The sequence below is a fragment of the Vicia villosa genome, linkage group LG3 (genome assembly GCF_029867415.1).
Source record: "Vicia villosa cultivar HV-30 ecotype Madison, WI linkage group LG3, Vvil1.0, whole genome shotgun sequence".
Lineage (NCBI taxonomy): Eukaryota > Viridiplantae > Streptophyta > Magnoliopsida > Fabales > Fabaceae > Vicia > Vicia villosa.
This window is the reverse complement of record NC_081182.1, coordinates 13,402,709-13,474,797: the sequence shown is the minus strand read 5'-3', so window position 1 is coordinate 13,474,797 and position 72,089 is coordinate 13,402,709. Positions and strand designations below refer to the sequence as shown.

Below are 72,089 nucleotides of genomic sequence, written 5' to 3'. Positions count from 1 at the left end.
GTTAACCATAAAGTAACAAGAAACAATCACACCTCTTAGTACACTTAGTTCATATTAGTTCATATGTGTTTCTTTCCATCTATTCTGATCAGAATATTATACACCAATAGAGTATGCTATCTTTAGATTTGGTTAAATTTTACTAATTCTCATTCAACCTATCAAGTATAAGGTCTTTATAACTCCTCACAATAAAGCTTCATGTCTTCTTTAATATATTTGAACATGTGGACTTTTATTTTAGTCAGACATTGTGACAGAAAAAAATACAATATATGACTAGATTGATTGTTCAAACAAGTATATACTTAATTAATTGGCTTCAATTTAACCCAATAAAAATGATATAGAAACTATTATTTTACTGTCATTCTCATGATTTAACAGTGATAGAATTAGGAAATTTCTAATATTCATTAATACAAAGCAGAATTACAATATAGAGGACAACACATATAGTAATACTAGGATAATTGTTCTAAACTCCTTACTTAAAGGTCTAACAAACAACTACCTAAGTTTGAAATACTAGACTAAAGTGACTTCATCTCAATCTTTAAATTGAGGTTTATTTTAAAACACAATTATCTAGTTCTTAGAAATAAGACCTTACTTAGTCCACAAACAAGACCTTACAGGATACGGAAATTAAAAACATAGATATGAATTAGTAGTTCCTTATGTTCACTTGGTGGCAGCTGGTGGGCGTGGCACCCATAGAAGGTGCTTAACAGGGAAGAAATGGCACAATGGACCTTCCCCAGGCTTCATTCCAAGTAGGTCAAAATAAAAATGAGTAGGATTCATAGCAGATGTGTCGAGGTGGCAAATTCCCAAAGCATCCATTGTGTCTCCATATTGACCCTTTAGAAGAACCTTGAAAATCTTACTACCTATGTCTAGGTAGTGGCAATAGTGAAGCAAGTATGGGTAAGGCCTAGGGTGACATGCTACCCATTTAGGAGCATAGATATCCTCTGAGATATCCAAAACAGTGTAGTTTTGCAAAGGTACAGCTGATGTTGTGGGATAGCTAGTCGAATGAATGTCATATTTCGTATCTGCGCCAATAACACTATGAACAAATTCAACCATGGACTCTAAAGAAGTAGAACAAGCCTTGGTCTCCCCTTTTTGTGGTTCATACTCACATTGATTAATTATGCCTATCATGTCTTCACCTTGAGGAGAATCTTTTGTGAGTGAGAATAGATCAAGAAGGCTTGGAATTTGTGATTTAGAAACTGGAATGTCGTCGGCAACTTTTTTTGGCAAGAATTTAGCATATTCAACGATAGGAAATTGCAAGGTCATTACACTCCCTACATAAAGATCTTCTATACCAAAAAAAAATACCTTGAATGCTTCTGTATGGTCAACTTTTGAAGGTAGTTTTCTGTTTGATTCTGCCAAATCTTGTCCAATTTTAATGTGGTTCTTTGCATGCGAGACTTTCAACCAACCATCAAGGTAAGCTTGCTTGGAATTCTCGGCATGGCTATCTTTCAGCCAGCCATCAAGGTAAACTTGGTTGGAGTTAGGGGAGGACATTTCTTTTCCAACTCGTATATCTTTCAACCATCCATCAAGGTAAAGTTGGTTGGAGTCAAGAGTCGATTTCTCTTTCAAAGCTTGGGTATCTTTCAACCATCCATCAAGGTAAACTTGGTTGGAGTCAAGGTTGGATTTTGCGTTTTCTGCTAGGGTATCTTTCAACCATCCATCAAGGTAAACTTGGTTGGATTTTGCGTTTTCAGCTCGGGTATCTTTCAACCATCCGTCAAGGTAAACTTGGTTGGAGTTTGCATTTTTGGCTTGGGTATCTTTCAACCATCCATCAAGGTAAACTTGGTTGGAGTCAGGGTTGGATTTTGCGTTTTCATTTCGAGTATCTTTCAACCATCCATCAAGGTAAACTTGGTTGGAGTCAGGGTTGACTTTTTCTTTCTCAGCCCGAGTATCTTTCAACCATCCATCAAGGTAAACTTGGTTGGAGTCAAGGTTGGCTTTGACTTTCTCAGCTCTAGTATCTTTCAACCATCCATCAAGGTAAATTTGGTTGGAGTTTGCGTTTTCGGCTCGGGTATCTTTCAACCATCCATCAAGGTAAACTTGGTTGGAGTCAGGGTTGGATTTTGCATTTTCATCTCGAGTATCTTTCAACCATCCATCAAGGTAAACTTGGTTGGAGTCAGGGTTTACTTTTTCTTTCTCAGCCCGAGTATCTTTCAACCATCCATCAAGGTAAACTTGGTTGGAGTCAGGGTTGTATTTTGCATTTTCGACTCGGGTATCTTTCAACCATCCATCAAGGTAAACTTGGTTGGAGTCAGAGTTTGACTTTGCGTTTTCAGCTCGGGTATCTTTCAACCATCCATCAAGGTAAAGTTGGTTGGAGTTAAGGTTGGCTTTTGTTTTCTCAGCTCGAGTATCTTTCAACCATCCATCGAGGTAAACTTGGTGGGAGTCAGGGTTGACTTTTTCTTTCTCAGCCCGAGTATCTTTCAACCACCCATCTAGGTAAACTTGGTTGGAGTCAGGGTTGGCTTGGGCTTTCTCGGCTCTGGTATCTTTCAACCAGCCATCAAGGTAAACTTGTTCTAAGTTAGAGTTGACTTTGGCTTTCTCATCTCTAGTATCTTTCAACCATCCATCAAGGTAAACTTGGTTGGAGTCTGGGTTGACTTTGACTTTCTCGTCTCTGGTATCTTTCAACCATCCATCAAGATAAACTTGGTTGGAGTCAGGGTTGACTTTTGCTTTCTCGTCTCTTGTATCTTTTAACCATCCATCAAGGTAAACTTGGTTGGAGTCAGGGGAGGATATTTGGTCCTTTAGTGGAGTGTTTTTGAGCCAACCATCAAGGTAAGGCTGATCAACTTGGTTCATATCTCTTGCAAAGCTTCCATTGTCATTCTACAATACAATTGAATAAGGGGATATTAATGAGTGACAAATTAATTTATACGTTTTGGATAGTATATATGATTAAAAAAACACAAATGTTTATAGTGGAAGAAATATTCATTATGTAATTTGAAACACAAATGTTTATAGTGGGAGAAATATTTATTATGGAAGAAATATAGCAGATAGATATATAATTTGAAACATAAAAAATAGGACATAAAATGTTTTTAACTTCATTACAACTAAAATCTATATAATTTTGTGAAATCATATAGAACAACTTGATTTGGAGTGTGTTGAATGCATGAAAAACAACCAAGGAGAAGGATCTTAGAAGCATTCATTAAATTCTACATGCATGTACAATTGCAAATAAAGATGAAAATGATAGATTATGAACATATTGAATTTTTTTAATTTTAACATGCATACACAATTGCAAATAAAGATGAAATTGATAGATTATTATGATAAATATATGATGAAAAATGTAACTATAAAAGATAGAAGCATGCAAGTAACTCACAATCAACAAGAGCAAGAGAAAAGGGAGGAGAGACAGAACAACTCTGTGTGCCATTTCTTTATGTTATGTTTGTGAGAAAACTGTTTGGTTGTGAAATATGCATTGGAGTGAAGTGAGCTGAGCTATTTATAGGCAAGTAAGAAGAAAAAGTACAAATAATCAAGATATTAAGACTTTTTTTGGCAAAATTATTTTTTAAGTTTATAATTTATTTATCATAATTTATATGGCAAAATCATTTTTTAAGTTTATAATTTATTTCTCATAATTTATGTTTCAAAAATATGTTTGGTAACTAATTTTGTCATATGCTTATAACTTTTTTTTAATCAATTTATAACTTATATTGATAGGTTATTTCAATTAGTATACAATTTATCTGTTTTTTTCAATTATGTTATTTTAATTGTAATTGAAATATATAAAAAAATTAAACAAATCATTTCATATTTTTAAGCTATATTAATTTTATAAATTTAAGCTGCTACCTCATCAGTCATATGCAAAAAATAAACCGTTGAATATTAACTACTTTAGAAAATGATGTTTGGACATAAGCAATATGAAATACATAGTTGTTTTTGTGATGTTGTGTGTATTTTTAAAATGTTTGTGTAAAAAGTAGAGAACATAAAGATAATCACATATAGTTTCATGTTTTTTTATTCTCTTAACTATTTCTATATTATGTTGATATAGAAACAGAGTTGTTAAATTTGTGTGAATCTGAGTAAAAAATTGTCATTATTATCAGTTTTAGATTCAAAATCGAATGATATGTGCAACTTAGTATCATCATGATGTTGATTATGTCTTGAGGATTATAATTTCTTTATTTAATTTGCTGTAGTATTTAACATTAAAATTATAACAAAATCACAAAAATAATCTGATTTTATTAAATTGGCCTATGCTATGTTGATAGGTGCTCAGTAGTTATAGGGAGACACCTTATCCTATGTTTTTGGATTTTATGCATTAGAACCGACTAGTATACATCATGAATATGACTTATGTTTTGGTTGTTGTAATAAATTCTATGAATCTTCTGTCGAATCTTCTATTACCAAGTCTTAGAATTTTACATCATAGGAAATAATGAATTCAGAATTTAAGACAAATTAGTGTCACAAGAAACTCTAAAATAGCGTGTAGAGTTTGCATGCATAGGTAATTAAGTTGATATACAGTAAGCTCTGACATGATAATATTAATACAATGTATCATTCTTTGGTTTAAAATTGTATTGAATTGTGAAATTATATTATAAATGAATTTTTATAAACCAAAAGCTTGAAATGTTTGAAGTAGGAATACTTTTTATTAAATGTTTGTAGCACGTGTAAAAGTACATAGATGAAATATATTACTCCCTCTGGTCCCATTTATAAGAAAAGATTCATTTTTCTGATACATTGAATAAATAATGTATTTAGACAACATGTTGTCCAAATACATTATTTATTCAATGTATCTGAAAAAAGAATCTTTTCTTATAAATGGGACCAGAGGTAGTACTAACTAAGTGTATCCTGACATAGTACTACAATTGGCAACAAAAATGTTAATGGTAGGGGTGCAATGCATGGTTTTTTTTATTTTATTTTAAAATCAAATTATATTTAAATATTAACTATTTATGTGGTTGGATAAAAAAACTAAAGCCATACTTCCTTTAAATCACTTTTAAAATTGGTTATCGTTTTAAAATCAGATTGTCCAAATTCAGATTTAATTTTTTTTAAAAAAAAGCAAATTCTTAAAATAGATATAATAGTGCCACTTATAATTCCTTTGTATGAACAATAACACCTTTTCATTAAAATTTTAGCAGATAATACATGAATATATAGTATATTAATTAAGCATATATGTTTTTTTATGTTATTTTACAATTTAAAGTTAGTCTAACTTTAGTTTTACTTAAATTATTGTGTTGATATAGAAACAAAGTTATTAAATTTGTGTGAACCTGAGTAAAAATTTGTCACTATTATCGGTTTTTATGAAATTATAAATTGGAATGATATTCAACTTAATACTATCATTATGTGTTGATTATGGTTTGAGGGTTGTAATAATTTCCTTATTTAATTAGCTCTATTTGGAGATGTATTAAACATTAAAATTGTAACAAATGGCAAAAATAATTTAATTTTGTTAAATGCACATGTTCTATGTGTATAAGTGCTCAGCAGTAGGGAGTATCCTTACCCTATGTTGCTGGATTCTGTGTTTGAACAGTGACTAGTATACATCATGAATACGACTCATACTTTGGTTATTGTAATGAGTTGTATCAATCTTCTGCTAAAATCTTCTTTTACCAAGTCCTAGGATTTTACAACCTAGGAAACAATGAATTCAGCTTTAAGACAAAATAAGCTCACAAGTTTGCATGTTTAAGAAGTTGATGTGACAAGTTTACATATAAGAGTTTTTGCATGCATAGCTTCATAAAATAAACTGACTTGATAAGTTAAAAAATTTCTAAAACTAGTGTGATACCCGTGCGTTCGCATGAGTACCTGTCGTTTTCGCGCATTTGGGTTGAGGAAAATTAGAGGTGTTAGTAAAAGATTAAAAGTCAGGCCATAGGTTAATATAATGAAAAAAGATGTGTGAAAAACAGAAATTATTTTTGAATAGTCTGGGCCTAAGTGTTTGTGAAAGTATGTAACATAATGGTACAACTTAATAGGAATTGTGTTAGTAAAGAGATAATTGTGACGATGATGAAGAATTTAATGAAGATATGATATAGTAGTAGAGTAATGTGTTCTTAAAACTTTGTTTTAATTTGTTTTGAAGTAGTTTTTTGTGATGTTTGTGTAAAAAATGTTATTGGTATATAATGGTTATTTTAATTTAAATTGATTGGTCTTTATGCATTTAGTTCGTATGATTTTAAATTATTTGTTTAATGACGGAAGCATAACGAAACGATACTTGGGTATGAAGTTAATATGGTGTTAGATAAATGGTTTAACATGTGAAAAGGATGTAAGATAAAATGTTGGTATTAATAAGTATATTATAGAGTTTACAAAATTAAAATTATTGTATTAAACCCATTCACATGAATTAGGGCTTGAGGACTTTCTTTTGCTATTTATCTTTATAACAAATATTGATTACTACATATAATTTATAATCAATTTCTTTATTTATCTATTTTGTTTTAAACTCTTAATTGACCACCCCAACACCACCGCATTTCCATTATAAAAAACAAAAGAAAAAAATCAGTATGTCTCCTACTCTAACATATGATACATACAACCTATCTCCTTTTCAACTTTGGGCCTTATAATACTCATTCATTTGTAGCTTACAGTAAATGTCATCGGTCATCCCTTATAACTCTCTTTCTTAGTGTTGTTTCTCTTTTTTTTTATAGTTTCACTTATATTGATTTTTCACCATTGTAACAATATTAGTCTTAAGATGGATGCATTGAAAGAAGGATAAAAACACAGTGGCCTTAAAGTGATGCTAACAGAAACATTATATTCTATATATTTTGTTACTATCCAAGTATAGTTGTACAATAAATTCCAAGTTCACAAAAAAGACTGGTACTTCTAGCTATAGACTCCACCTTTGAGATGAACTTTAAGTTCTTGAAGTTCAATTTATTTATATATCAACTCGTTTGCTCATACACCAGACTCGTCCATATCGAGAAAGATGCTTACAGCCTGCATTAAATAACAATTTAGAAAGAAAAAATGTAATAATATTTTCCAAAGAAGTAATAATCTTGAACTTAAATTTGGATGGTGCATTCTAAATTGAAATTGAAATACAGAAGAATACTTCAAAGTTCAAAACAACATCTAGATAGTTGTACATGTAACATGAGCATAATTTTGCCTACCCTATCTGAGGTCGTTCTTTCGACTTTGCAAGGCTGCTCGAATATGTTAGACGACTCTCCAGTAGTTTAAAGAGATTACACATTACTATATCTTGTATTTACAAAAGACTAATCACGTGTGTAGGAAAAACCGTAAGTACCTATAAAATATAGAAAATTTCAATCTCTAAAAGTCGATGGGCAGAAAACTCAAAATTCATAGTTTTTTGTCTCACACCATATGCCATAGAACCTAATTAAGAATTAGACAGAGAAACATACCGGAATAGAGAAAAAGCAGGTGCAGTCGAATCATCCATTGTGTAGCACTTTTTTATTACAGAGCTGGAGCAATCCTTTGAAATTAGCTGACAGATCAGTCCAAAGAATCTTATAGATGTATACATTACAGGCTCATGCATATATCAGAAGTTAAATGATGGACAAATAATATATAAGCCATTTAGGTGTCCTCACCTAAAACATTAAGCTTTTGGGATTTTCCATGTATGGAATGTCGTCGGTCTCAATAACTACGTGGTTACGACTTCAAACTTTGCCACCTCCTTATTAAAAAAGGTTCAATTACGGGTAGACCAGTGTAGTGTCCAGTGTCCACACTTCATTCTCATAGGGCTCTTGCATGAGTTGGCTTGTTACAGATATAAGTTACTATAGCTTAATTTAAAATAATCAAGAAATGTAGGAAACATAAAGGTTATACCATATATTTTAGAGCAGAGCAATGATCCTCTTGGAAATCAGTGGAGGGCAGAGGAAGCTGAATTTCAAAATCACAAAATGGACATCTGAATTGAAATAAGTGTGAAGTGTGCTAAAGTTCTGTCTTATTTTTTTCAGTCACCCTAGCCATAGAAGCTGTTAGAATAGAATATAATAACTTAGTCATTTAGCAGTAGAGAACGAAAACACCCCAAACAACAGGAGAAGAAAAATCATATACCAGATTAAGCAGAGAAGTATTAACCCAACTGAAGTTTTCTACAGTCACATTTCTATGTTTAATAATTCTATGGACCCATTATCATTACTTCCCAGACCAATAAACTTTTGGTGAGAGGTGCAAGAGCTTAAGCTCCATCAAGAAAAGTTGGAGGATTAATTCCAGGGAGTCATGTCGGTCACTGTTGTGCAGCTGCACAAATTTGCTTATAGATGTAGGATCAAGCGCTTACCACTGCGCTAAAAGCAATTGCTGTTAGTGAGGGCGCAACTTTATTTCCTTATAGTATGAGCCCTCAGGGGCTGCACCTAAAGCGAGGTTTGTAAGCTCTCTCTAGGCGCCATGGGTTGGGATGTTAAGCCCATTCGAATCCCTAAGGGTGACGCTGGATTTATTTATCCAACAATCTCCCCCCAGTGTCAGCCGGGGGGATTCGAACCCATGACCATGCTCTGATACCACTTGTAGGATCAAGCGCTTACCACTGCGCTAAAAGCAATTGCTGTTAGTGAGGGCGCAACTTTATTTCCTTATAGTATGAGCCCTCAGGGGCTGCACCTAAAGCGAGGTTTGTAAGCTCTCTCTAGGCGCCATGGGTTGGGATGTTAAGCCCATTCGAATCCCTAAGGGTGACGCTGGATTTATTTATCCAACAATAGCGTGGTGAGACTCATGTTCCTACAGCAGAAGGCCTGAGACAGTAGTTTCCTGCTGTTGAAGGTTTACCAATGGTATTGATTTTGGAAACTCATATATTTGAGTAGTGCTTATAGTACTTACAAACAGATATTAAATCAATTTTTCATTATTGTTTATATAAACTCTTACATTTGATTTAGATATTAAAAAACAAAATAGAAAGCTAGGAATCAAATTTTGTAAAAAGATATTATGAAAAGGTTGATAGAAAACTCCTTCAATAAAAAAATTTTAACAAAAGAGAGAGAGAAAAAAAAAGAACCATCCACAAAAAACTCACCTTCCAAGCATCATTAGTGTAGCCTGAGGATTAGTTCCAGGTGAAACACCAAAAATAGAACCATCCACAACTCTTATGAGGATAAATTCCAATGACCTTAAGATGAGAATCAAGTAAAGAGGCGAAGTAGCCGGACGGATGAAAAGCATTTGTTGCGGCGTCGAAAACGGAACCACATTAGAAGCAGCTTCAATGTAAGCACCTGAATCAGTAATACCTACAACCTCAATGAGATAATTATTATATATGAAATACTTATTATATATTAAATAGATAATTATTATATATGAAATACTTTTTATTTATATGAAAATATATTTTTATTAACTATTTAAATAGATAATTATTATATATCCTCATTTGTCCTGCAATAGGTTTTTCTTCATGCAACGCGCCATAATTTTGGCATCCGACTATCACTTCTACCATCATGACTCTGTTATATTAATATTAATAGGAGTAGCATCCCCTACCATTTTACAAACCAACCATCTAAATTCAAGTCGCAATGACTATTAAAAGAACTTCGGACAAAACTCAATCATGGATTCTGTCATCAATAATATTCCTTTTCCTACAGCTCCTCGTAGGATTGGCCCGAATGATTTCAGATACATAATCCTCCGCCTCCTGCGCAATTCGTCTTGGATCAACTTCCTTCTATGTTAGCTGAGATCATTACTCAATTATGAAAAACCAGAAGCAAAAAGATTGCATTCAAAATGATCAAGTTGGTGCAATAAAACTATACTGATGTTTTTTTAAAGTCTAGCCTCAATTTGGATTGAAACATGAAAGTTTTTAATGTATGCTTTTGACTGTGATTCTCCGTAAAGATTGACTCTGATCATGATTCCTTTTTTATGTGACAGTGACATCAACCGTAATTTAAAATATCAACTTCAGTCATGACTTTTTTTCCACACAACACAAAAGAACAATCAATTGGAAAAAAAAACTACATAAAAGACATACATAAATCCCCTTGTTTAATTTAGGGATAAATAACTGTCACCCCCTACCATTTGGGCGAGTTTTGGGTTTCCCCCCTATTAAAGACGAAGACGACGCAGAAGAAGAAAACGAAGACGGCGCAGAAGACGAAAGTGAAGACGACGGCTGAGAACGGCGGTGATGATGGGGAACCCAGTCAGGTTAGTTTCAATATCTTGTTATACTGGATATTGATTAGTTTCGCATGTACAATATTTATTAGTTTCACATTTTATTTCAGAATTTGCCAATGTTTAACGTTATATTCCACCATGGAGGAGTGTTTGTAAGAATGGGTGATGGTGAAATCGTATACAGGGGTGGTTCCTCAACAACAGTTTATAGGCAAGACATGGAAACGTGGAACATGAGTCAAATTCATAATCCAGTTAATGGGTGGGGATACTTAGATGGGTCCTACAAGTTATGGACTAGAATCACTGCTATTGATAAAGATTTTTTTCAAATCAAGAGTGACGATGATGCCTATGATATGTCTGCTTATGTTGTTGGTGAGCAATTGGATGTGGTTATGTTTGTTCAACATGATGTAAGTGAGGTAACATCTAATGGGAGACCTATATGTGTGAATGAGTTTACTAAATTTAATGAAGATGTCAGTGATGAAGATGCTGTTGAAGGATTGAATGATAGTGAGGATGAAAGGACTACTACTCTTATAGATGGTTTTGGTTATGATGGACCTGGTGTTACTATACCACTTAGGGAGGGCCAAATAATAGTTGGGTTGTTACCTTGTCCCAACAAGAAGAAATTGGAAGATGAGGATTATGTATGTGAGGAGTTAGATTGCTCCGATCCAGATAATTATGAGGATGAAAAAGGGCCTAAGTTTGAGAAGTTCAGAAAAGAGAAATTTAATAAGGACTTTAAATTTAAGTGGGATATGCAGTTTAATTCCCTAGATGAATTTAGGGAGGCAATTCATGAGTGGACAGTTTTAAATGGGAGGTAAATAAAATTTGTGAAGAATGATGGGTACAGGGTTAGGGTGGAGTGCAAGGCTAATTGTGGGTTTTCCATGTTTTGCTCTAGAGTGGGCCAGAAAGAAACTTTTGCCATAAAAACTATAAATGACACCCATACTTGTGCTAGGGTTTTAGAAAATAGATCTGCAAATTCTAGGTGGGTGGCCAAGTATGTAGTGAAGAAAATGCAAATAACAAACACAGTTAGGATCTCTGATATAATCCAAGACATGAGGCAAAATCACTCCGTGGGTATAACTATTGGAAGGGATTGGAAAGCAGAGTTGATTGCTAAGAAGATAATTGAGGGAGATGCAGACAACCAATATGCTAACTTATGGAGGTATGCTGCCGAGCTTCAAAGGGTACATGCTGGGAACACAGTGAAGATTAAAATTGATAGACCAATCCCAACTATTCGGCCAAGGTTTGGTTCATTTTATTTTTGTTTTGATGGGTGTAAAAAAGGATTCATAAATGGTTGCATACCATTTGTTGGGGTGGATGGGTGCCATTTGAAGACCAAGTATGGAGGGCAATTGCTGATAGCTGTTGGCAGAGACCCCAATGACCAGTATTTTCCTTTGGCTTTTGGTGTTGTGGAAACAGAAACAAAGGAGAGCTGGAGATGGTTCATACAGTTGTTAATGGAAGATGTTGGTGTAGACAAAAGATATGTGTTTATTTCAGATCAGCAAAAGGTTAGTATGAACTTTATAAATCCTTAACTTTCTTTGTAGTTTTATAAGGTAACTGAATAGTATCATTATGACAGGGTTTGGTAGCTGTTTTCGAGGAGATGTCAGAAAGAATTGAGCATAGACTTTGCTTGAGGCATTTGTATGCAAACTTCAAGAAGAAGTTTGGAGGAGGTGCATTGATTAGAGACATCATGATGGGAGCAGCCAAAGCAACTTACCAACAAGGATGGCAGCAAAAGATGAATGAACTCAAGGGAGTAGATTCAAAGGCTTGGGCATGGTTAATGGGAGTGCCTACAAAATGTTGGTGTAAGCATGCTTTTAGTTTTTACCCTAAGTGTGATGTACTAATGAATAACATTGATGAGTCTTTCAATGCAACCATCTTAGTAGCTAGAGACAAACCCATACTAACTATGTGTGAATGGATCGGAAAATACTTGATGAATAGGTGTAGTAACTCTGCAATGAAACTTGAAAAATGGCCACACAATATAATGCTAATACCTAGGAAAAGATTGGATACTGAAGTGGCAATGAGTGGGCATGGTTACCTACTTGGGCTATGGATGAAAAATTTCAAGTCACACACTCATATAACAAACAACAGTTTATTGTAGATATAGCTAGAAAGTCTTGTACTTGTAACTTCTGGGAGTTAGTAGGCATACCTTGTAGGCATGCTGTTGCAGCACTAAGCTTTAGACAACATAATCCAGAATTGTTTGTAGATGAATGCTACTCTAGGGATAAATATGCTCAATGTTATGGGTTTGCTGTGAGCCCTATTAATGGATAGGAAATATGGCATGAGGTTGATACTGAGGATCTCTTACCCCCAAACTACAAGAAAGGTCCAGGCAGACCTAGGAAGCTGAGGATTAGGGAAACTGGTGAGGGAGGGGCTAGAAGAAGATTGCCTGGTGTATCTTATAGATGCACTAAATGTGATAAGGTTGGACACAATGTGAAATCTTGCAAGAGCAAGAAACAACATCCTAATGGTTTGAAGAGAAAGGTAATGTAAATGATGTCTGGTGATTATTATATTTCTGATGAGTTTAAATTGTTTCTAATGCTTAGTGTTTTCATTGCATGGAGCAGAAGAAGGTTAAGTCTGGTGTAAGTGCGGCTGAAACAAGTGCAAGTGTTGATGTCCCAAGTCAAACTGAAGCTGAAACTGGTGTAAGCGCAGCTGAAACGAAACAGGTGCAAGTGTTGATATCCCAAGTCAAACTGAACCTGTTATTAACCAAATTGAACCTGTGCCAAGTCAAGCTGAACATGTCCAAAGCCAAACTGAACATGTCCCAAGTCAAACTGAAGCTATCCCAAGTGAAAATCCTACAACACAGACTGCCTATTCTGCTGATGTATTTGGAGACATCACTGATGAGATGCTTTCGAGTATACCAGACATCAGTCAAAATATGCAAACAAGCTCTGCCAATAGTGTACCAAACAAGATTAAGAAGGGCAAAGCTAAGGTCAAATGTTTCATAGCAGTCATCAAATGTTTCATCAACTTTGGTTGCAACATAAATCAACAATTTCATCCATCAAATTGTAACTAAACTCGTACATCAAATGTTTGACAGATGAAAGTAAATAAACTTCAACCTACATAAAATTGACAATCACATCAACTTGTACATAAATGCAAAAAACAACCAAGAAAAAACAAGTGCCATCTTCAGCTTAACAGCAGTCTTCCTCTCTACTTCAACCTTCATTTTTGCCTTCAATAATTTCTTCAAAACTGTTTGTAACTCCTTTTCTGTTTTGTCACAGATTTTACAAACCCCTTGAATATTAGAATTCCATTTTAGTGAGTCTCCATATTCATCATCCCATATAAACAAATCACAGCTATTCTCATTCTGCATAAACAAAAAACCCAACACCCAGTGATTATCAACATTCGGGAGAAGAAAGAAACAGGTTAAAAAAAATCTAGAAATTCAAACTCAACTTACCCCAGCATTGCGACACTTCCAGAACTTCCGATTTAGGTTTCGAGCTGTCGACAAAACTCACATCTTCATAGCTAGGTCACAACCGCATCTGGGTGGACCCATAATTGTATTGCTTGTGCTACTTCCAATCGATTTTCTACAAGACATGATCCTTTGAACAACGATGACTGTAGTTGGGACGATGGAGAAGAGCAAGAAAATTTTGGGAATTCTGTAACCTAATTTGCCAATTAACAAAGTTATACAAATTATTTCCATGTCAGCAAATAATTAAAATGCCAACAAGGATCATACTTGGCCAGGTCAGTGTAACATGAGTTTAGGGGTTAGTGGTATTGAAATCTGAGTTTTATAAGGGGGCAACCTTAAAAAAAAATTAATAGGGGGAAACCCAAAACTCGCCTAAATGGTAGGGGGTGACAACTATTTATCCCTTTAATTTATCGAGCTCAGCATTACTGGTGTGTGACTTTCTGACAACAGGCTTCTTATCAGCTGGTTAATATAAGATTCATATCCTATCTCCCCAACAATGTTTGCAATCGTTATTGCTTGCGGGGGTGTCATTTTCCTCCTGGAGATCATCCTGCAACAAAATTATATTCACCACATGCCATGTCAAATTTAGTGAGCCTCTATCAAGCACATTTCATATTTAAAAGTACATTTAATCATTGTATATATATTGATAAGTGAAGTGTCAAAACATTCTATTAATAAGTCAAAGTTGTATAGAATTTTCTATATATAAGTTGTTTGAATAAATTACATTCTATAGCTTAAACAAAAAACTATTTGACATAAAATGTTACCGCAGTTTTGAGAAGAGCGTCGGCTCCAGCGTTTGATTTGCCAAGTGGAATGGGGAGAACCTTGGGATCAATAATTGGATCGATATAGGATCAGATGGAATGTAATCAGCAATTCACAAAGAATGGCACTGAAGATAACAACATCTAATCTGGCTATGCACTGCTCCATTACCTACTGATTACAAAAATGCATTCTAACGTCATTGTAATCGCTTAAACTGGACAACATGTAGATTGAACATTGATTAGTATATTCAAAGGTATCACTTTATGGCGACGTCGGTAGTTCCACCTATTGATTAAGACATTCCCGACCTTTACTCTTCTATTTAGGTCCATCACTTATGATTATTACACCATAAAATATGAAGAACATCACCATACAAACAAATGTCAACTCCTTTGAATGTAGGGTGAGGATTTCAACAGATAGGTGACTTACCAATTTCTCACATAATTCAGAAAGTTCAGCTTCAAATTTGGGTACATAGGCATCATGTCTTGGGGAATTTTCAAAACTAAAGTTACTATCACAGTAAAACTGATTAAGTATGAAACTCGTCTAAAATAATTGACTGAATCATTTGAATAATTCTACCATTGAAAAGCATTCACATTCACATTCCTCTTGATACCAAAAAGGCATTACAGTGAAACTCCATATAGATATCTCCTTTCAAGACACTTTCCAAATAAAATGTTGCTGACATTGATGTAACCCGCTGCATAAAAGAAGCAGAGCCTGTTAGAGTAAGTTGAAGTCATATTCATCGAAGACTAATTAAAACGAATGAACGTTCTAATTTGGTGAATAAAACGAATCAATACCTGGATACCAACAGGAAATTTGGCAATTGTATCTGATAAAACAGCATCAAGCATATCAAGTGGATGCCCTGATTGATTCATACCATTCACTTTTGAACCTCTCAACTACAGGCATGAAGAAATTAAAAAAATGTTGATGCATGTATATGACAGACTTACAGACCCGATGTTCAGCAAGCTATGTGCTTTTCCGGTGAAGTCGACTAAAAAAAACCAATCAATGAATCTGCAATCTGCAAAGCAAAATTCTTTTGGTAACTCTCCACGTGACATGATTTTTAATAACATCATAGAAAAGAAATCAGATAACATAAAGTACAAATAGATAACATACATTAATAACCCCAGCTTAGCAATTATTTCAGGGAGAGACATGGTTGATGCTTGTACCCGAATTTAACATAACACAATAAATAAGAGAATGGGAAAGAACTTGAATTAAAAGCCAACTAAACCATTAGCCTCTTTGGAGAACTTGAATTATCAAGTAAACCATGAAAAAAAATTACCAGTGCAGGATTGAGACAACAAGAAACACAATATTCATAAGAATTTCAACACTGTGAAAGAAGATTGCATCCACTGCAAATCATTAAACACAATAACCAATTTTTGTTATTAATTTTCACTTTCATAATTTAAACTAAATCAAAGAGTTGGGTAACAAACATATAAATGAGAATTTCTTCCCGGTTTGAGGACAACATCGAGACTTTGAATCAATTGGAAGAGCATTGCAAACATAACCTACGAATAAATATTCATGTAAATATAAATAAATAAATATATAAAACAATTATTTTAAAATTAAATTGAAAAAAGAAAAATGTTTAACATTGTTATCGGAAAGAAGGTATTTGCCTTGAACGGTGTTTTTGCAGAGAGGAGTGAATTTAAAGGCGATATCCTTTTTTATAGCGATGGCGAATGAAAAGTTGGAGAGGAAGATGAAGAGTAATATTATGGTGGTCCTAGAGGCAGAGATTCCCATCGTACAACCATGTGCCATGAGTTCCATCGATCATTGATTGAACTTCCCCACCGTTCCGGGATAGATTCCAATCGAAACAGTGTTGCCTGATGCAAAACCAGCCTTACAACATTGACATGGTTGTGCAATTTCAGAGAGCAAGAAATCATAACGGCAGAATTTACAACTGATGTATAAATATGAAATCCATTATTGTGAGAGAACCGTAAAGATGAATAATTCGGAACGAATTTGGAACCTGGATGGGCATATGATTAATCAACTAAAGTGTAACTGCAAGATGAGGAAATAAATTTGAGGAAGCTGATGTGGAAAATTAGGGGGAGAGATGTTCATGTGGCAGGCCATATGAGAAAAACCTAGACATGGTGATAGATGTAAAACTTGTCCAAAAAAAAAGTTAACATTATATAACATTTTTTTGGATTAATGTTAAATTGTCAAATTACTATAACTGAAAATGGATTTGTGTAAGGCAGGGCTTAATACGTCCTTTTGTTAATACTTATAAGCAGTGGCGGAGTATATACTTAATTAATTGGCTTCAATTTAACCCAATAAAAATGATATAGAAACTATTATTTTACTGTCATTCTCATGATTTAACAGTAATAGAATTAAGGAAATTTCTAATATTCATTAATACAAAGCAGAATTACAATATAGAGGATAACACATATAATAATACTAGGATAATTGTTCTAAACTCCTTACTTAAAGGTCTAACAAACAACTACCTAAGTTTGAAATACTAGACTAAAGTGACTTCATCTCAATCTTTAAATTGAGGTTTATTTTAAAACACAATTATCTAGTTCTTAAAAATAAGACCTTACTTAGTCCACAAACAAGACCTTACAGGATACGGAAATTAAAAACATAGATATGAATTAGTAGTTCCCTATGTTCACTTGGTGGCAGCTGGTGGGCGTGGCACCCATAGAAGGTGCTTAACAGGGAAGAAATGGCACAATGGACCTTCCCCAGGCTTCATTCCAAGTAGGTCAAAATAAAAATGAGTAGGATTCATAGCAGATGTGTCGAGGTGGCAAATTCCTAAAGCATCCATTGTGTCTCCATATTGACCCTTTAGAAGAACCTTGAAAATCTTACTACCTATGTCTAGGTAGTGGCAATAGTGAAGCAAGTATGGGTAAGGCCTAGGGTGACATGCTACCCATTTAGGAGCATAGATATCCTCTGAGATATCCAAAACAGTGTAGTTTTGCAAAGGTACCGCTGATGTTGTGGGATAGCTAGTCGAATGAATGTCATATTTCGTATCTGCGCCAATAACACTATGAACAAATTCAACCATGGACTCTAAAGAAGTAGGACAAGCCTTGGTCTCCCCTTTTTGTGGTTCATACTCACATTGATTAATTATGCCTATCATGTCTTCACCTTGAGGAGAATCTTTTGTGAGTGAGAATAGATCAAGAAGGCTTGGAATTTGTGATTTAGAAACTGGAATGTCGTCGGCAACTTTTTTTGGCAAGAATTTAGCATATTCAACGATAGGAAATTGCAAGGTCATTACACTCCCTACATAAAGATCTTCTATACCAAAAAAAAATACCTTGAATGCTTCTGTATGGTCAACTTTTGAAGGTAGTTTTCTGTTTGATTCTGCCAAATCTTGTCCAATTTTAATGTGGTTCTTTGCATGCGAGTCTTTCAACCAACCATCAAGGTAAGCTTGCTTGGAATTCTCGGCATGGCTATCTTTCAGCCAGCCATCAAGGTAAACTTGGTTGGAGTTAGGGGAGGACATTTCTTTTCCAACTCGTATATCTTTCAACCATCCATCAAGGTAAAGTTGGTTGGAGTCAAGAGTCAATTTTTCTTTCAAAGCTTGGGTATCTTTCAACCATCCATCAAGGTAAACTTGGTTGGAGTCAAGGTTGGATTTTGCGTTTTCAGCTCGGGTATCTTTCAACCATCCATCAAGGTAAACTTGGTTGGAGTCTGCATTTTTGGCTTGGGTATCTTTCAACCATCCATCAAGGTAAACTTGGTTGGAGTCAGGGTTGGATTTTGCGTTTTCATCTCGATTATCTTTCAACCATCCATCAAGGTAAACTTGGTTGGAGTCAGGGTTGAATTTTTCTTTCTCAGCCCGAGTATCTTTCAACCATCCATCAAGGTAAACTTGGTTGGAGTCAAGGTTGGCTTTGACTTTCTCAGCTCTAGTATCTTTCAACCATCCATCAAGGTACACTTGGTTGGAGTTTGCGTTTTCGGCTCGGGTATCTTTCAACCATCCATCAAGGTAAACTTGGTTGGAGTCAGGGTTGGATTTTGCATTTTCATCTCGAGTATCTTTCAACCATCCATCAAGGTAAACTTGGTTGGAGTCAGGGTTTACTTTTTCTTTCTCAGCCCGAGTATCTTTCAACCATCCATCAAGGTAAACTTGGTTGGAGTCAGGGTTGGATTTTACGTTTTCGACTCGGGTATCTTTCAACCATCCATCAAGGTAAACTTGGTTGGAGTCAGAGTTTGATTTTGCGTTTTCAGCTCGGGTATCTTTCAACCATCCATCAAGGTAAACTTGGTTGGAGTTAGGGTTGACTTTTGTTTTATCAGCTCGAGTATCTTTCAACCATCCATCGAGGTAAACTTGGTGGGAGTCAGGGTTGACTTTTTCTTTCTTAGCCCGAGTATCTTTCAACCATCCATCTAGGTAAACTTGGTTGGAGTCAGGGTTGGCTTGGGCTTTCTCGGCTCTGGTATCTTTCAACCAGCCATCAAGGTAAACTTGTTCTAAGTTAGGGTTTGCTTTGGCTTTCTCATCTCTAGTATCTTTCAACCATCCATCAAGGTAAACTTGGTTGGAGTCAGGGTTGACTTTGACTTTCTCGTCTCTGGTATCTTTCAACCATCCGTCAAGATAAACTTGGTTGGAGTCAGGGTTGACTTTTGCTTTCTCATCTCTTGTATTCTTTAACCATCCATCAAGGTAAACTTGGTTGGAGTCAGTGGAGGATATTTGGTTCTTCAGTGGAGTGTTTTTTAGCCAACCATCAAGGTAAGGCTGATCAACTTGATTCATATCTCTTGCAAAGCTTCCATTGTCATTCTACAATACAATTAAATAAGGGGATATTAATGAGTGACAAATTAATTTACATGTTTTGGATAGTATATATGATTAAAAAAACACAAATATTTATAGTGGAAGAAATATTCATTATGTAATTTGAAACACAAATGTTTATAGTGGGAGATATATTCATTATGGAAGAAATATAGCAGATAGATATATAATTTGAAATATAATTAATAGGAAGTGGAATGTTTTTAACTTCATTACAACTAAAATCTATATAATTTTGTGAAATCGTATAAAACAACTTGATTTGGATTGAGTTGAATGCATGAAAAACAACCAAGGAGAAGGATCTTAGAAGCATGCATTAAATTCTACATGCATGTACAATTGCAAATAAAGATGAAATTGATAGATTGTTATGATAAATATATGATGAAAAATGTAAGTATAAAAGATAGAAGCATGCATGCAAAGTTAGTAACTCACAATTAGCAAGAGCAAGAGAAAAGGGAGGAGAGACATAACAACTTTGTGTGCCATTTCTTTCTGTTATGTTTGTGAGAAAACTGTTTTGTTGTGAAATATGCATTGGAGTGGAAATGAGCTGAGCTATTTATAGGCAAGTAAGAAGAAAAAATACAAATAATCAAGATATTAATTAAGACTTTGTTTGGCAAAATCATTTTTTAAGTTTATAATTTATTTCTCATAATTTATATGGAAAAATAATTTTTTAAGTTTATAATTTATTTCTCATAATTTATATGGAAAAATTATTTTTTTTAAGTTTATAATTTATTTCTACTAATTTATATGTTTAAAAAATATGTTTGGTAACTAATTTTGCTATATGCTTATAACTTTTTTTTTAATCAATTTATAACTTATATTGATAAGTTATATCAATTAGTACATAATTTATCTGTTTTTTTCAATTATGTTATTGTAATTGTAGTTGAAATATATTTAAAAAAATTAAACAACTCATTTCATATCTTTAAGCTATATTAATTTTATAAATTTAAGCTGCTACCTCATCAGTCATTGTAATTGTAATTGAAATATATATATATATATATATATATATATATATATATATATATATAAAGAAAATTAAACAAATCATTTCATATCTTTAAGCTATATTAACTTTATATATTTAAGTTGCTACCTCGTCAATCATATGCAAAAAATAAATCATCGACTATTAACTACTTTAGAAAATGATGTTTAGACATAAGCAGTATGAAATACATTGTTGTTTTTGTGATGTTGTGTGTATTTTTAAAAATTTTGTGTAAAAAGTAGAGGACGTAAAGATAATCACATATATTTTCATATTTTTTTATTCTCTTAATTGTTTCTATATTATGTTGGTTTAGGGTTTAGATTCAAAATCGAATGATGTGTGCAACTTAATATCATTATTATGTTGATTATGTCTTGAGGATTGTAATTTCCTTGTTTAATTAGCTGTAGTATTTAACAATAAAATTCTAACAAAATCACAAAAATAATCTGATTTTATTAAATTGGCCTGTGTTATGTTGATAGGTGCTCAGTAGTAATAGGGAGACACCTTATCCTATGATTTTGGATTTTATGCATCAAAACCGACTAGTATACATCATGAATATGACTTATGTTTTGGTTGTTGTAATGAATTCTATGAATATGACTTATGTTTTGGTTGTTGTAATAAATTCTATGAATCTTCTCTTACCAAGTCTTAGAATTTTACAACATAGAAAATAATAAATTCAAAATTTAAGACAAACTAGTGTCACAAGAAACTCTAAAATAATGTGTAGAGTTTGCATGCATAGGTAGTTAAGCTGATATACAGTAAGCTCTGACTTGATAATATTAATACAATTCATCATTCTTATGTTTAATAATGTCTTGAATTGTGAAATTATATTATAAATAAATTTTTATAAACCAAAAGTTTGAAATGTTTGAAGTAGTAGTACTTTTTATGCTTGAAATGTTTGTAGTAGTACTTTTTATCAAATGTTTGTAGCACTATTAAAAGTACTTAGATGATACTTAGAAAGATACCCATATGACTAGTACTATTGGCAACAAAAATGTTAATGGTAGGGGTGCATTGCATGGTTAGTTTTTTTTTTTTAAATCAAATTATATTCAAATATTAACTATTTGTTTGGTTGGATAAAAAAACTAAAGCCATATTTCTCTTTAAATCAGTTTTAAAATTGGTTATCGTTTTAAAATTTGATTGTCCAAATTTAGATTTAATTTTTTAAAAAAAAAACAAATTTTTAAAATAGATATAATATCGCCACTTATAATCCCTTTGTATGAACAATTACACATTTTTCTTAAAATTTTAGCAGATAAAACATGAATATATAATATATTAATTAAACATATATGTTTTCTTAATGTTATTTTACCATTTAAGTTAGTATAACTTTAGTTTTACTAAAATTATTGTGTTGATATAGAGACGGAGTTGTTAAATTTGTGTGAACCTGAGTAAAAAATTATTATTATTATCACTATTATTATGTGTTATGGTTTGAGGGTTGTAATAATTTCCTTAATTAATTAGCTCTATTTGAAGATGTATTAAACATTAAAATTGTAACAAATGGCAAAAATAATTTAATTTTGTTTAATGCACCTGTGCTATGTGTATAGGTGTTCAGTAGTAGGAAGTAACCTACCCTATGTTGCTGGATTTTGTGCATGAGCAGTGATTAGTATACATCATGAAAATGACTCATGCTTTGGTTATTGTAATGAGTTGTATCTTCTTTTACCAAGTCCTAGGAATTTGAATTTACAACATACTAGGAACAATGAATTCAGACTTTTTTTTTTTTTTTATAAAAATGAATTTAGACTTTAAGACAAAATAGTTTCACAATTTTGCATGTTTAAGAAGTTGATGTGACAAGTTTACATGTAAGAACTTTTGCATGCATAGTTTCATAAAATTAGCTATGATAAGTTAAAAGATTATCTAAAAAATAAAACTTGTCAAATAAAAAAGAAGTTAACAATATATAGCAGTTTTTTAGGGATTAATGTTAAATTTTCAAATTTTATCGGTAAATGTTTGCAAGGCAAAAGCTTCTTGAAAGATTTGAAGCAGTATTTTTTTTTATGGAATGTTTGAAGTAACATAAATGAAACATATGACTAACTCTGTCCTCGCATAATACTACCGAATGTTCATCAACGTGTTTTTCCTCCAAAAATTAATCCTAAAGTCAAATTTTATTATTATTATTATTATTATTATTATTATTATTATTATTATTATTATTATTATTAATCCTAATGTATTTGAATAATATATAAATTAAATACATAGTTATTGCAAAAAAAATCTAAAAGATAAACTTTTCCCTATAAATAGGGCTTGAAAAAGTAAAAAGTATTTATCAGAAGAAATTGAATCATTAATTAAAATAAAATAAAAAATTTGGGAAAATTCTTAGGTAGACACATATCTAAGAAATTTGTTTTACACACAACCAATCACAAAATTTTAATTAATAAAAAATAAATACTAATTTTTTTCTCTCCTTCATAATCTCAACCACCTCATAAATCCAATTAAAAACAAAATTAAAATTAAAATAAGTTTAAAAAGTACCATTTTCTTATTGGTTGTTCATAAGAATGTAAATTTAGGGTCGTGTCTATACAAGAATTGCTCTCCTTTTTTAACTGTATAAGTACGAAATGATTTTATCAATTTCTAATTTATGAAATTGTTTAGTATTGAAGTCGTCCTAAACATCTTGTTTCATTTTATGTTTATTTCATCGATTTCTAATTTATGAAATTGTTTAGTATTGAAGTCGTCCTAAACATCTTGTTTCATTTTATGTTTCTGAATAATAATTAAATTATAATCAAATCTAAAATTAAAATAGTAATAAATAACTAATTATTTTTAAATAAATTGATAGATAACTATTTAATTATATTTGAATATTTAAAATAAATTTGAATATAGTTATACATTTCAGTCATATAATCAAATATTTTGCCCGCCTTGAATTAAAAAAAAAAACACAAACATTTCAAATAAAATGAACAATTATATCTCTCATAAAAATGTTTTTTTGATTGTATATACAGTTTTTAGAAAAATAATTATATTTATTAATTTTAATAGTAAATTAATATCATTATTAAAATATTTTATCAATTATAATTAATATAATAATTAAGTAAATATAAGGATTAAATATGTTTTTTGTCTTTATAAATATCTCAAGTTTTACGAGAACCAAAAACATTTTTAATCATAACTATAATAATATTTAAAAATAATAAATATTATATTAATAATGTATAAATTAGACATGGTAACGAAGCGACGCAATAAGGAGTTTTGTCTTTCCTCAAACCTAAATTTAAACTTCAATTAAAAATTTGTTCTTTGACCCAAACTCAAATGGATAGAAAATTTCAAATGGGTACCAGTATCCCCGCCTCATCCTATATCCGCATGGCAATCAATTTTGTAAATTGAAATAGTCAATTTCTCTAAATGTGTTCAGAACTCTAATAGAGACTAAAAGTAATAAATTATACAAAATTAAAATATTAATAACCAAACAGTTAATATTATAAATCATCAAAGTTAAATATTTCAAATAATTAACGGATGGATTTGAGGTGAGCAATAGTGTTCTCATTTCTTACCAAACTCTTGTGTGTATGGATTTTGTTGCATCTTTAATAAAGATAACAGTTATTTTAAAATAAGGGAAAAATATAAATAAAACATCTTTATGTAAAACAGAGGTGGTAACAAATTTGAAGAAAAGCATGTAACATTTTAAAATGGTTCGTGATATGCTAATATATTTTGTGATTTTTTTATTCCTTTTAATTTTTTTTAGAAATTCTCATAATTAACATAAACGGTATCTAGATTTTGAAATTCAAACTCTTAAAAACACACTCCTCTGATCTAACAACAAAACCTTTCGCTTTCTCACATATTTTTTATTAGTTCTTGGTAACCTGTGTCATCAGTGTAATGATTAAGCATTCTAAAAAAAAGTTATATAAAATTTAATATTTTAATTTTTAAAGTATCAAATATGCAAATTATCGAGATAAATTCATTAATCTTAACCATTATCCTAAAAGCACCTGTTAGCATTTCCCTTCTTAAATTAACAATCTTAATCTAAATTAAATTTGAGTTCTATAATTCAAAAAAGTAAAACACTTCTCATTAGTATTTTAATTATAGAGACTATAATTTAATCGTTAATTAAAAAATATAGTGAACGTTAGTTAATAATAATAATAATAATAATAATAATAATAATAATAATAATAATAATAATAATAATAATGGTTAAATATATTTTTGATTTTTATAAAATTACTAAATTTTGTTTTTGATTCTAATAAAACATGACATGTTTTAATTCTTACAAAATTATTATGCATGTAGTCTTAATCCCACTCTCTAATTAATATAAATTTTTAAATGATTATTTTGCATACATGTTTAAAACTTTATAAAAAATTCATTGAAAAAAAACTCAATATTTAATTTCTAAATTGAAATTTTCATTACCTTTTAAAATTAAAAAAATTCATATTTAATTCTTCTTATTATTAAAAAATTTAAAATTTTGTAAATAAACATTTTACGATATTCTAAACATGTGAAATTATTCCAAAATTTAAAAATTAAAGAGTAATTAAATAATTTTTAAAATTTTAGAAAATAGCATGAATTAAAACTGAATGTATAAAATTTTGTAAGGACTAAATATATTTTTAATAGAGACTAAAAATAAAATTTGAGATATTTATAAAGTTAAAAAACATATTTAACCCTAGTAATAATGATAGGTTGAGTTATAAAATCCAAATTCAATTTAGATTATAAAACTAAAAATATTCCAAACTTAAAAAAAACTAAGGATAGAGAGATTGATTACATGGTTTTTTTTTATTATAGAATTTGAAGAATATTTTATCAAATTCTAATTTATTTTGGGAAGTTTAAAAGTGAAAAATAAACACCATATATTTCTACCCTTAAATCAAATATAATTTATAGTTTTATTTTTATGTGAGATAGAGTATGTTGCAACCTCCTATGCCGCATGTTAAGCACTTTGAGTGTAGTTGTAGCTTGAAGAATTAAATGTGTGAAACAATGTGTAAATTAAGTTGCTAGAAGTAATCAGTCAGCAATTGATTTGGTAAACGATCCTATGAGTCTTGGAGGAACAAACACATAGAAAGAAGTTACCATTTTTTATGGATTAAGTTGGTAAAGAGAGGATGAGAATTGAGTATTGCAAGACTGAATTGCAATTGGTTGGCAACCTAACAAAATTCGTGAAGCAAGCAAGATTTGAATGTCTTAAAGGATTAATGAAAATAAAAAATTTAAGAAACTTAAATTAGAAAGGGTATTATATATGTAATTAAATTTTAGAAGAGGCGGGATGTTTGAAGCAATCACTTAAGAGGGCGAATAACACTTTGGATAATCTAAAAGAGAAGGTCTAGCTACTCAAGGATGAAGTCGTGGCTATCTATGTCCATCATTTTGAGAGGGTGAAAATACATACCACATTTCTATATCCTAGTATGGATTATAGACTTATAGTATGGTGGACCCATTTTATGTGGTTCAGAATGGTCAATTAATGGATGATGAGTAGCTGCCCATACCTTGGCTTCCTTATTTGGTTATTGGTTGCCTCCTTCAGGAATTTTTGCACTTCTCTTCCCCTTCGGGTGATTTTGTAATTGTATTGAACAACAATGTCCCTTAGGGGCTCCTTTTATATGAAATGCCCTTATTGTTATCTACTTGTAACCATCTGCATTTTTTTTAAACCTTTAGCTTTTGCTTGTGGGTGTCTGTTGTCGTGACTGCCTCTATTACAAACATGGTTTTGGATAGAAATTAATAGCGAAAGTTGATTCATGTAGCGAACCTACTTAGTGGGACAATGCTTGTTTGTTCTTGTTGTTTTTATATATGGTGATAACATGCAAAGGCGAAAAAATCAACATTCGTCTCGATAGAGGTGAGAGTTAAGAGTTTTGTAGTATTTCAAGTGTTGTAACCGGTTAACACGGGGTGTAACTGGTTACATGCAGGTGAAAAACTCTTCTAAGCAGTAGAAAAAGAACTTTTGGAGTTGGCGTAATTAGCTACGCATTCGCAATAACCAGTTACAACTGATGGTATTTTTCAATTTTGAGTTAACATGTTACAAGCCCGAATTTTAACTTTTTCGGTTTTTGAATTGTGTGTTTTGTGTCCAATCACTTTGTAATGCTTGTATAAATTTCATGGAGGAATCCTGATCAATGTTAATGAAAAATAATATTCTCACCCTCAATTATCTCTCTCTCTTTCTAATTCTCTTGTCTTTCACTATCTCTTTCTCCACATACTTCATTGTTTACCAATAATGTGATTGCATGTTCCAACATTTAGTATCAGAGCCTGGTTCTTGTCCACAAACAGATAGTGTACAACATGAATTATGTCTCCAATGATAGAGTCCCTACAAACCTACCAACTCATGACGCGAAGAACTACAACAAATGATGCAAGAAAATGAAAGTAATGTTTGGATACTAAGATGTTCATAAAATGATCAATAATGGGGTGAATCCCCTTGTCGAAGGTGCAACAGAAACACAGTGAGCAACACACAAGGAAGAAAAGATGAAAGATTACAAAGCGTTGTTTTTTATGCATCAATGTGTGGTTGTGGACAACTTTGAAAAATTTGGTGATTGCGAGTTGTCGAAACAAGCGTGGGAAATCTTGGAAAATGCATATGCAAGGACTGATAAGGAAAAGGTGGTGAGGCTAAAACTCACAGACGTCAATTTGAGTTGATTCAAATAGAGGAAAAGGAGATGATCAATGACTACATGACAAGAATTGCGCGATCAATGATCCAAATCAAGTCATGTGGAGAAACTGTTTATGAGCAAAATGTTGTGTCGAAGATCTTGCGCTGTAGTGGCGATCGAAGATTCGAAGGATCTTGCAACATTGAGAAAAAATGAGCTTCAATGCTCTTGTGAAATTCATGAGCAGAGATTAGAGGAGAAAAGTAACGACAAAACAAAAGCGAAGAACGCTTTGCAAGCTCATTTCATTGAGAAGAACAAGAAGTTGATAGGAAAATGGCTCGTGAAAAGTAAGTGGAATTTTCATAATTTTGGTTGAAAAGAGTCTCAAAATTTGAAGAATTCGACTTTTCAAAAGGGTGAGAACATCTGCAATAAAAACGATGGTCAAGGAAACTTTAGAGGCAGAAGAGGAAAGATTGACATGATCAAGGCACAATGCTACAATTGTCAAAAGTTTGGTCCTTGATCAAAGATGTACTGTACATTCCAGAAATCAAATGTAACCTTCTAAATATTGGCCAATTGTTTGAGAATGGTTACAAGATTCACATGAAAGAAAAGATGTTGTGTGCTATGGATGCAAACGGGGTTTTGGTCCTTAAATATCTTATGGGTGTCAATAGAAATTTCAAGATTAAGTTGAAGGTTATGGAGCATAGGTGTCTTGCTATAGCAGCAAGTCGATATGAGTGGTTATGTCGTTACCATCTTGGGCATCTTAATTTTCGAGATCTCAATGCATTACAAAAGAACAAAATATTAATTGGGTTGCCATTCATCAACCAGCTAAGATTTGTGAAAAGTGTGTGCAAGCGAAGCAACACAAGGGTAAATCCAGTAAGGATGTAGGTTATATAACCAAGCATCACCTTGATGTGGCGTATTATGATGTGTGTGGGCTAATGCAAGTTGATTCCTTTAGTGGCAATAGGTATTTTGTCACTTTTATCAACGATTATAACAAAAATTATGGATATACTTAATCAAGAGAAAGGATTAGGTATTCTAATTGTTTAAGAATTTCAAGTCTATGGTTGAGCGACAAAGCGGCCACAAGCTCAAAATTCTTAAAACAAATGGTAGAGGCGAATATGTCTCAAAAGACTTTTGGAAGTTTTATGATGAAGAGGGGATAGTGCGTGAGGTAGTACCACCCTATACACCGCAGCAAAACGGTGTTGCCGAGAGGAAGAATCAATCTGATACGAACATGGTGAGAAGCATGTTAAAGGGGAAGAACTTGTCGTAAGAGTTGTGGGGATAAGCGGTATCCACAACTGCCTATTTGTTGAATAGGTGTCCTACAAAGAAGCTTGAGAAGATAACACCAAAAAAGGCATGGTCTGGATTAAAACTGAATATGGATCATTTGAGATTTTTCAATTTTGTTGCGTATCAACATGTTTTGGACCAACTTAGATAGAAGTTAAGGGAGATGATGATACTTATAGGATATCACTCCGTTGGAGGTTACAAGCTATTCGATACTGCAAATAGGAGGATTGTGATCAGCCGAGACGTGGTGATCCACAAATAAAAGCATTTGCAGTAGGCTATAATTGGTTACGAGCAGGTTGTAACCTGTTACCCGTAGGCTCTAATCGATTACCACCAGCCTGTAACTCGTTACAAGTGAATTTTCAAATTATGGAGAAAATGAAACTATAGAAGAGTCGCGCGCCGAAGCTCGTACTAATGAAAATGTAAGAAGACCAACTAGACAAAGAGGTTTGCCTCAAAGACTTCAAGATTGTGAGATATTCTTTGACAACGAAATCAGTGTTGATGGTGTTTCATCCATTTTGCACGTATTGTGAAATTTTGGATTCAAATTCAAATAAAAATGTCTAATATATTAATATCCATGTTCATCATAATATCGGCATTTATTAATTGAATTAGATTTTATAAACTACAATATTCTTATTTAATAAGTAGTATTTGAAATATTTAACCTTCAATCTTAAAAAATCCAATATTACTACTAACTTTGTTAAATTCACTTCAAATTTAAATACACTTATAATAATAATACAGTCTTGATAACCGAAACACGATTAGAGACGGTATCATGAATCTTCTGCTAGCGACTCATAGGAATTTGCCACATAAAAAACAATGAATCCAGTCTTTTAAGACAAAATAGTCTCACGAGACTCACTTTTGCATGTTTAAGTAGTAAAGTTCACTTGTTGGATTTGCATGCATTAGGGGTGGACAACACAACACCACCCGACAATACCCGACCGAACCGAATAAAAAAATAAGCGCCGGGTCGGGTTGTAACGGGTCTGCGGGTTGGGCGGGTGAAAGGGGTGGTTATAATAGGGTAAAGATGGTCGGGTTCGGATGGATTATTTGGGCCCGTCGGACCCCGCACCCGACCGAAGTTGTTATTATTATTATTATTATTTAATAATAATTAATATGAATGGCCCATTAATATGTAAAATGATAGGCCCAACAGCCCAATCCATTAACTCTTCTTTGTCAATTTACACAAAAGTTTCCCTAACCCTAAACACAATACAACACAGCGCCGTTCATTCATCTCCAATTCTCCATCCATGGCTTCAAACCCTAGCCGTCGTCGCCACCACCATCAACACGCCGTCGTCGCCACCACCATCCACACCTTTCCTTCCTCAACCTAACATTGTCACAACTCACAATAATCTCAAGCTTTCTCTTTCTAATTTCACGAAATCACAAACCTCTCAACCTCAACCTTTAAAGTCCAAAATCACGAAATCAGCTTTCAAAATCACGACAATCATTCAACCACAAGCCTCAATCTTCAACATCCGGTTGTCAGCACCCATCGTTCATGTTAAAACTGTGTATTTAGAGTAGTGATTTTGCTTTTCATTCTCTCCATTGGTGATTTAGAGTTTAATGTGTTATTTCTTTTCATATTTTCAGATAAATCAAGAGAAGAGATGTTTTCGAAGAACTTATGCAACTCAGGTGGTTAGTCTTAGCCTAATTTTGCTTCAATAGTTGTAAGTTGTAACACATTAAACACATAAACTTATTATTGCTTGCACTGCTTTATAACCTGAAACTTATCTGCTTTATGTGTGTTTAATGTGTTTGAACTACTGCTTGCTTACAATAAAATAGTTGGATTGCTACTGACTTTAAATCTTGATGGCTACTGTACTGACTTTCATAGAGAGCTTACTTGACTTTGTGGGGGGTGTTTTGGCAGGTCATAGAAAGCTCATTTGAAGACTAAAGGAAGTAATATACAACATCAAACCTGATAAATTTTTGGTAAGTTATTGAACTTTAGACCATTTAACTCAGAATTTTCAATTGTACTGAATTACTTTTATTGATATGCAGTGTTGTGTAATTAGTCAGTAACTTTTTTTGTTATATGCAAGGAGTTCGAGATATGCAAGGAGTTCGAGATATGCAAGGAGTGCGAGATATGCAAGGAGTTCATGAAAATACGCAAAATAACGGTATGTTTAGGCTAAGTTTTATTCATGATTAGGTGTATGTGAATTATGTGATGCCCTGTCATTTACTATATGCTTGTTGAAACTACATGTTGTTAGGGGTTGTTCACCACACTAAGCTAATATGTCATTGACCACATAGTATTCTTCAAAATAAATACAAGGACTTTCAATTCCAAAACAAAGAAATGCTAATGATGTCTAGATATCTAACATAAAATTAATTATAACAAACTTCATTGAATATAATATTTAGATTTACCTTAAAAGCTGTGAATACTAAATACTGGACCCTTGAAAATATTTTGCTTTTAGTTGGATATATACTAAGAGCTTACGAAAATTAAATATTTTGCTTTTAGTTGGACATATATAATGTTTCTATCAAAACAGTAATTAAGTGAATTAGAATAAGAAAATTCTATTGATATGTATTTTGTTAATTTATTTCTGAACTTATTCATGACATGTACTTTGTTTATTTATTTCTGAACTCCTTTATTAATTTATTTGGTTTGATATAACATGTATTTTGTTATCTATTTCTGAACTTGTTATCTATTTAGTTTGAATTTGTTATGTATTTTGTTTCAGTTATGGAACAAGAACCTCCAGCAGCAACCGCACCAGCAGCAACAACACCCATTGAGGTCTGCACAAATCAGCCTCCTATTGGCCGGAAGAGAAGAAGAGCTAATGCAAATGCTATTAGAAAGAGGTCTGAGGTATGGGACCATTTTAACCTTATTCCCGATAGTGATCCCGCTACTGCGGCATGTAAGTACTGCCATTCAAAGTATATGTGTGACTCTAAGAAACACGGAACGTCAAATTTAAAGAGTCACATGAAAACATGTCCTAAGTATCCGTTGAACCTTTCAACCGACCCTACCCAAACCGTATTGACATATTCAACAATTCCGGGAGTTGGGTTGGTTCCAACGTCTTCTAGGTTTGATCCTGTAGGTTGTAGAAAGGGGTTGGCTTACTTTATCATTTTAGATGAAAAACCCTTTAGAACAGTTGAAGGAGAGGGATTCAAGTACTTTTGTTACCAAATGCAACCCCAATTTACAATACCATCAAGAAGAACCATAGCTAGGGATTGTTTTCAGATATATCTTGATGAGAAAGTGAGGTTGAAAGCATTATTTGGTTCTGATTGTAGTAGGGTGGCAATTACAACAGATTGTTGGACTTCCGTTCAAAATCTAAACTACCTGACCCTCACCGCTCATTTTATAGATAGGGATTGGCAATACCAAAAAAGGATAATCAGCTTTGCGATTATCCCAAATCACCGAGGTAAAACAGTTGGTAAGAAGGTTGAGGATGTGCTGAAGGAGTGGGGGCTTAGAAACGTTTCAACTATCACGGTAGATAACGCGGCATCAAATGATGTTGCTGTTAAGTATTTAGAGCAGAAGATAAGAAACATGAATGGACTTTTTATGGATGGATTTGGATTTCACATGAGGTGCTGTGCACATATACTGAATTTGGTCGTGAGAGATGGATTAAAAGTAGCCAGCACCTCAATTTCAAGTGTTCGAAATGCGATAAGGTATGTGAGATCTTCACCTCATAGAGCGTTAAAGTTCAACGAATGTGTGGGTTATGCCAATATTACATGCAAGAAGTCGGTATGTCTTGATGTTTCAACTCGTTGGAACTCGACGTATTTGATGTTAGATGCAGCTGAGAAGTATGAAACAGCTTTTGATAAGCTAGAAGATGAGGTTGAGGATTATAGGGATTTCTTTGAAGGTGATTCCCCCCCTAGTAGTGAAGATTGGGAGAATGTTAGGGTATTTATTAATTTTTTGAAGAACTATTATGAAGCGACAACTGTTTTTTCTGTTTCAACAAAAGCAAGTTTGCATACAGCTTTCCCTTTCTTGGCTGGAATTTACGTTGAGCTTAAGTCATTAAACTTGGACCTAAATGGGTTGTTTGCTAGTGTGGCTAAGGAAATGTTGGATAAATTTAAGAAATATTGGATTGATATCACTAAGATGAACCAACTCCTCTATTTGGGTGTTATTTTTGATCCCCGGTATAAGTTACGATTTGTGGATTGGTGCTTTACTGATATGTATGGACCACTTTCAGAAACTAAGAAATCTTTGTTAGAAGAGATCAATAACAATCTCTCAAAAATCTTCATGGTTTACAAACAAGCCTATGACAATGTCGAAGGACCTGTCCCAGTTATGGCAGCCACTGTTTCTAATGGTGAAACTGCTGCCAACATCGAAGTACCGGCACATGTAGCTAGACAGAATGCTTTTCAGCAACATTTGAAGTCTATGGACTCGGTTGAAGAAGTAACTGAGCTTCAGAGCTATTTAAAAGAAAAATGCATAAGGTTTAATGAAAAGGATAAAGATAAATTTGACATTTTAAGTTGGTGGAAACATAATGTTAGAGAATACCCAGTTCTGTCCCAAATTGTTAGAGACATAATGGCTACACCAGTTTCAACTGTGGCTTCTGAGAGTGCTTTTAGCACTGGTGGGAGGGTTTTAGAGGTATATAGAAGCTCTCTCAAACCTGAAATGGCTGAGGCTCTTATTTGTGCACAAAACTGGTTGAGGCCTTCATTAGATCAGTTCAAAGACTTGGAATTTACTGAAGATTATGAGATTTCTGAAGATGCTTTAAAAGGTATATTGTTTCTATCTGTCTTAAGTGTTAATTTTAATTTTGTTTTATAATATGTTGCTAATTTCTTCTTTATAGGATTTGCTGAACTTTCACTCGGAAGTGGAGCATCGTCTTCATCTCAGACTCAGTCACAGCCTTCTGGCTGTGCCTAAACACTTTTTAAGGTTGAATTTACTACTTCAATACTGGTTTACATCTATATGTGAAAAGACTATATATCATGACACTATTTGATTCTGCTTCAATACTGCTTCAACACTTTTTGTTTCTTAGATTAGATAAGAAAGTACTAATGTTTGGTGAAGTGTTAGTTCAGTTTAGCCACCCTTGAAAGTAACATGAATTGAGACATATATGATTCTGCTTTAAATATTGGTGCTTTAATGTATGTGTTATTACTAATGTTTTGTATGATATTTGCAGCTACTTTTTTTGGAGTCATGGATGACTCGTTTTTTTGAAGCCGACATTAACACAACCAACACTTTTTGAAAGAATATCAAAAACAGTCCTGCACAACCAACACTTTTTGAAAGAATATCAAAAACATCCCTGCACAACCAACACTCCTCCGGTAATTATAACTGAGTCAATTATTCACTGAATTAGTTTGGTTTGTAATTGTGTGGATTTTGTGTATTGATACCTCATTGGCTGTTGTTGTTGCTGTTGTTTGTGATGCTGAACAGGAGATACTAAGCCCGGCTGGAGAAGGAAAAGATAGAAATTGAAGCTCTTTTGAAAGAGGGTAAAGACTGACCTGATACCAAAACTTGAAGATAAAATCCCCAAACTGCAAATGTTGTTGCTTGACGAGGAGAAGGTCTTAGAAGAAATCACAGAGAGTTCTAAAGGTGGGCAATTGTCTGTTTTACTGCTGATATATTTGAAGTTCCCTGTAATTAAATTTGATTTGCTGAATGAAATATTCATATGATGCTTTTAGTCATAACCTCATTAACACTTTTCAGTTTATAAACATGCTTCCTTGAACATTGTAAACTAACATATAGGTATAAATGATGTGGATAGGTTGAGTTAAAACCTATTGGCTGATTGCATTAGTTATAAATGATGTAGATAGCCTCAATGCTGTGGAAGTAGATAGCCTCAATGCTGTGGAAGAAGCTAGATTGCTATGCACAAAAGAAGCTCATCCGCCTACAGCCGAAGTGAGTTTCTGACTAAATATAGACTTACTTAATAATGTAAGGTGTGCTGTTTACATTATAATTTAGTTACTTCATAGATTTGCCATGGTTTTTTCCTTTTAGTAATATTACCTCATACAGGTCCAGAGCCTCATACAGGTGCTGCTAGTAATATTGCCTCATACAGGTCCAGAGCCTCATACATGTTCCATTGTGTAATTTTTGGTATGTTACTCTTTTATAATTATTCTATCAAATCATTTTTTAGTTTATAGATGAGTACTGACGTGTATATATTAAGGATCAAATTTATTTATTTTAGTATTTTTTATATGGATTAGTGCAGTTTATTCCCTTTGAACTAAAATTAATTTAAATTTGTTTTGGTTAAGATTCATTCAATGTTTAGAAGAAGGAGCTTGTCTTAAAGGGAAAGAGGAAGGAATTTGATGCTGGACCAGGAAGTTGTGATGATGGACATGAATTAAAAGTTATGTTGATTGTGTTATTATGTAGCTTGTGAAGCTTATTTGTTAAATTGTAATGAACTTGCTGTTAGATAATTTTTGTTGCTTGAACAATTGAACTTTGAACTTGATGCAGCAGAATTTGGTTCAGTTTTAAATTATGTGAAATCAAAGACTATGGTGAATTTGAATTTAATCAGAATGTCAAGTCTGATTCAAATGTTTATGGCAATTTTTTAAAGTAAATTATTGTAAAGATAAGGCCCACATTCATCTTAAAATTTAACAATAGATATGTGTGAAACAAGTAAGGCCCAATTTAACAATTATAGATAGATTTTTAAGCTGAATAAAAAAAATTAGAAAAAAAAATATTGGATTTTGTTATTTGGGCTAGATTTTGAATTGGTCCAACAATAGTTCATATCCAAATTTACCCGGCCCAGTTACCCGATCCGGATGAAACCGAACCCGAACATAACCGGTCCAAATATAAGATTGTTATGGGCCATACTTTGTCACCCGAGGGTTGGGCCGGATTGGTGTTTTGGGCCCGAATCCGACCCTACCCGACCGCTTGTCCACCCCTAGCATGCATAACTAGTTAACTTGAAAAACTAACCTTGTGGAGTAGGGTTACATGCTTAATCATTTACTATGAAAATAAATGACTTATACACTTCTTTTATCAAAGTTCAAACAAAGATGATGAAATAAAATTTAAGTTAAAATAATGAAACTGAATGGTTAAGGAAAACACCAAACACTCCAAACCAAAAAGTAAATAAGTTTAAAGAACATTAAGAAATACCAGTAGTGATTTTTTAAGTGGGGTATATTTTTAACCATTTAGATAGGTTATCATTTATAATTTTAATAGTTTTTTTTATATTAAGAAGTTAAGCTGATAAGTTTCACATGTTGGGTTTCAATGAGTAGTCAATCTAACAAGTTCACGTGTAAAGTTGGATTGCTTAGGTAGTTAAACTGAAATGATAAGTTAAAAATAGTATACTTAGCTAAAAAGTAATAGTTTTTACATTAATGAGTAAAAAAAAAAGTATATATATATATATATATATATATATATATATATATATATATATATATATATATATATATATATATATATATATATATATATATATATATATATATATATATATATATATATATATATATATATATTGTACAAACAATTTTTTTAAAAAGAAAATTTTATTTTCTTAAATGAACATGGATTGAAATAATTTTTCATAAAAAAAAAAATTGTATGCATTTAATCATTTTGCTGTAAATTTTTTGCATAATTAAATTTAAAATATCAAAATTACTTTAAATAACTTGTCATAAAATTTATTCTTGAAAATACTTTTTTAAAATTTATGTTGTTTTTATCTTATTAATTTTTAATGATAAAATATTTAACTTAGTGAATGTCATAATTATCCTTTTAATTTACAAAAATTGAATATGAAACAACTTTTATTATTTTTAATAAGTACTTATAAATTTCATTTTAAAAATATAAACATAAAATCAACTTTTTTTAAAATCTATAAGAGACATATCTTAAGTATATTACAATGCAGCAATTTTTTATTTAATGTTAAATTATAAAAATTTATCACAAATAAATATCTAATCAACCAGTACGAAGGTTAACAAATTTTATGATAATTTGAGAAACGGTTTTGATAGTATGAGAAAAGTAACCAAATAAACAAATGTAAGCAAAATGCTGTGAGGATTAGTCTTTAATCAAATGAAAGTATTACGACTAATCGGAAATTTAAAACAAAAATGATGGAATAAATTTATGCTTAGAACTAGAGACTTAAAAGTTAAGAAAACATGATACTGAAAAGTTAAAACATGAAATTCAAAAAATACAAGTAAATAAATTTGAAGAAACACTGTGAAATATGTGACTTTCTTTTACATAAAATTTATGTGAGCCACACACAACACAATTCAAATATGGTATTTTCCACTAATTTTACCACTTAAATAATTTATTATTGTTTAAAAACCTCAACACACAATTCAAATGTGATATTTTATCAAACACGGAAGTACTAAATACTTCGACTAACAAGAACCCATAAAACAAGTGAATTTCCAAATACATCCTTTGTGTATTTGAAAAGCATTCTAAAAAAATTTAAAATTGTTATTCAGATTTTAGAGATATATCTTCATACGCACATGTATTTGTTAAAATGTTTTTAAAAAAATACAAAGATGTATCTTTGAATTAATTCTATGTATACACTATGAATTACTCTTTAAAACCCTCCTTTTTGCCATAAATTATTCCGGAGATGCATCTCCATATTCTCACCAGACAGAATTTGGAGATGCATCTCTGTACCCAGAGTCCAGACAATAAATTTTAAATTTTTTAGTGATGCTCAGAAGGTATATTATAATAAATTAGACAACGCAACGACTATGTAAAAAATAACATATATAAAGTTAAACCAGTTGAAGTTAAACCAGTTGAAGTTAAGCATGATGTTAAACCGAAAAAAGTGAAGGATGATGTTAAACCGATAATAGACGTTGGTCAATGTTTCATAAATGAGCAATTGTATACTGCTCGATAACATATGCTTCAATGGGTCCACATGGTAGCCAGGAATTTGGGTCATTTTATAACAAATGCATATGACAGAGTGTGTATCGATCTGACAAGACATGGGTTCTCAGAGACATTTTTTTCATTACGGAGTAGTCCATCTAAAAGATCTTCCAGGCGCATCATGTGCACAGGGTCACTTTCAAAGGGCCTACATTTTGTCCAGATTTATTTGAAACCTAGGTGTCCAATTACAGCTACAACGATCGAGTGGACGGCACATTCAACAAATGAGGCGGAAACTTAACCGGATTAATTTATGGAGAGGATGATAGAGTTCCCCAAATTGATGGAGCTTGAAAAAGAATCAAATAAGATCGTGACGAAGGTGGAACCAGTTGTAGATTTAAGCGATACTAGATCTCTTGATGATTTTTAGATTTTAATCGATACAGTTTTTTATATGTATTAATTTTGATATGATTTAATACATTAATTTTATGGTTTGGTTTACATTGTATGTACTTGTTTACAAACTTTCTGTTTTTTATCTGGTCTAGGTAAGTTTTTGGATATATATTCAAACTTACCTCATTCAAATGTTTAGATATGTATCTCTGAATTCACTTTTTTTATAATAAAAGGTGTGGTTTATTCGGATATGTATTTCTGAAGGTTTTTGAGGTCCGAAGCGACCCAATACTTGTATAAATATGGTGTATCTCAACACTTATTTGTTGTATAACACACTAAAACCAGAGAATGAGTTCATATCACCACCTTGCATTTGTATTTCAATGGCGAGAAATCATCACTTCCATTTAGGGTCACCGAGGAAACATTCCTCGCATATCTGATATCCAAACTGAATACTCTGCTGTGCTTTCTAGAAAATCGCAGAGTTGTTAAGGTCGAGTATCGGTCACCCTCATTTGACAGCAAAGGGGAGGTCAATTTCACCAACCTTGAACTGAAGACGGATGAAGATTTAAAGGTTATGTGGAGTATTTTTCTCTATTATGAATTAAAGGGTCCGATTGAAGTGGATGCGAAGATTCAAAGATCCGTCGAGGATATAATCATTATGTTGCAACGTCCCGATGAAATGGTTATATCATGTTGAATTTATTTTCGTGAATATCTATATAATGAATGTTTTTATTTGATGCAATGTTAATGTTGGTGTTAATGTTGGTGTTAGTGTTGGTGTTGGTGTGCAATTGTTCTGTCATATCTCTGCTTTTGAGTTTTCTGGAATCAGTCATGTTCGGAGATACATCTCCAACTCACCTTTAAAAAGACTCATGAGATGTATCTCCGAATTTTATTTTTAAAAAATAGAATTTAGTGCGATCGGAGATGTATCTCCGAAAATAGAGGAAATTTTAAAAATTTTGCACAGTATCTTAAAAAAAAAGTAAAGGTGCAATGAGAAATTCTCTTTCAAAATGCGTGGAAGTGTTGGATGCAACTATCGTGTTGCCAGATAAATTTCTCGAACTTTTCATATGTAATCCTTAATCAAACCCAATATAATTGTGTCCATACAATGTATCTGCTTTGTTTCAACAAAAGAAAATAGTAGTGTTTCCAATCAAAGTGGAAAATTTCTTTCGTATTTGAGCTTGTAGTTATCAAAGCCTCCCATTGTTATAGTTTCTTTGAGAGAGGAAAAAAAATCATTGTTTAACGTGTATTCTAAAGATTGATTCTCGAAAAATCAAAATCATCTCCAGATTTTAAAAATGCATTTACAAACGCACTTCAAACACATTCGTTTCTAAATCAATTTTAAAGATTATGTCAAAAACAATTACGGAAATAAATTTCCATGTAAATTACAAAAATACATCTCCGAACGTTGTTTTAATAAATAAAAAAGCGCGTTAGACTCTTCTTCTTCTTCATTTCTCAAAATACTCTATCAAAAATTTCAAAACCTCTCAAATCTCAAACTCTCTCAACTCACATTCTCTCAAACTCATTCAACTAATTTCAAAGTTCCTACCATTAACATTAAATCGATCAAAGAGTAAACTCAACATCAAACTAAATTTACATTTAGTAAAAAAATTATTTTTTATACTGTTTTTTATTACTCTATAAGTTAAACATTAGATTATATAATAGATAGTCTAGATATGTTATTTAAATGAGAAATTTATTTAATAAGTAGTTTAAATAATTAATGCATTATTTTGATGGTGTTTTTGTGAGCAATGCATAAATGTGTAAATGAATGAATTCAGATATGCATCTCCGAATTAAATTTTGGAGAAAATGGAGTGAACCTCAATTAGAACATGAATTGGTTAATCTGCATCCTAAAATATATTGCCATAATCAAAAGAACATTTTGAAATTTCTATAATTTTCCACTACTTAGGTGAATAAGTCATTCCTTAAAAAAATAGTATAGTTATTAACTTTTTTTTTTTTGGATTTAACCATCCGTTCCGATTCACATAGTGAACCGATTAATCTGATTTTAAAATTCAGAGGAATGACTCACTGGCCAAGTACCCGAACGATTCGTCTTTAGTGGAAGCTTCTTTCTCACTAGAGTCCAAATACTTGATTATAGTTATTAAAATTTTACCGCTGGTGGAAGTCCCTTTTTTTAGAAATTAACTCAACCATTAATTCACTAATATTTGTCAATATAGAAAAAATTATTTATGCTTCACCACTATTTTTAAATTAAATATTGGATATTACTTGTGTTTAAATGGAATAAGACATGGCACAGGGTAATTTTGCATATAATAACAATAATAATACAGAGATAGATACATCGATTATCACCCGAAAAAATAGATGGATGTTTCATATTCTTAAAATCATAAACTTATTATAAATGAAAAAAACTTTAGATATTCAACTCTCAGGAAAGGATATTCTCTTTCACAATTTCCTTTTTTTCCTGAGGATCACATAAGTTGGACTGGGAAAAGGGTGTGGGAGCTTGTACTCATCATCATAATGAACTGTATTTACTATTCAATAAACAAGATTACACAACCGTATTTGTACATTAACAGGACTCATCATCTTAATGAATTATATTTACTATTCAATAAATAAGATTACACAACTGTATTTTTACATCAAGAGGGACGCACAAAATGAAAATACATGACTCTCTAAATCTTCATCCGCTAATTTTACTATGCCCTCATCAATATACTATAATGGAGAAAGTTCCTCAAAAAATCAAAACATATGACAACAATGAATTTTGATATTACAAGCAAACATGTACACCTTAGGTCAGTCCTATATTACCTCACTTTTCGATGCCTTGCTGTAGATACTGTATCAAGTCATAACCAGCAGTTGTCCATTTATTATAAGCATCTTTACATACATGGGTCATGAAATTAGCCGCTTCACGCTCACTCATCTCAGGATGAAATCTCTTCCGAAGATTACCAATGGGGTCACCCCTGCTGAAGCAAGGTAACCCACTGTCTAGCATCAATGACACAGTCGTGATGATCCCATCCATATGTCGACGGGCAGCGAGGTATCCTTTCACACACAACCTATATGTGCAACAAACGTCGAAAGAACAGTCAATTTTCAATATACGAAATGAGAAAAAAACAGAAATGATTAAAGAGAAGCCATTACTACCTTAAAAATTGGTTCCATGTATCACTTTTCATAACACCAGATGGATCCAGTAATTGTGTCATCTCGTGGCTCAGCTTAAAATGTGCACTTTCAAAACGCATATTCCCACCTGGAGAAGTTTCTAGAATGAAACCGAAGTCAATATGAACAAGCCTCCCAACACTGCATCAGCATATATATAATATTAGTGATAAGTTTATTGGACCAGCACTTCGTATATTTGCAGTAGAAGAATGCAGAGAGAGCAGGTAAACTGAACATCACGGATGAAATGGACCAAGGGGATCAATCAATTAGGATATTCAATGTTTCAGAGGCATCTAAATATAAACTTAAATCAACTGGCGATTATAATAAGAACTGCAGACAAATTAACAAAGAAAGATAAAAATCTTTACTTATCAAACAGAAGGTTCCCATTGTGTCTATCCTTTGGTTGAAGCAAGAGACTCGCGACGGCATAACCAGCACTGCTAATGATGAAGTTCTGGCGTGCAGCCTCAAAACTGGCGGACCCAACAGGTCCATAGTCTTGCTGAAATATCTCAAACAACCCCCCATCTGTTGTTTCTCCCATCTGACTTCTACTACGTGTATTAGGCACAACCTGGCAAATATACAAAAGAAAAGAACAATACAAATATTCGAAATAATTATCCCACATATGACCAAAAATAATTAACATTGATATCATTCCCGACTATACTGACTAAACTGTTTGAACGCCGTTTGTTATTTTTAAAATTTAGATAAGGCCAAAAAGGAATTTCAAAATTTAGATTGATAAGTGATATTGAATTTCTTAAATTATTTATCAAAACAAGGTGCCAAACAAATATTTGTATCTGGAAAATGAAAAATATTATTGCTACAAATACCAGATGTCACACAATTATCATGATGCTTCAGCATATTAGGATTAGGAATAAACTTACCTCTATTATACCTCTCTCAGGACCAGTAGGGAGAACACCATAAGGAAATAAATAAAGATTTAAACCGATGGCTTCAAATATATCTCTAAGAAGTGCTATTACTTGAAGGGCAAGGACATCTTGTCGACAGTCATCTCCAACCTGGAATGTAAGAGAACTCGGTCAGCCTAAGAATGAAAGTTGAAAACACAAGCCAAGCACAATTGACAAGAATCAAGAAAATAAATAAAAGTGCAAAACGATTGGTTTATCTATAAACCAATTGGAAAAATTATAATACACTTTTTCATATAAGACCACCATATAATTACTGAAATACTTGGATTTGTTTGACACAATGACACTTATGTCATTCAGATATGATTGAACTAGAGGTTAGAAAGCACAAGTACTGCATGACTTGGAAGTGCGGAATAGGCAAATAGTAAATAAATATAAAATACTGCAACAGCATAGCTGTAATACTATACATAAAATTATAAACAAAAAAATTAATCAAATAAATGAATTAGTTAATTACTTTAAAAACTAAAATGAGTTATCTAAAAATAAAATGTTATATTTATCTAAATGTTCAGGTATTTTCATTTCCATTGGTAAAAATGTTGAAAATCCTAAAGTAAAAAATTGCAAAAAGTAGAGCTAAAGTGTTTGTAAAGTGCTTGGCTAGTTTGAAGTATCTGGGCTTCCTTGAATCTTCCCGTTGCTATCAATAGAAACTGTCTCTAGCCATCCACGCACTCACCAAAAATGCGTAACTAGAATGGGTATTCATGAGCCATACTGAGTAAGAATGTATTCAAAGAGATTTAAGTTACCAAGTCTCTTTAGTGCAATGTTTTGCAGGTGTTTTGACAAGATGACAGTAATTGTAAATGTCAATGCTTTTGAATTGAGCCTACCTTGAAAATGCAAGCTTGTGGCTTTACATCATTTTTGTCCCCATCTCGGTCAACTACGTTAAATGTTATCATGATTGGGACTTTTGCGGCTGATTGTAGGGGAATGCCACTATCTACTTGAATGCCCGTAACAAGCTTAGTAGTTGCTGTTGGTAGATAAAGGTCTTCGCCATCCAGTTCAATTTTCTCCAACTCCCTATCACATATAGTTCAAAAAAAAAAACATTAGCTCCAATCAATAATAGCTTGAAATTTTAACCTGAGAATAATTAACAATAGAAATTATGTCTTCAGACATCTGTCCAGTACCTTTTGATACCAGCTCGGCGTTCTTCTTTAGGGAGTGGATATAATACACCAGAAATGGATGTAACTTTGTCGAAGAAATCAAACTCTCTTTTAAATATATCAAGTGCTTTTGGATTAAAACCGTCTATTATATGTTGCCTTACAGCAGGCAGCAGTTCTAAAAATGAGCCATTCTGATATAAAAAGACATACACATACAAACTAAAGTAAGTATGATTTGAAAAATAAACTCAATATTCTTAGATAAAACAAAGTTTACTTTGAATATATTTATTTATATTTTCACATGGGTTATTAAGAGAAATTATTAAGAAAAATCTCGAAATTAATGATTTGGATAGAAGCATGGTCTTTGATAAAAACATTATGGCGAAAGTTGATCCATATAGTCGACATCACTTAGTGGGATAAGACTTAGTTGTATATTTTCACAGGGATGCCGCAGATTGAACGCCAGATATGAAGATTTAAGCAAGTCTAGGAAAAAGTATTGGCCAATAGACTAACTTCCATGTCCTGAAAAACACTGTGAGAAACTAGGCATCTTTAAGAAAATGATGGAAACGGAGAAATGGATTAGAAGAGAGAATCTAAGAAAATTTCTGACCCTGAGAAGCCATTTTTATAAAATTGAATTGCAAGTTACAGGTTCAGCTGTTTATGGTTTGCAATCCTACTCAGATGCCTTCTAACTACCTAGTTGCTAAGTCAGTTACACTAACAACAAACCAAAGCATAAACTGAGAGCATATAATGATCATAAACTAGATTTTAGATCACGTGAATGTGTCTTTTTAGGTTAATCAACTTTTATGAATGTGTATCTCCTGGTGGTATGCTATTGATCTCTAAATATATTCCATTCAATGAAGATTTATTCCCCTGCTCTACCCAAACAGCCATCATCTCTTAATAAAGCCTTTTGTAATGCTGATTGGACAGCTATGATAGAGACTTTGGTATTGATGGGGTGCCCAAGTCCCACATCAAGTAGTACGAGATACTCAATAGAGTGGTTTGGTTCTTACCCCTTAATAGCTAGCTTTTCAGGGAGGGTTCCCCAAGTGCCCAAGTCTCACATCAAGTAGTATGAGATACTCAATAGAGTGGTTTGGTTCTTACCCCTTAATAGCTAGCTTTTCAGGGACGGCTCCCCAAGTGCTTTGTACTTATCAATTAGTATCAAAACTGGCTGTCAGTGGCTTGAAAAGGGCTACCTATGGAGAGGCTTGAAAAGGGCTACCTATGGAGAGGCTGAACAGAAAGGCAAAGTAAAAAGTTATTGAGTACAGCCCCCGGAAAGTCATCTATCTGAGGCTGTGCTATGATAGGGAATTCGGCAACATGGAGTACCCAAGTACCACATCGATTAGCATGGGGTGCTTAGTGAAGTATTTGAGCAGTTTGGTTCTTCCCCCTTGATAGCTAGCTTTTAGGGGAGGGTTCTCCAAATGCTTGGATACTTATCAAACCTGATAAGAAATGTGACTGATTGGACCCAACTCGACCCTACAAAACCGGCTTGTAGGTGAGCATTGCCCCCACTTATAAGCACATGTTCAGGTCATATATTGTCTGATGAGGGGCTCTTAACACACCCCCTCACGCCCAGGAGTGGACAACTGGAGCGTGAAAATAGTGGTTGGACTGATAGCGGAAACCTGATAACAGGTGGCCCACCGGGATCTAAAACGAAGCTCGGATACCATGTTAAGAAATGTGATTGGGTCTAACTAGACCCTACAAAACCAGTTTGTAGGATAAGGATTGCCCCAACTTATAAGCAAGCACATGTCCAGGCCATATATTGTCCGATGTGGGACTCTTAACAAAACTGATACCTCTAAGTAGCTATATTGGTCCTTATCTCATATCTTGGTGGTTTAGGAAGCAAACAGCGGTTGCTAGGGGAAGCTGTGTACCATATCCTAGCTCCGGCGACTGCTGATATTTTATGGTTCCAGATACGCTTCTCTGAACCAGCGTACTGTTTCTCTAGTTCAGTCCAGTACTGCATGCTCCTACCAAGAACATTGAACTTGCCTTGCTCCTTGTTTGTGAGAAGGTGTTAAACGAAATGCTTCAAGTTCATCATGCTCCAGGGACAGAGCAGTGGCCAGATTTGTTCATTAAATCCTAGACATCCTTCATATTTTTGTACTTAATAGACGAACTCCCTGTATTTTCTCTCCGCTCAGTTTCAAATTTTCAACTGCAACAATTATTTCTAATAAATACAAAGATGAGGGAAGATGAATTAATCTTCTTTCAATGTAACTTGGAAAACGAATGCTAACAAAATTTATACAATAATTAACTTTCTCAATTCCCCTGTTTAGTCGATGGTGTCTTATATTTAGAGACCGAGGTAGTAACTCATTTCATTTATTGGTGATGAAAACAAAAGCAACTCAGAGTCAGTGCATCTGGCTGGTGTCAGGGCACCCTGTTCAGAATTTGGCACCTTGTTATCATATATCATATCACATTTCAAAATAGATTTGAGTTTCAAAATCATGATGTTTTCATTGGTATATGATAGCAATAAATATGCTGGTCATAAAGAAACTTGCTGTTAGCATACCTTCACACTGTTTGGATCTTTCCCTGCCTCAGGTACAGTCTCACCCTGTCCAAAAGAAACTCAGTGCTTTAACCACTTATTGAATAAAAAACAAAGAATTTCTTAAGAATCAATATATTCCAAGAAATGAATCTTAATCTGCAGGCCATAAGAATAGTTTGCACAACATAAGCAAAAATGAATAGCCATCACTTTCAGGCATGAAAATTAATAATTGATAACACAATTTATACCTGCAGATGCCAGATAAGAATATGGGCAAATATGTCACTTCTTTGAGCAGCTCTAAGCAAGTAGCCTTCCACTAATTTCTGCAAAAATTAACATATGCAGCTGGTCATCAAATGAAAACACATTGAAATATACAACAAATGGTAGAGTAAGGTAGTTGATGGTTGTCAGTTAGGTAAGCTAATTATTCTCATAACGAGAAAAACTAGCTTACAGTTATTATGTTGTAAGGTGGTTCTGACAATGAATCAATGAAATCTGCTTTAGATTCAACTATGTTCTATTTCTCTTTCACATAGAATCTCAACAACAAAAAAGAGATCAAAATATTGGTATGGTCCTATTTCAACTTTTACATCAGTTATTAGAGATCATAATATAGAACTTATTTTTTTGCTTCAAATATTAGCAAATATAACTACTTTTACTATAGTTAATAATGTCATTCCTAAAATAGCCCTCAATCAATGAGTTTTTTTTTCCAATGACTCTTTTACTTGCAATGGAACAGATTCTTATGAAAGGTACATTTGAAAATACCCATATTTTATTTATGATATCATAAAAATTAATCTGCCCCTAATTAGTTTTATTAATAAATGTGAAGTTAGTTTTTTGGCTTATAATCAAGACAGAAGAGTAATGACTAAATGACTATGCACGAGGTTTATTTATGCTGTAGATGTTGAATGGTCAATGAAACAAAAGCAAACAATCAGGTTTTATGTGAAAAACAGTAGGAGGAAACACATACTAAGGGAATAAACCATGAATTTAAGTTTCAGCAGATATCTAACCCCGTCATCGTGTCGCAATGTCTGCACCAACTGTGGCATGAAAAAGGTCACACGTTCAGGAGGATAGGATTCCAAAACCCTTAGAACGTATGCCATGACCCGTGGATGGCCTTTGTATGCAGGAGTAAGGAACTCTAGAGCTTGTGTAATAGAACAAGGAGCCCAATGAGGCAATTGCTGTAATAGCACAGAATTATCATCAACAGCCTTTGGGGTGATGAAGTAAGGCAATGCTTCAGGTATATTGCGAACATCCACTATATGTGCCTGCGAAGTGAAGTTATAATGTCATATTTCTCAAGATAATGAACTTAGATGAGTCCACAGCTGATATATAGCAAGGCCTTATTGTTGTAACCAGTACTAGCAATTTTATCTTGGCCAAACAAGGCTTTATTGTTGTAACTGGCTCTGCTGAGTCATCACAGTCTTTAGGCTGGGTATAAGTGCCCACACCTTGCATTCACAAATCAGTTGTGCATTACTACAACAGAACAGTTAGATTGATTCAATGCTCTCCCTCACTTTCTCTCAGTTTCCTTTATGCTTCATACACTGTTTTTGATTTCTATTACTATCCAATTTACATTTCAGAAACTTACTTTTCAGAGGGAAAAAAGCCCAAACATAAAGCATGTTATATTAAATTTACTTTTAACTAAACTTAGGTTTGCAAAATAAAGTTTATTCAAACTTCCATGGCATTTGCAAACTTTAATTCAAACAGGAATTTAGACTTTTCAACTTGAATTAATTCCAAACTTTGGTGTTATCAAGTTTAGTGCCTCTGCCGAAATCCGTACTCATTTTACAGCTAGGCACCTTTTAACTTTTATAAGTCATTTTCAAGTTTTTAACAATGTCAAATGCCAAACAAATAGGTCAGATTATGAATACAGAAAATAAATTGCTTTATTTGCAGTTGGGTAATGATACAATCAGACTATGATTCTACACAACTACATTTACGGTTTCTTTTTCTCCCCTTCCAGGCCTGATTAGTGCATCTGCAGAACTCCATAGGCATCCTTTAATTTTTGTTAGTCATTTTCAAGCTCCTAATAAAGTCTAATGTCAAACAAATTGGTCAGAATGTGAATACTGCTACTATGGTTTCATTTTCTCATCACCCGGACTTTATTTCTTTGGTAAGCACAAGACAGAATAAAACATTTGTTCTTTCAAACCTTAGTTGCCACACATTTTAATTTTCTGCATCAAAACCAATTAATGCCTCAAACCACATTATATTGCTTAAAGACTCCATCACCGAAAGAGCGTAGGGAGTAGTTTTTCTTCAAAATGTATAAAGCTTGACTTGATAAATGGTAAATCAATTCCCATAACGCAGGCATTCGATTGACTATGCCAGTTCACAACGTTGTTAAGAAAAAATACCTGAACAAGCTGAGTTACTTCAGTCTTCACAAATGTATTGGTTGGGAACCTAGCAGCCACTGATAAAGCAATCCTTGGGTCTACCGCAAAGGCAGTCCTAGTATGCTCTATCCATTTATCTGAGCTAATTTTGGGTCTAGAGCTACTTTCCCTGAAAATACATACATATCAAGTATTCGATAGATCAGGACAGGAAGAAAAGAAAATATATAATGAAATCCCAGTGGTTAAAAACAGATATATACTTTGTGTTAGTGGGCTGTGCCCAGACCTCAAGCCTATCAGCCTCATGTTGGCATAGCATTAAAAGCAGCTGCCTCCGTTTTTCTCTACCAACAGCATAGTTCTCCATTTGACCCCAAACAGGATGATAGAGATCATTCTATACATATGTAGATATTAGGATAATTGCATAAAGTATTTGCAAGATTCTCAAAAAATGGAAACCAAAAAAATGAAAACAAAAAGGACATAATGTTAAAATTCAAACTAAATCACTAATGTTACAAAGCCGCCATTGTAAGCAGATGTCAATGTTAGGCATCAAAATATTACCACATCTGCTAAAGAGTTCCCATTTTCTTGTCCATTTCCTTTAGAACCAAAATGAACAGCATCTCCTTTGACGTTGGAAAGGTAGTGAACAAATAGAGTAACAGACTGAGCCTCGCATTGAGTAAAATTTGTATAGTTTGTGTCATACCATTCGGGCTCATAAGCAAACCAACCCAAAGCTGCCCTGCAAATGCACCAAACAATTTGAATTAGTCTAAACTCTAAAGAAAGGTGAACATGATGAATACAAGTCAGTTAGTCATCTTTGCAAGAAATTAATTGCTCTGGCAGAACTGCCAACGTGAAAGCAAGGATGCATGTTGCCAATAATATTTTAAAGGACCAAGAAATCTAGTTTGGCGAAGAGGTACAAATTAACTAACCTCCAAAAGCTGCAATTGAAATTGAAGTCAATAACTGGATTAACATTTTAACAGGTATAAATGTTCATTGTCAGAGAAAAAAGGCTTTGTTCTTGTTTAGTAGAAAATAAAAAATAAAGAATAAATACAAAAGAAACATTAGTTACTTTGACACCTCAGTCACTTCCTGAAAACTCTTGAATACAGAGGGAAAGCATTCAGCTTGAATTGGCAATAAATAAAAGTAAACATTACTAAAATTATGTCTTGGTCAGATTTTAAAGATAGGAAGGAAGTAGTTTTGGTGGTGTTAAGTCATGGAGAACATAATGAGAAGATGAAATATTGGCATAAAAGATTCATGTGGCAGATTCAGAGGCTGAGTTAGTCTGCATGAATTCACCAGTTCCTACTCATCCCATCTAAGTCCTCAAAAGTATATTGACATGCAGAAATAAATTGATCTTCTAAGAGTGAAGCAGGCCTAAGCTGCACGGTTTCCAGAAAAAACTTTCACGCCACCACGGTAAGGGAGTGGAAACCATGCCAGAAAAGACATGGAACAAGGAATACAGAACAAGCTTGCAAAACACATACTTCATGCAGAAGAGAAGAAAAAAATGCTTCATGAATAATATTTAACAAAAAGATTGCACATAGTCCAACAATACTTAGATGGATAACAAAAAATAAAAATTTATGAAATATGATGCTAAGAGAATGCCAAAAAAAAAACTATAAAGAGAGAATCGTGTTCACCGATAAATCCGATCTTCAAGCAGCTGAAGGCCTAATTGAAATTTTTGTAGATTTCCCTGAAACTGGCAGGAACAGTACTTGAGCCCTAGAAGCACGAGAGTGAAAAAAGTGCCAGTGGCTGCAGGATGATGTGAAAAGTTCCAGGGAAGCTTTGTTGTGCCCTGCAACATCCTACCAAGAAGCAAAAGTTGCTCCACACTTTGGTGCCGAACCGCCTACAAGAGACAAGATCAGCAGTAACCCAGGGAACGGAAAAATGAAATTTTGTAGTTGAAGCTAGATTCAAATTTCAATGTTTAACGCAAAAGAGGAAGGAACAACAAAGGCCTCTTCAAGCATCTCAATATCTGTTCATTAGGTTAATGTGATGAGTATGAAGATACTGAATGTTTAAAAAACCATCAAAACATACATCAGCAATTGAGCAATCATTCAGAACACCAGAAACTACCATTTGGTGGTTACTCTAGTTATATTTTAAGTTACTAAAGTCTGAAACTAAACAATTTTCCTAGCAAGTTAAGCCAAGTATATTTAGATTTTACAAGGCAGTGGTGAATTAACAAAAAAATTGATGCATTAGGAATATCAAAACAATATGCCCAGTTAAGAACACAACCATCATAAAATAAACAGCAATTATTACAATTTATAAAAACAGGTTCAAGACAAGAAAATTTAACTTAACTAATATAGCGAGCAACTTCTAACCTCAAAACGATCAATAAGAAATCCAAGCCATAGCCGATGAGCAATTATCTGCTCAACAAGATCAATCTGAGGCTGTGATTCAGGCTCCCCATGGGCCAGGTGAGGCCTTAGTTTTGCAGCAGGCCCACAGTACCTTGCTTCAGATGCAAAAAGACCCCGTTTGGTGTCGATTGTCCATAACCATGCATCAACAAGCTCAGCAAGGACAAGAGCTCCAAGCTGAGGTGCAGCAGAAACCAGCCATGTCCATATGAAAACACCAGTTTCCATTGCATCATGAGTGGAGATATATGCAGGACACCAGCAAAGAAGACGGAGAAGTTGTGAGAAGCCTTCCACATTCGATTTGGATCCAGAACTCTTGTCCATAAGAAAAGCATAACTCAGATAAATGTACAAACACGGATTCCCTGCAAGTTATAACTACTACCATCTAGATACAAGGGAGAAATGTGTGTACCAAATTTGACAAAAGCAGCACAGTAGCCTGAGAACAAGTTTCACGGAATTCAGACCTGACCACTTCCCCACCTTTCTCTGCTATGTTGACAAACTGTTGAAGTAAACGTACAAACTTATTAAGCAACATTCCATTGAATGAATCATCCTCTGCTTGTGGCTGTTGAGGAAAAGCTCCAGATATAATTCTTTGAAGCCCAGCTCCAAGCCCAAAACCCGCAGGTGTAGTACTGGATTGAAATCCACCAATGCTGTTATACAATCTCCTCATACCGGCAATTTCTCCAGCGTGGTTGCACTTAACTGTTGCTGCAGCTTGGTTGCACTTGCCAGAACTGATAATCTCTAAATTAAAAGATTCTGACACTTTTAAGTTTGCTCCTGAAGCAGCAGCTGCTGCAGCCAAGACTGCAGGAATATTTCCTGTTTGGGTTGACCCGCTGTCATTTTTCCCAGTGCCAATTCTTATCTCAGATAAAAGTAAAACAACATCAATTGTAGGCTGTGCTCTTTGCCAATTATTTGCTTTACAAAGTTTATCCTGATGCAAAATACAAAGATCCAGATGTGCCAAAAGAACTGTGAGGACTTCAGACTAAATGAATAATCATAATTTAACAATTTCAATCACAGAAAAATTAAATGGAATTTCATAAAACATCTAATAATACGTTTTATATTATATTAGTGTCTTAAGTCATTTCCTATAATTATAGAGTATCTGAGATCATCTCTTAGGATTAGATTTTATAATAGGTATTATTATTATAATGATATGTTCTTGATTTCCTATTTATTTAGGATTGAGTCTTTGTATCCCTATAAATAGGGATTAGTGTTTAGTCTTTTGTATAAAACCTATCTAGTATATTTCACTATAATAATACTACCTCCGTTCCTTTTTATAAGAGAAAAAGGTTCATTGAATAATCAATGTATCTAGTCTATATTACCCTATATGGGTTTTGGTGGCTTGCTGTCTTATGTAGCTCCTATTGTTGGGTTGTTCATGGATTTGCCACCACTCAAGAGAATCCTTGGTTTGTTGCCCTTGGTATAAAAAAGGCTGCCTATTTTGTTTAGATTGAAGTTGTGCCACATAACTTATTTTGATTAGAGTTAGAGTTTCAGCCACCAGAGTGAGCGCTGGCTCGGTATTTGTTTCTGTTTGTTTTCAAGTTGAGACACCCTAGTTAAGTTAAGGTTGCAGTTGTAAGAGTGAGCACTGGCCTAACACCTTGGGCATTTGAAGTTGCAACACCTTCAAATTTGGGTTTCAGCTACCGGAGTGACCGCTGACCCAATATCCATGTGGCTTGGTTTGGTGTGGTGACACCTTTCAATTTGGCTTCAGCTACCAGAGTAAGCACTGACCTAATATTGTAGTTTGGTTTTTCATATTGTTAAGCATGTTTGCTTATGTTAAGGGTAGACAATGATGCTGGACAATGTTTGATGTTAAGCTTAATGGTTATGCTTTTGTCTAACTTTGGTATTTGTTCTAGTAATGCTTGTCAAACTCGAGATCCCATGTAAAATAGTTCATATATAATCTTAGAATTTTGGTTGGGCTTAACTCATCCCTATAAAGTTATTTTTTATCATGTATCTTACAATTTATTATAAGATAGGAAAGTACGTCTTCTGATTCCCAATTAAATCTCTCCATTTAACAGCTAAGGTGCAGTGCAGTTTTTCATAGACCAACACTTGCGGTACAAAAAACAAGGTGATGAGTGCAAAATGAGGATTATCAACAGAAGTAGAAGCTTAGAAAATTATGGCTCAAATAATGTGATTTGTTTGTGAATATAGACAATGATGCTCACCCGTAAAGGAAAAAAAAGAACGTCCAGCACTTGACATTTGCTTAGAAGAGGAATTTGTGTTTTAATATTCAAGTAAAACTATAATTCTTGTTAAATATAGGAAACAACATAGTTTATCTCCTTCATAGCAAACATTTAGAGCGTGATAGCAATGAAATATTAATTTTTTTAAATGAAATAAATCAGTTAAACCTGAAGTAGGCCCTGGCTTGTGCATGGAGCATTTGAAAGTGATTTAATTATCCATTCCCGAACAATTCTCTGATACAAGGAACGGACTGTTGATGTCCAAGCAGGATCGTTGATGCCAACTGAAGAAGGGTCGTCATGAAATGAAAATAGCAATGAATCTAAGCAGGATGAATCCCATAAAACCTGCAAAGATATGGTTTTACTCATAACTATGATAAAGAAGAATTCCAAAAGAAAGGAGAATTCCGAAAAGAAAGAAAAAAGGCAGAGGACGCACCAAGAAAACCATATTCTACATGCATACACGTTTTTACAACACAATTTAAAATTTACCTGTGGAAACTTGTCTCTAAGTTGATTTAACAAGTTCTCTGCAATATCTCGTATATGATCCTCCCTCTGAGACAGACTTTTGATCAGGAAACAGGTATGCATTGTTAGTACTGAGTCTCGGCCCTGAGCTTCATGGCCTATCTCAGATACTCGATTTTCCTGCAGGCAGACTAATCAGTTGTGCACATAGACCGACACAAATAACAGCATACAAATCAGCCTTTAACAAAGCGACCAGCGTGGACACGGTCAAACACAAATGAAAGCACTAGTAAATCAGCTAACTGCAACCCATTGCAGCACTTGAAAGGGTGTGAACCTACGCCATTTGTCGATGTACATATATACAGAAAAAGCCGTTCATTTTTGCCCGAAAAGATTAGTGGATGCCATCACGCAGATGCTAATTATTTATAGAATAAACTCTAAAATTTGTCCTCCAAAATTTGTGACCAAATCAGTTCCTCAAACATACAAAATAGTTACTGAATTCTTCTTTTTATTTCATCGCTTTAGTTCTACAAAAAGACAAATATAATGAAAAACAGTCATCACTTTGGAGGGTCGTTTAGGAGCTTACACTTAAATGAAACAAAATAAATGTTTCATGAACAACTAGTGTTGTTCAAAAAGCTCTGGGGATTGGGCATTGAGAAAAATGACAGGAATACAATGAATTATGTACATATTAAGAAACACAAAAATGAAAAGGAAAAAATGAAGAAAGTATAAGACTTAAATTAGAATGGAGAGGAAGACTCGATTTGAAAAAAGTGGTAAGTTTGTTTTTTTTTTTTGAAAAGCATAACAGCACAAGTACAAATTTCAAGAGCAAATTTGCTTCAATGAAAACAATTATACTTTTTATGATAAATTTATAGTCAAACTTTCTGCACAGATAGATTGAATTGTGAAGGCTTCTTGGTAAATAATCAATCAATATGTTGTAGTACTTCCATGATGGATAAATAAAAATCCAAGGTTCAGCCCTCTTGCCTTTATTCATAATAAACAATCAATTGTGAATACAGCAAAAACAATATTCTCCATATGAGAAAACAGAAAATATAAAATTGTTTTGCATATAAATAGGCTTTCTTTGCTACTACAAGCAGCCTTTCAGATGAATAGTAAACAATGTTTAGTTAAAACATGATTCCTAAATATCTAAATAGGCTTTCATTGCTACTACATGCAGCCTTTCAGATGAATAGTAAACAATGTTTAGATTAAAACATGATTCCTAAATATCAATTTGATCAATTTATATAAAGAATGCTACTATGAAAACATGGTACCGTAAAAAAAACTTGGTTTTGTTCCTTGCTTTGAGACCTCGTGATTATACGTAAAGGAAATATCAGCAATTTAAACACATAATGTAGTTGAACCTGTCTAAAATTAGCTAAAGCTTTTCCAACAATTGTTTTCAAACAAAAACTTTGTGGAACTAAAACTTACCATCGATGACACAGCTGTTTCAAAAGCCCTGTGGACAATCGCTGTTAAGCACTGGAAGACAGCTGGCATTAAATTTGGAGTCTTTAGATATTCAAAGACACAAGTAAAAGCACTTCGAGTAGCATCCAAAGTGGTCCCACCATTTAGGACTCCGCCATTGCTGCTAAAACGGATGATCTCGAGAAAAGCTACAGCAAGAAGATAAGTAGCCTTCACCCCTGTAAACAAATATGAAAAAGACATCCCCATGCAAGTCATGATTGAGTGGGGGAATACAAAATGAACATGAGTTAAGAAGGCGCAAGGGAGTGAATACCAACCCAGACAGAAAGCACAAGAGACATGAGAACTTAATGAACCAAACAAGGGGCAAGTTAAATTTTAGTTGCTTGTCAACAGCCAAGGCTATGAACAACTTATTGTTTAACCAATATTCTATTAATTAAATAATAAAGACAATACCATCAACCACAAAAGTTTATATTTGCATACACAAACCAAAAACATCCAAGTTCACACTACCATAGAATATGGATTGATCACAAAAGACATAACATCATGCAACCTAAGAAATAATCATCTGTCTTGATGCTTGCTATTGGAACAACTTGTTGTTTAACCAATACTCTACTAATTAAATAATAAAGACAATACCATCGACCATGAAACTTTATATTTGCATACACAAACCAAAAACATCTAAATTCACACTTCCATAGAATATGGATTGATCACAAAAGACATAACGTCATGCAACCTAAGAAATGATCATCTGTCTCGATGCTTGCTATTGGAACAAAGCTACGAACAAGTTGAACGGGAAATGTTAGTCTAAGAGATCCCAACACATGTCTAAGTGTGTTAACTGTTAAAAAACAACAATGCATTCAAAATATATATATTGACTTCAGTGAATTGTTTCCAGTCAGCAATGCATCTGACATAGGAGGAAGTGTTATATAAGTAATGAAACTGATAATGAAACTAATATGTTATGTTACAAAGACAAAAGGAAGAGCCTCTCTAACAAGGTATTGACATTTTATAAAAATGTAAGGAATATGGCAAATGCAATCCACCTGAGATTGTGGTCATTGATGTCACATCAACTCTCCCTCCTAAAGCCGCAGAAAGAGCAGCTCTCTGTGCAAGAGCGGCTTTCTCGTTGCCACTGCCTTGGCGACTGCCTGGGTTGTGCAGAGCATTTAGTTCTAACTCGTCCTCAAGCCATTTTACTGAGCTAACAACCTGGAGAGAAACAGAGAGACACAAGTAAACTTCAGAACAGACAAATTAAGTTAGTGAAAGAGAGTCGCTGAGTTCGTAATACATAGCAGCAATATAGTTTACAGACTTCCAGAATAATTAAACCTTTTCTAAATTACAAGCTATTTTCACGGATTTTAATTTCACAACAATATACAACCTTTTTATCAGTTTCAACTTGATTACAGATTTTTTATATAAAAATTTAAGGACCTGATTTTAAAAATTTGGTTCAGGAATCTAATTACAAATTATTGACAAGTTTATGAACTCAATTACAAACTTTTTAGGTTCACCTATTTAAAAAATTTCAAATAGTTTAGAAACATCCAGAATAATAAACCTTTTCTAAAATAAAAACTATTTTCATAATAATGGATTATAATTTCACAACATTATACAACCTCTGCTATTAGTTTTCATAACTGTCCTGGCACTCAAGGTTGAGACCTTGTAGCCACCATGCCAGAATCAATAAAAATAGTACAACACAACTATCATGCAACATAAATATTTGTATTATGTGCAAGCAGTAGCTACATTAGTAAAGTATTTCATAACTTCCCGAGACTAAAGTCCACAGTTGCAGAATAAGTATATCCATGCTTTTAGTTATTATGGAAGAAAAATGTCAATGCTACAAGCCATAAATTTCAAGCTATCCAATTGTTATTTCAATATTAGTATTCTAACAGTCAAGATATGCTTCAAAACAATACTTCATTGCGTGTATAGTTCAGATCCATATGCCAACCCCTCCAGCTAAAGTATGCAATTTGCATGTATTGAACTTAACAAAAGAAGTCCACGTCTACTAAAGCATTCAACAAAAAGGATATGCAATAACATTGTTGCTAAATTTTCTTAGACTGCTTTACATAGACCTGACACATTTAACCTAGCGCTCATTTGGTACATGAAACAGTCATTGCATTCCTATTTCTTCCGCAGAAATAATAATTCTTTAGTTCGTTAAAAATAAATATTAAATGATGATTTCATTCTGGTCTTTGGTTCAGGAATTTGATTCCCTCCTAGAGAGGTGAGAATGGCCAGTCTAAACAAGCAGGGATTATTAATAATTGTCTGTTTTCCTTGACATATAATGATGACCCATTCTATATCAATTCTTATTAAAAATCATAAAAACTCCATGTGATTCCGTTCCCTTACTCAATGTCTTGAAAGGGGGAAATCAATTCTCTGACCACGCCCATTAGCATGACGCTTTAAATAACACGGTCTAAAATCTAAATCAAAGTCAAAGTAAACAACGTAAAGAAGATCCTGATAAATAGCTAAGTGGTTAAAATACTGTAAGATAAAACCAAGCCAAAGGCAAAGCAACAGATGCCATGATGTGTTCTATTAAACACAAACATATTACACATAAACACCAATTGAACTGTTTGCCCAAAAACTACTCTATTTTGTGATAAACTTACTAGTGGAGGAGTCCCTTGTGCAATTCGGTTAACAGCAGTAGACCACTCCACATTCCACATATATGGTCCATTTACAGCTTGAAGGGAAATTGTACCGGTGCTTCCCACACTGTTCAGTGTACTGGAAACTGACTTCGTTGTTACCTGGGTCTTCTGTATAGGAGGGGCTAGGCCAAAAAGAGCAACATAGAACCAAAGGTTTCGAAACAGCTTTAAAACTGATGGCTCCACATTTGAAGTTGGATCAAAATCGGAACAAACTGCAGCAACTGCAGGGAGCAAGGGACCCAAGAAATCTGCTCCACTCCTGTATTGAGTAAGCATCAGATGTGAAATCTTCAAAAAAGATATTTCTCCAAGGAAATGAAGTTGAATAAAGGCCTGCTAAAATTCTGAACAAAACTTCACATGTTATGATATATATTCTCATGTCATGTGCTCAGCGTAAAAAATAGGTATACCTTCCATTTTTAGACTCAGCAGCTAAACCAACATCTGAGCACAGGGAGAGTAATCGATGGCGATAGTCTGCGCGTAGTCTATCAGTAGTAAGACCAGTCGCAATAAGAAGAAATCCTGCAGGTAGAGTCTAGAATTTAATTGAACTAGTGAGAATCCATTTGATATTGTATTACACCAAACTAATCAAATTTAGCAGTTGTTGTTGACATTTTGAGATACTACGTACTTCAACTCTCTCAGTTGTAGCTTCAGGTGCTTCTGTTTTGCTTTCAGCTGATCCCACACTGGAAAGTTTATTCAAATAACTTCGAGTCATCAAAACCACTGTCTCGCGGTAAGATTTTTCAAAACCTAAACTGGCCATTCGAGCAACGGCGTCTAGAAGCTGTATGGGTTGCAACAAAAACAATATAAGATTCATATACAGCAGCCAAAGGATCAGTGCTATTCTTGCATTAGCAATGCCTATAGACAGCATATCCGTACAAGAATTACTCTTTTTATCAAAAGAGTCAGAATAGATTTATAGAACTTCATAATATATTGAACATAAGGTTCCATACTCGGAGTCTCAATAAACTTGGAGTTGAAGCGTCACCCTCTTCTAGGCTTTCTATGAAAAGAGGTAATATCACATCTACCAGCTCGGATTTGTTGACTGCAGCACTTAGTTCAGCAAACAAACGTATAACATTTAGCTGTACAAAAGGAACTGCGGGTTTGTCTTGGTTGTCCTGATGGCAACAAGATTTCGTAAGCAAGCGAATAGTTTAATGCATGAAAAGATACGACGAAAACAGCATGCTTAGAATAAAAAAAAAATGTCGACAATTTTGGCACAAGATAAAATGCTGAAGAAACAGGAAAAAACTACAGACCAATGGCCATATAAATAGATATCATTACAAATGGAACTGATAAAATTAAGGGGAGTAAGCACTGATGTATCAGAAAGCACATGTGCACTGTCCACAAAATATTTGGAAATAAATGAAATACAAAACCAATATGCATACAAAAGAATATATAGATAGATGTATACAAAAACAATTAAAAAAATGAGTAGAACATTGACACACTCAAACATATATATTTTTATTGGATTTGCTAACACCACTTATATTTTAGAAGAAGTATGTTAGCGAGTTATAAATAAAAAATGATTAAACACACCCCCAAAAGTGGATGTTGCTAAAATACTCTTGCTAAAAAATAAGTGTGTAAGTTAGCAGCTCCTTAGGCATTTGCTAGAACACACCTACTCATTTTTTAGAAGTAATGTTTTAGCAAGTGATAACTAAAGATTTGGTAAAAATACCCTAAGACGCATATTGCTAAAATACTTCTTTATACAAATTGGTAGGCATATTCTAGCAAATCCCATTTTTAGTTACTATCAGTCTATGCCTCGTGGCCGTGAATACGTGAAATTAGTATACAAACCTGTTCCCCATAATCATTCCGTTCGCGTATGCTTGTAGCTAATCCCATGATGTATGTGTCTACAGGGGCTCGCTCCTTAGCCCAACAAGATTCAATAATCTGACAGCTGGCTTTTGTGACACTATCAAACATGGTCCCCTGATTGCTACTCCATGTTTCGGGCTGTAACAGTTATCATTTCAAAAATATTAAACAAACAAACAGAAAATTTCATTAAATTATATGTCAATTGGAATTCAAGTTCAAAAACAAAATGTTAATGGAAATATTATATTAAAAGTAATCAAAGTGCACCTGAGCACAAACGTTGAGAACAATTGGTTTTAGGCGAATGAGCAAAATCCGCAATGGTTGACCTCCTCGAGCAATAGCAATTTGTGCCACCCCAAGAAGCAAGGAACCGAAGAGCTCTTCACATGTTTTCAACTTCCTCCATCCGGACAGCAAGCACGCCTCAGCTGCATCTATCAATATCGCAACTGCCTCATAAACCAATCTCTTGACAGATCTTGAATCAGAATCCAGAGCCGAGAGGCTCTTAATTTTCATTGAAACTGCAGCTTTATAAACTGACAATTTGGTATTAATTCTAGCTTTTAGACTTGACCCCTGCTCATGCCAATCCCTCTTCCTAATCTGCAAGAACTTGCAAACATTAAAACATGTCCCACTCCTCGGATAAACCTAAACTTTAACTACACTCCATAGTCCACATTCCACAGCGAGTAAGAAAATATGCAAACTGAAAGCATAGTTAGAAAAACAATTACCTTAAGAAACGCAGACATGGATTGAATTTGTTTCTTCCCAATCAACCTAGCCTGCTCCAAAAGGGCAGGATCAACGCGAACCTTTTCCAACACATGAGCAATCACCTTAAAAGCTATTTCTTGTCTCTCCAAGAACTCCACAGACTCTTCCTCAAAGGAAGTAACCTGTTGGCCAGAAGAGCTCCCACCAAAACCACCATCATTTAAACCCAAATTTTGGGCCAATTGATCAGCATTACTCCTCCATATATGACTACCTCCGTTCATGACAACGGACCCTCTCGACGATGCAGTGCTAGCAGTAGCATCATCCCCAGCACCCTTAGAAGAGACATTGCTAGTCGGACTACCAGATTGATGGTTGCCATTGGGAGGAGAGCTTTGGGAAGAAGAATTATCAGAGTTTCCAGCATTAACTTCAACCGGCGTAGCCGGAACAGGTCCAGCAGCAAATTGTTCAATCAAACAAGTAACCAATTTATTGGCATCCGAAGATACAATAGGAAGAAAATTCTGCGACAAAGCAACCAAAAAAGCCCTAGCAATAATCGAATTCTGTTCCGCAATCGCAGACAACACAACCTCCCCGGTGAATCCAGCAACCTCGTCGGAGAAATCCGGCGACGATTGCGCAGCTTTGGATACATAACCAATGAAATCAATAAAAAACGACGCAACGAAATCCACGCTGAAAGGTTGCGGCCAGAACGACTGAGCAAAGGAAAACGGAATCGAACGGAGGAACTCGATGACGACTGATTTAGGGCGTAGATCGGCGGAATCGGAGCACTTGGATAAGAAACGAGCGACGGCGATAACGGCATTGAGCTGAGAACGCGAAACCCTAGGCGATCCGGCGGATAGATACTCCGGCGGAGGACATTTATCGCATATCCAGGATAGTTTATCAGGGAATTGCAATGGATTTAGCGCGATGAGGTCGCATAATTCGATCAAAGCTTCCATCGCGAATTAGGGTGAAAGTTGGAAGAAAAACGAGAAATATTGAGAAACAAAGAAGAGATCTCGTTAACGACGGAGCAACATTGTTACTCTTCTTCTCGTTGTTTCCGTTGCCATTTCTTTGCCATGGTTAATGCTTCGTTTCTCTTTCTGTTTATTTTTTCTTTTTTCTTTTTCTTTTTTTTAATTTTTTATTTATTTAATTATTCTATTTGGTTTGAGATGATTTTAGATTTGGTTTTGGCTTTGTCTAATTAGAACTAGAATTATAATGGGTCCATAGATTGTTTCTTGTGCCTCAGCAATACGGCATCCATTGTCACTCACCATTCTTTTTCTTTCTTTATTGTTTGTGTTTTTTAGGCCTTTATTTTTCTTGTTGATTAATTTTTTTTTAATTCTATTTAGAGAATTTTTTACTCAACTCCATGGATCTCTCACAAATCAGTAAATTGACAAAATTATTTTTGATAGATAGATGAATCTCCAGAAATATATTTTTTTTATTTAACGTTGATTTATTTCGTAGATGCATCTAAGGAATAATTTGATGTTATAACTCGCACCACACTCTTCTCCTCCCTATTCTTCACTTTTTTCTTCTTCAACTCTCATACTTTCTCAACCTCAAAAATCAAACTCCCCCAAAGTTTGTTTTCTTTCTCTCAAGTTCGATCGATAACGTCCACATCTACTATCAACACACTCTATCAAGTTCAAAACTCAATTTAATCAGTAAGTTTTTGAGTTTTCCAGTTATTTAAGAGTATTTGTAATATAGAGTTAGAATTCGATTTTTAGGTGTAGCAATGATTGGATTGTTTTAGAAATATAGTTTAGAGACAATGAAGGTGTTGTTTGATGTGTTAAAATGACGTTCAAGCCACCAAAATTGGAGATTTTTAACCCTCTACAACAGTGACCCGACGCCATTTTTGGGTTTTGGAGGTTTCAGAAACTTTCGTGGATGCATCTACGAAAGAGATGAACGTTAGGTCATTTCGTAGCTATATCTACGGAATATAGAAAAATCATTTTTTTCTAATTTATGGCCCGTTTGTTTTGCCTTTTTTTAAAAATGATTTTTATAGTGTTACTAAATTTTGTGAAAAAAATTTTACAAAGAAACTTTTTATAAAAGCTTCAAATGAAAATTTTGTTTGAATAGTTATTCTTAAAATGTGATTTTAGATATTTCGTCTATTTGTGGGGGGAAATTTGGATATCAAAATTTCAAAAAATCACTTAATTTTGAAGCTATTTCGAATAGATTTTCATAAAACTCATTTTTGAAATACAACTTTTTAAAAAATTATGATTTTGACTAAGTTTTGGTCTTCAATTATGTATGTTTATGTTATAAGATGTCAAAATTAGTGTTTTATTTTAGAAAAAACGAATATAAAAAAACTTGTAATATTTTGAAAAACGGTTTTAGAAAATCTACTTTCAAAAATACAAAGAAAAAATTCATTTTTTTAAAGCTGACACAAACTGACCCTTAATTGTATCTAATTCGACTTTGTTTGTATCACACTGACATTATGGCCGACCAGGAGGATTGTACAGCATGCATCAACATCAACGGCAAAACATAAGTTCCATACTCAAACAAAATAAGGCCCCCAAAAAAGCCTAGCCAACATCAACAGTAGAACATAACTTCTTTGACGTTATCCAAGATAACTGAACTTTCCCAAAGAATAGTCGACCAACACATTATCATGTGTTGTATGATAAAATTAGATCTAGTGCAGATAAGCTACAAAGTTTTACTTATAACTTATACTAAATGTAATTTAAAACAACTAAGAGCTCGTTTGGCCCGACTTTTTTAAGTCTTAAAAGTTACTTTAAAGTTAAAGTTAAAAATAAGAGCTTTTAAAATTAAGTTAAAGTTGTTTGGTTATGATTATTTTTTAAACTTTAAAGTTATTTTTAATTTTATTTTTTTTTAATTTTATTTTTTTCATATATATATATATATATATATATATATATATATATATATATATATATATATATATATATAATGCGTATTGATTCATTGTTGTATTAACCTCTATAATATAGTGTATAGTATAAGAAATTAATAATATTATTATTGAAAATCATTATACAATAAATTAAGATATAATATACAAAACGAATAAAAAGTTGGACAAAACTAATATCTACAAAAATGATGATGTAAAGAGAAGAAGAAAAAAATAAAATAAAACATAACTCTAGATGTTATGAACCGTAGAAAAAATTGAAAAATTGCCGTTTACTGCACTAGCACAATTTTTTTTTAAAGAAAATGCTTTCGTTGGGATTCGAACCGCGGCCACATGTTTTAAGCTCTGAAAAAGTTGGTTTCAACACCTTTTTTACAAGCTCCTTTTATTTAATTTTTTGTCTTGAAAAAAAAGCTACTTTTTTTCATAAGAGCTTTATAAAAAATGTGTTTGGCCCTTCATCTCCTTATAAGGAGAAGAAAAGTAGATAAAAAGTTGGGTCAAACACTACCTAAGACTTTGGAGTTGTTCTGCATTGAATCTATTTTCATCATACAACATATGATAATGTGTTGGTCGACTATGCTCCGAGAGAGTTCAGTTATCTTGCATAACGTCAAAGAAGTTATGTTTTACTGTTGATGTTGGCTGAGCTTTTTGGGGGGCCTTAGTTTGTTTCAATATGGATTATAACTAATATTCTCATCGGTCTCAGTTTGAGACACTTTTGATGTCTGTGTTTTTATTAGATTGATGTAATTTTATTTTTATTATGTTTTACACTATTTGTAAGATTTATAAGATGTTTTCTTTTCGTGTACTATATATAGCATTACATTTACATTACACTACTATGATATACTATGGAAAAATCATGATTCTTAACTGTTTCAAGCAAATGAATACACCATTAGAAGCGGAATTTCACCACGAACTCGATTCTATAAAAACTTTTTAAAATATATCAGCAATTCTTCTGTAGGTACATCAACGGAATGTGTTCAAAAAGAGTATTCCGTAGTTGTACATGCGAAAGAATTGATGAACTGAAATTCATTGTATTTTCATACTCTTTACTATGGTTTTTACGCTTTCGTAGATAAATATACGGAAAAAACCAAAAATTTTGAAGAAAAAAAAGTGTTTTTGGATGTACATCTATGGAAGCAGGGGACATAAATGGAAATTCGCCAGGTGACTGAGAGAATTATGGGGTGCATTGAGAAATTTTCCATATCTATTACAATTACATAAATAATGACAATGGTTTTTATTTTAAAGGTGGTCAATAACCACCACAAAGGTACATTAAAAAGGTACTTGGATAAACCAGGCAATTGAGTTTCAATGGTAAAGGAGCTCCTCCAAAGGACGGCATTTGGGAAATATCGAGTTCGATTCCTTGTGGGAAACAATGTTTAAAGTACATGTAATCCGATGTTAGCTAATTTATTTGCATAATGATTTTTTTCTCTAAATATGTGAGTATATTCCCTAGTCATAGAGGTGACAACTGTTTTTCAATGAGTTTTCACAACCTTGAACCTGACATTGTTTCTGGTCTGCCAGATAGTATTAATGGTGTTGATTATAGTAGATATAACGACCACCTTACATTGATCAGACCACAGTTTATTCAAGGCAGTCCAAATATCCCTTAATGATAATATGTTATGAGCAAAAACTAAAGCAATATTCGTCCAAAGTTTATCTGCAAAGAAGCACTAAAAAAGAGGTGTTTTAAAGATTCTGATTGCTATTTGGGATAAACCTCCAAAACAACAAATATCTTGAATGAGGTATGTGAGCATTCCAAATCAATTTTCGCTAATGAAATGATTTAGCCTTGAATTCATACACCACTTGAGAGTAAGCTTGACATCCTTCCAAATGCATTTATCCTCCTATCCTCTAAAGGATTGTGTGTTTGGTTAAGAGTTTAAATTAGAGAAGGAAAAGTCATCTAAATGGACAAGGGTAAGTGCCATTGATGGTTAACCACGTAAGAGCTAACCTTTGTCTTGAGAAATTGATGGTTCAAGTTTGTGATTCCCAAAGAGTCAATCAAAGGTCTGTCATTCCAACAATCTAACCAGAATTTTATTTTCTTACTGTAACACCCCATATTTTCCATTTATTAATTTAATTAAAATTTAAATTAATTATTTGGATTATTCGGTATTTTAATTGGAGAAATTGAGAAATAACATTATTGGGTCAGTGTCGTGTTTAGTAAAAAGGGGGTGCTAAGTGTTAGGCCTTTACTGAAATTATATTCCATTTTTTATAAAGAAGGAAAATAAGGAAATTGGAAAATAGAATTTAAAAGGGAGAAAAGAGAAGAGAAGAGAAGAGAAGAGAAGAATGTGAAAGACCTTGGAAGAGGAAGAGGAAGAACCAAGAACTTTTGCTAAGGTAAAGGGGGACTCTCCAATTACGATCTATTATGGGTACATGAATGATATGATTGATTAGGTGGGTTAGTTCTCGCAATTGCATGTGTTATAGGTTTTGGGGTTTTGAGGTCTGAGGTTCAGTTATGTGAATTTTGATCAAATGGTAAGGATATGAATGTTTATGGATGTTAGATAGAATTGTGACGTGATAGAATTATGTTGAATTGCTGAATTGGCTCTATTTCGATGTGATATTCGTATTGGTTTGAAATGGTGATGAATAGAGGGGCTGAGATGCCGTCAAATTGATATTTTTGGGACTATGCACGCTGTAACCGGGTAGCAGCCATGTTGTAACCAATTACCGCGTGGAAAAATAATAAGATTGGGCATTTTTGTCAGCTGTAACCGATTATCGTCCCTGCTGTAACCGGTTACAGGAGAATTTCAATAATAGTGAATACAGTGACGTAAATGCGTAACCGGGTGGCGCCCATGCCGTAACCGGTTACACATGATGTTTTTTTAAAAAAATATAAAATTCATAACTTTCAAACCGTGTATCCTTTTTAAGTGCCGTTTTGAGCGTTGTGTTAATGATTAAACATTCTATGTAAATAAATGGCATTTTAGACAGTAGCTCTATTTTAATTTTTAAAAACCCCGATTTAATTTTCTAATGAAGTATACATTGTAGGCACATGTGGTTAAATGTAACAATGTGATAACGCGGTCATGATATAACTGTGTTGTGATTGTTGTAACTGTTGTGATGATGTATGATTGATTATTGAATGATGCTGATACATATACATACTAAGTTGGTAAGGATAATGATGAGTTATATTGAGATGATGTTGTTCATCAAATCGGTGATGATGGTAAGTATGTTATATGTTGCGTGTATTCAGAATCATCTTTTGGTGGCTGAATCCCAATGATGTTTTGGATTAGTGGATGACATAATTCCAACTGTGTGGAATTAGTGCTGGCAGGGCCGTATCTCGGTGATGTTTAGATCAGTCAGATAGGTTAATCCCATGACGAATTAGTACCACATGCATAGTGTTAGTGCATTGCATATATACATTGATATAACATGATTGGAAGGTTTCCAGTGTTATTTCACGGTGATGTGGTTGATTGTATATGATGAATGGATTTCTGAAAATATGAATATATTGTAGTTGGGTGAATAATGTGCTTATGATATATTATTGTTTATAGGTTCATAACATTTGTTAATTGTGAATGAGACTTACCCTTACTGTTGACATTTTTCAGATTGAGAAGCAGCTGCTTTTGATTTTGGTGAGGATAACTTATATGTTAGTCCGTCTAGTTGTAGCGTCGGTGTCATGCTCTGACTTGTAACACTGGGGAACGTTTATTTTAGAGTTGTTGATAACTCTTAATTTTCCTTTGGTTGAATAATTTTGTTAAGTTTTGGAGATGATAAATGATGGTTTAATATTATTCAACTTATGAACCTTATTACACTGTGTTAACATGTTTCGGTGAATGTTACTTATTGAGTTCCTTGTGATAAGCATAACATGTGTTTTTTTAAAGAAAAATGATTTTTGGTGAAGTGTAGCATCCAATTACATGTTACTCTAAATTATTTAATATATTTCGTGGGGGTTTAGAAGTGTGTTACAGTTACCATTTCCTATCAGCCAATTAGTGTTGAGTTTTACCTCATCAAATGAGCTTTTCATGTCACTCCATAGTTAAAAGTAGATATGATACCTGATATGACTATCATCCCTAATGAGTTTGTCTATAATAATTCATTTAATTCTTTACGGATAGATGGATTATCCCTAATTACAATGCCAACATTTTCGATTTGATTCTCAAGACTCCCAATGTAAACACAATTGATCAATATAGGTTTATTACTCTTGCAAACTTCAAACACAATATTGTAACCAACATAATTACTGACAGGCTGGCAAAGGTTCTTCCTTCCATCATTTTTCCTTAGCAAAGGGCCTTCATCCATGGTTGAAATATTAGAGACTGCATTTGTTGACCTTTAAGATTTCAACCTTCTCAACAGTAGGAGCAGTGTTGGTAACTTAGCGATGAAGGTATATATCTTTAAGGCTTTTGATACTATAAGTTGGAGTTTTGTGGTCAAGGTTCTAAAGTCATTTGGAATCAATCACAAATTTTGACAGGGGATCATTACCATTTTGAATTATGCTTCCATTTCAGTTTCCATCAATGGAGTACAAAGAGGATATTTATACTATAAGAGTAGTGTCAGACAAGGTGACCCACTATCACACTTTATTTTTTGCCTAGCATAAGATGTTTTAAGCAGGGGAGTTGAAATTGAATGTCCCTAATACATTTAGGGGAGAACTCCAATACAGTTTTTTTCCTTGTCTTCTAAGCTTTCACTTCATTTACTTTTGTTTATTGAGTCTCCTCGTCAATTGCACGTATTTGAATTGAGTTTCAAAATGATTCATTTTTAGCATGCATGACTCAATTGGTTGTATTTGAGTTTGATCATGATGCTTTAAGTTAATTGCTTGAGTTAATGGAACAAGAACCATATCTGGTATTCATTCAAATTATGTGAGAAGTGAAATTTCAAACTATTTTGAAAAACTTTAAAATTTAAGATTTATTGTGTGTGTGACTCGAGTCACTCGCAATCTATGACTCAAATCAAATCAAACAGAATAGAACATGAAGTTGTTAGTGTCTGTCATTCGAATCACAATTTACACTTACTCGAATCATGCAACACTGTGACTCGAATTACAAGTTACACTAACTCGAATCATACGCCTCATGTTAGTCATCACCTAGTTTGACTCGAGTCAGACTTTCAACTGACTAGAATAATAATGCTTTCCATGTTTTTCCTATTTGGCTTTGCCCAGTTTGACTCAAATCAAGTTGTGTACGCGACTCGAATCAAGCTTACAACTGACTCGAATCATGGGAAAATAGGTAGCTTTTCTTTATGAGATCTTGTTTCACTCTACTTGCTCATTTGACTAAAATCATAAAATGTTCTTTACTCGAATCTAACTAACACTTTCCATCCATTTTTGTGCTTAATATGAAGCAAATACAAACTCCTTTTGTTATCACATTCACATGAGAACTCACATATCTGATAACATTTTTCGGAGTGATTTTGTGAGAATCAACAACCTCCATTTTTTAAAACTCAAAATCTCTTGCAAGTAGGATTTCTTTCATCTTCAACTCTTGTTTAAATTCACATACTGACTATGGAGATTTGTAATTATTGAGAGATATGTGTCTTGAAACTAACGGTTATTAAATAGTTTGTTAAGATTTTCATGAAGCTTGCAATATTGAGGTTGTTGTCATTGGTGCAGACAAATTTCAATGAAAGGAAGGAGGTTTCCTCTCTCCAGTTGATCTTGGTAGTGAATGTGTGGAAGGATATAAACAAAATAGCGTTCTTCTCAATCTTCAAACACTTTGTTGCTTAAGAAATCCGTGGGATCATGGGTGATATCACACTCAAAGACTAAGAGGACGTATATTCAAATATTGAAAAAGACATGAATCTATTAGTCAAAAAATTTAAAAAGCTCATGAGACATGATAAATAATCACAAAACATTTAACTAGGGGTGGCAAAACGGGTCGTGGCCCATCCACCCGCCCTAAAATGGCGGATTTGGGATTTTGGATCCGCCGTCCATCAAAGTCTGTCCCGCAAAAATTTGTCGCCTCCTGTTGCACCCCAAAATTTGCCCACCCAATTTTTACATCCATCTGGGTTATGTTTCTCATCTCATTTGCATTCTATTAGGTCCTCAACATATCATGCATTCATTTGAGTCATCTTGGGTTCAAGGGATTAGTGTAAAATATTAATTAAAGGTTCCTCATGATCAAAAGGGTTTGCCTTATTCAAGTCAAGTTTCCGCTCATAACTATGAGTTCTCAAAGTACAAGTTTTGTTGACTTAAGGTATTGAATTGCTCAAAGTCCCTGGTGCAAAAGCAAATCAAGCATCAATTCTATATCATTCCATCACCGTTCGCAAGAAAAGAAATTCAAATTTTTATTACACATTCATCATTCAAACAACATTTGCTATTCCATATCCAGGTTTCACCATTCAAATATTTCTATTACCATTCAACATACACTATAATTTAAGACTACAGAATCCAAGAGTCATCCACGATCTTCAAGACAAATTCATTTCTAAAAGCCCATTCAACATTTACTTCAGGTTTCTATCTATTACAATATAGATTCAAAAATCCATTACATTATGCTTCAAAGTTTATAAATAATAGCCTATTGTTTCCAATGTCATGCTTCATCCTAAGTGACAAATTGCCGATCTTCAAACTTCCATAGACCGTCTTCCACCCATCCTCAACAATGTATCGGCTGCAAGCTAATTGATGCACGTTTCCAAACCTGTCCGTGCCAACAACATTCAGCCATGCAGCAAACTGAAAACCATATCATAATAGCTCGAGACGGAATTGGAAAAAGAGAAAACAAAAGAAAACAGAGCTGCTGCCATATACATCATTCAGCATAGTTACAACCAGTTCACAAATAACCATTGAATCATACACAGTTCATAAAACCAACACAAAAACAGCCCTGTATTTAACTAATCTCAAGAGAAATTACTAGCATGACAGATCTACTGACAAGCCCTCTAACAGTTTCTAACCTCAACCATCTTATAACTACCCTAACAACCACCAAAAATCAGTTACATTTCCTAACAGAATGTATAACTGTCATAACAAAACTCTAACTAACCTCTCGATTCATTCTCCTCCAGAACCATTTTCATCATCTTCTCACCACTTCCACACCATTCTCCACGAATCACCTCCACCATTTTCTCCAGTTTCTCAGCAAATCACCATCATCATACTTTCATCATCATCTTTACCTCCATGCCAATCTTCATCACACTTTCATCATCATCTTTCTGGTGCTGCAAAAAACATATTCGAGAGAAAAATGACAACAAAGAGAAGAAGAAGATTGATAACAGAAAGAAAAGGAAATTCACCTCTATTCATTGAATCATAGCGTAACAAACCTGAACCTCCACTCATCTTCATCGATCCAGCCTCCAAGAATTCTCAACTACGACGTTCTTCATCATCGTCACCTTCACCATCTCACCATACTGTGAATCATCTTCCTCACAACCTCGCTTTCGTATCGCTTCTGCATCACTGCAAAGTCTCCAAGAACGAGACTCATCCACAAAGCTCAGCGCACAACCCTTCAACACGATTGATGGTTACATACAATCTACACCGTCGTCGCTGCGGTTTTCACATCAAGGCAACTCGGCAATCATCGTGAACGCAGTCGTACCAAGAGCACACTACGAATCCGAAAAGAAGAAGGAGATCAAAGCCGAAGCGTAGTCGGAGGTCGAGAAGACCGTCGCCGCCGTTGAGTTCGTCAGGGAGAACCAAGAGTGAAAACGAGAAAAGAGCTCTGATCGGAGAAGAAGGCTTGCTGCTGCGTTTGAGTCTGAAAGAGAAGCAACCTCCATCGCCGCCGGCTACCGCCGTTCACGTCGAAGAAGAGAGGGAAAGCTCTTCAGAAGCTCAATCGTCACGTAAGTAAAACCCTAATTCCCAATTTCACTATCTCTTCCTTTTCTTTTATTTTTATTAATTGATTAATTGTATTATTTTGGATCATAGTAAAAATGAATAATAACATGGATCAGTACAAAAATCGGTTGGGCCTTAATTCTTGTTTATACCCCCACTAGGCCTGGCATATCACTTTTTGGGCAAACAATTTCTGAATAAAAAACTCTCATGGGCCTGATTTCTCTCTCACCCCTGAAGGCCCATACGCACTATCTTGGTGTGCTGAAGAAAAACATGAACAAAAAAAAGGCAACTCTGTTGGGCTTTGCCTTGAGGGCCTTGCGCCCATGCTGCTAAACAGGCCCCGTAACTCAGAATTACACCCCCTGCTTCCCTTAATTTTAATTTAGATTTTACTTAGTTTTAGTAATTTCTTTTAGGCAATAAAAATCATTTTTCTCCTATATTTT

The 72,089-nt window shown here is 33.6% G+C and overlaps 4 protein-coding genes and 1 long non-coding RNA gene across 12 annotated transcripts; 1 reads left to right on the top strand and 4 right to left on the bottom strand.

Moving 5' to 3' along the window:
• Positions 1 to 397: 397 nt before the first annotated feature.
• Positions 398 to 3,578, bottom strand: LOC131660367 (uncharacterized). The gene is made up of 2 exons (XM_058929607.1): positions 3,437 to 3,578; positions 398 to 2,916 (listed from the first exon to the last, which is right to left on the bottom strand). Exons 1-2 carry the CDS (start codon positions 3,488 to 3,490, stop codon positions 685 to 687), a joined length of 2,286 nt encoding a protein of 761 aa, XP_058785590.1. The 5' UTR covers positions 3,491 to 3,578; the 3' UTR covers positions 398 to 684.
• Positions 3,579 to 6,929: 3,351 nt separating this feature from the next.
• Positions 6,930 to 9,543, bottom strand: LOC131660370 (uncharacterized). Of its 8 annotated transcripts, none has more exons than XR_009300811.1 (4): positions 7,773 to 9,482; positions 7,578 to 7,663; positions 7,317 to 7,456; positions 6,930 to 7,137 (listed from the first exon to the last, which is right to left on the bottom strand). It is a non-coding gene; the product is annotated as an uncharacterized LOC131660370 (long non-coding RNA). The 8 variants fall into 8 exon arrangements; XR_009300812.1 differs by having other exon boundaries at positions 7,578 to 7,651; XR_009300814.1 differs by having other exon boundaries at positions 7,578 to 7,640.
• A 7,602-nt stretch (positions 9,544 to 17,145) lies between these two features.
• Positions 17,146 to 20,171, bottom strand: LOC131660368 (uncharacterized). Its single transcript, XM_058929608.1, has 2 exons — positions 20,070 to 20,171; positions 17,146 to 19,610 (listed from the first exon to the last, which is right to left on the bottom strand). Exons 1-2 carry the CDS (start codon positions 20,121 to 20,123, stop codon positions 17,436 to 17,438), a joined length of 2,229 nt encoding a protein of 742 aa, XP_058785591.1. The 5' UTR covers positions 20,124 to 20,171; the 3' UTR covers positions 17,146 to 17,435.
• A 10,590-nt stretch (positions 20,172 to 30,761) lies between these two features.
• On the top strand, positions 30,762 to 33,416 carry LOC131657576 (zinc finger BED domain-containing protein RICESLEEPER 2-like). Its single transcript, XM_058926960.1, has 3 exons — positions 30,762 to 30,961; positions 31,553 to 33,285; positions 33,387 to 33,416. The coding sequence occupies exons 1-3, from the start codon at positions 30,874 to 30,876 to the stop codon at positions 33,414 to 33,416; spliced, it is 1,851 nt and encodes a 616-aa protein (XP_058782943.1). The 5' UTR covers positions 30,762 to 30,873.
• Positions 33,417 to 40,871: 7,455 nt separating this feature from the next.
• On the bottom strand, positions 40,872 to 61,807 carry LOC131660366 (phosphatidylinositol 4-kinase alpha 1). Its single transcript, XM_058929606.1, has 26 exons — positions 60,664 to 61,807; positions 60,188 to 60,529; positions 59,894 to 60,055; positions 59,014 to 59,184; positions 58,677 to 58,835; positions 58,450 to 58,577; positions 57,989 to 58,295; positions 56,357 to 56,525; positions 55,278 to 55,495; positions 53,817 to 53,975; positions 53,484 to 53,666; positions 51,464 to 52,003; positions 51,004 to 51,363; positions 50,293 to 50,507; positions 49,172 to 49,355; positions 48,862 to 48,998; positions 48,617 to 48,767; positions 47,219 to 47,485; positions 46,424 to 46,501; positions 46,191 to 46,235; positions 43,607 to 43,779; positions 43,298 to 43,493; positions 42,396 to 42,536; positions 41,859 to 42,067; positions 41,461 to 41,622; positions 40,872 to 41,369 (listed from the first exon to the last, which is right to left on the bottom strand). The coding sequence occupies exons 1-26, from the start codon at positions 61,627 to 61,629 to the stop codon at positions 41,111 to 41,113; spliced, it is 6,081 nt and encodes a 2,026-aa protein (XP_058785589.1). The 5' UTR covers positions 61,630 to 61,807; the 3' UTR covers positions 40,872 to 41,110.
• Between the last annotated feature and the right edge of the window lie 10,282 nt (positions 61,808 to 72,089).

Coding starts and splice junctions, on each gene's coding strand:
- LOC131660368 (XM_058929608.1), bottom strand. CDS start 20,123: ATGGCACACAAAGTTGTTATGTCTCTCCTCCCTTTTCTCTTGCTCTTG. Junction 19,611..20,069: donor TTCTCTTGCTCTTGCTAATT/GTGAGTTACTAA, acceptor ATTGTATTGTAG/AATGACAATGGAAGCTTTGC.
- LOC131657576 (XM_058926960.1), top strand. CDS start 30,874: ATGCAAGGAGTTCGAGATATGCAAGGAGTTCGAGATATGCAAGGAGTG. Junction 30,962..31,552: donor TGAAAATACGCAAAATAACG/GTATGTTTAGGC, acceptor ATTTTGTTTCAG/TTATGGAACAAGAACCTCCA. Junction 33,286..33,386: donor CTATGGACTCGGTTGAAGAA/GTAACTGAGCTT, acceptor ACATAATGTTAG/AGAATACCCAGTTCTGTCCC.
- LOC131660367 (XM_058929607.1), bottom strand. CDS start 3,490: ATGGCACACAGAGTTGTTCTGTCTCTCCTCCCTTTTCTCTTGCTCTTG. Junction 2,917..3,436: donor TTCTCTTGCTCTTGTTGATT/GTGAGTTACTTG, acceptor ATTGTATTGTAG/AATGACAATGGAAGCTTTGC.
- LOC131660366 (XM_058929606.1), bottom strand. CDS start 61,629: ATGGAAGCTTTGATCGAATTATGCGACCTCATCGCGCTAAATCCATTG. Junction 60,530..60,663: donor CCATGTCTGCGTTTCTTAAG/GTAATTGTTTTT, acceptor AAGTTCTTGCAG/ATTAGGAAGAGGGATTGGCA. Junction 41,370..41,460: donor ACATGGAACCAATTTTTAAG/GTAGTAATGGCT, acceptor TTGCACATATAG/GTTGTGTGTGAAAGGATACC.